Here is a 60,948-nt window from a genome sequence, read left to right as displayed (position 1 = left end):
TTATCCGATTCCCAAGCGGGATACCTCAAAAAATTCGTGGACGATTTCCCATGATTTCACATTTAAACTGGTAACCAACATTTTTCCCCAAGTTTTTAAAATTTTGTTGGGAAACTCCTCGTAAAATTCAATTTTTTTTTAAATATGTGCCTCTTACGGTGTTTATTTCTCGGTGTATACATAATTCTTATCCGATTCTAAGAGGTAAGAGGTATACTTTAGGTCATTTTTGGATCAGTTCTACCAAAATTGGTAATAGATATTTGTTTCCTTGTGAACTCCTTGTGAAATGGGGTATATTCCTATGTTTCCCAGATTCATGGCTTTATCTCAGACGATTTTCGATTTTCGTAAATGGTCTCTTACGACTTCTATATCTTGGCCAATACCCATCTGATTCCCAAGCGGGATCCTCTTAAAAATTCGAGGACGAATTCTCCATAAATCCACATAAAAACTGAGGACTCAAATTTTTTTTCTAATTTTTTAAATATTTTCTGGAGAGAAACCTTATAAAATCCTGAGTTTGGGTATATGGCCCCTTATGATGCCTATATTTTGGCCAATTTTCATTAATTTTCATCAAAACCTGCAATCTTAATGTTTTATTTTAATTTTATCCATTTTTTTGTACAGAGAACCTTTTTAAATTCTGTGTTGCCACTCTCCAGGTCTATATCTTCAGTTTTAAAAAATCCTTTTCTCAATCGAAATAGGATATTCTCTTTGAAGAACTGTTTTGAAAATATAATATATATAGAAATTATATAGATTATATCCAGAATATATATCTATACTTGAATGTAATAATATGGAGCTTTGAAAAGCTTTCCATCCGGGGATTTCGGTCAGTGGGGCAGCACCAACTCATTGGAGAATAAGTGGGTTGGCTGGGTGGTTAGGTTACAAGGTGTGGAATTCCATGAATGCAACTGCTCATTATCCTTCACTAAAAAAAAAAACTAATAAAACAATTTTTTTTTTTTTTACAATGATGGTGTTTTTTTTTTATTTTGTTTTTTTTTTTTTTATTTATTTTTCTTCTCTGTTTCATCAAATGCATTGACGTAATTGCCTCAAGCTGAAAAACTTAACGTATATATCGATCTCGATCGCAGGTGTGTAAACCTAAAGTGGTTTTGATTTCACAACTATAGATGACCAGAGAGGGGTAGGGGCTGGTAGATGGCAGAGGGGTGGAGGGGGGGTCGAAGGGGACCGACTTTAAGCCGGTACCACGTCATTCTGGCGGGGCCTATCAGCGTCAGCAACTAGCGTCCGTGCGTCTTGTCAGTCAGCCAAAAATACAACAAAAATATTTAAAAAACAAAAAAAAAAAAAAAAGTAAATCAACAACAGCTAGAGGCAGAACAATAAATAAAAAAAAAATCACATAAAACAATAAAAAAAATTGCATTTTTTTAATTGCCCCTTGTTATTTATACCGCAGCGATTTCGCCGTCATTCGTGCGTTGACAATTGGGCAGGAGTGCACTGAGAAAAAAATTATATACTAAAATGAAATTTAAGAAAAAATAAAAATTATAAATAAAAAGTCTTGGTTTTTTTTTGTTTTTCATTTTTTAGAATACCTCTTAATTTTAATTTTAAACAACAATTAATTTCTCTCAGTGTAAGGAGTTGAGTAATCACCGCGCCCTGGTCTATGAGTTACCGTTACCCCTTCATCCTTCCTAGCCTTATCGCCCCAAGGCCCTGTCTCTATCTTTGTAACTACTTGTCTCTCTCTGTCTTGTTCTGTTTCTGTGGCTGTTGCGTCTGCGTTGTTCGGTTTACTGACGTCATAGCCCCATGGCGCTGCCGCTGGCTGGCTGGCTGGCTGGACAAAGTGCGATGCCGCACCGTGGAGTGGGTGGGGGATTTCGCAACCCGTGAATCACGTGTTGTCATAGATTCCGGTCACAGGTATACGCTATAATTTGTCAATGAACCTGCCAGTGGCAATGTTTTTTTTATTTTATTTTTCTGGAAAAGGGATGAATAATAAGCAATTATTTTTTTATTTTTAGAGAAAAGTTTCAAAGTTTTTAAAGTTCTATTTTAATTATAGGTCTTTTATAACTTGCCTTACTAAACTAAATGACTAAACTTATATAATGGCTTATAAATCAGAAAGAGGAATATAATCTTTGATCATAAAAATTAAATATATTTCCTCTTTGAGGTATTAAACCCATAAAAGTTTTAATAGATAGATGTTCATATAAAGACGATGTCCATTAATTATTATTTTTTTTTAGCGAAAAATTATATTTAATTAACAATGACAATGCTTATTTTGTTTTGCGTTTTTTTTTTACTGACTCGACAGAAAGGTAACGCCCACTGTGTGTCTTGGGTGGGGAATAAGAGCGCGATAAGTCAACGTTTTGTCCCATTGTGCGTCAGTTGCATGGAATTGCATCGCCTTGTCATTCCGTCATTTCGTCATTTCGTCAATTTGCCATTGTGTGCGTGCGTCTGCTGGAGCTTTTGTTGTTCTTGTTGTTGTTGTTCTTGTTGCTATTGTGACTGCTGTGCTTAAATGCAATTTACAATTACGCGAGAACATATAGTGCATAATAATACAAACATACATACATCATACATGTATGTACATGTACATACTTGCAATTGGAGCATTTTCGTGTAAATAGCTGGTGCAGCAGTGTGCGTGTGTACGTGCGGGATCATTTCACATTACGTCAACGTTTCAAGATCACAATTACCACAGCACCCCTCACCCCTCCCCCCTCCCCCTCCTCCTCTTCTGTTTAAATTGCGACAAAAAATACAAAAAATAAAATAAATTACTAAAAGCCTATAAAAAAAAAAAAAAATAAAAAGAAGAAGCAGAAACAACTATCAACAATAATACACCCGCAGAACAGCTGTTTGCTCCATCCACCACGCCCCCACTCTGCCCCCTAACCCACAGCATTTTGCTCTCTTCGGCACACCCCCACACCTCCCTCTTCTTTTTCTCCAGCGAAACGGGCAGAGCTGCAGAGAGAAGCAGAAAAAAGCGATTTCAGTTCAGCGACGGCAGCGCACAGGTGCCATTCGGAAAGTGCGGACGTAGTATGTACAATAGAATGTTTGCCGGCGTCACTACATGAAAGATACATCCTAATCCTAATCCTTGAGCGATTTAATCTAATCCCCGCTCTTACCTTCATTTTAATTACTACTTTTACCGCTAATTTGCAAGCCACTCTCACACACAAGAGCTTTTTTGCTCTCCTAACTCCACTGATCCTGTCCATGTCCCTTTCTCTTCACTCATACTCTTACCATATCTTACTCTCTCCCACCACCTGTTATCATTACTTTCTCTCTCATTGCTCTCATTTTGTTTGTACTCACCGATCCTTTAATCCTACACCCTTCGCCCTTCGCCCCCCCCACCCATGCAAGATGAGTGCGTGCGAGGCTACGGTAGCAAGAACGGTAACGGGAACGGGTACGGTTTCGCGAATGTCTGACGCCCCCGCTTTCAGATTCGATGTCATGCCAAAGATAACGAAGCCATCAGCGGCGCCGACGCCGCCGTCGACGCCAACGCCAACGCTGACGCGCGCAGCGAGCACGGTTGAAATTGAAAATAAATGGCCGGCGGCAGAGGCGACGGCTTTCAGTTATCAGAGAGCAGCGAAGCGTGCAGCACCGCAGAAACAACATCGCCAACACGCCGAGGCAGAGATAGCAGAGCCATCGCCACATAGCCCGATTCCCGTCACCAGCACCACTAATCCATGTGAAGCTATCACCCGGAACTCCCTGGCCCAGCGCAAGGCTCGACTGAAAGCGGATTTCTTTGGCGGAAGCGAGTCGGATAGCAAGGTGTTATCACTCCAAGACCAAAAACCACATCCAAACCAAAACCCAAACCCAAACCATACCTGGGCAAGAGCGGAGCCACACAAGCCCGTCCAGCAGCTGATCGAACAGTTCCAGGCCATGATTGTCCAACAGCAGCAGCAGCAACAGCAGGAGGCCTCCAAGGAGGCGTTGCCGGGAGCCACTGCCTCCAATTCGGACGAGGGCTGCAATGTCACCGGAGGTGGACTGAGTCCCTACAGCAGCGACAATGAAGACCTCAGCGGAGGAGGTGGAAGAGGAGGTGGAACCCTATCGCCACGTCTGCGGAAGGGCAAGGTCACCCGATGCGCCAGCAGCGACTCTGCCCTGGGACTGGAAGTGGATGACAGCAGCATGGACACCATGCCGGTGGCACCGCCGCAGAGGAGGATGACTCTGACGGTGACCGATCTGCCGCTGAGACCGGCGCTGCTGCCACTGGCCGAGCCCACCGCCCTGCCGGACTCCCCCCTGACCTCGCCCACCGGCGCCGCCAGCGTCGCCGTGCCCACCAAGGTGCTGCTGGAGGAACGGGTGGTGGCCGCCCCCGGTTCCCGACGCGAGTCCACCCAGAGCTCCTACAGCGAGCTGGGCGCCAGCGGATTTCCCGTGGGCGTGCGGTACGTGCGCACCCCCTCGGTGGTGGTCAGCGACTACTCGGACGACATCACCGCGTGCGGCATCAGCATGGAGGAGATGGAGTACTTTCGCCTGCAGAGGGCGCGCTGCCAACGGCGCTGCTCCCTGGAAGCGGGACATGGCCATGCCGGATCCGGAATGGGATCAGGAGGCGGCGGAGGGCCGCCGGGAGGCACCAAGGACGAAGGCCAGTCGGATGTCAGTGCCGCCAGCAGTTGCAGCAACCTCTACTACTGCGGCTCCACCATCTCCGCCCTGGATGGGGGCGAGTGCATCGTGAACGGCATACGTGTGGCCCTCGCCCGGAAGGGCAGCACCCAAAGCAGCAGCCTCAGCGACGAGGAGGAGGAGGAGGAGGAGGGGGAGGCGGACGAGGAGCTGGAACTGGACGAGCAGCTGGAGCAGGAGCGGCAGCGCGAGGAGGAGGCGTACGAGCGGGGGGAGCGGGAGCGGCAGCTCAGCGAACTCCTGGCGGCCACACAGCTGGGCGAACGCCAGAGGGACCGCTCCAAGAAGGTAGGCGCTCCACTTGCCCACTCTGACGTCACAAACCAGGGAAATCTCAAAATAGAATAGAAAAAAAATCCAAAAATAGTGCTAATCCTGTGCTCTACGAGTACCGGGTATCACACGCCAAGGAAGCCAAGGACCTGCCTCCTTGCCTTAAAACATTTAAATTAATACTAATTCTAATTTTAAATGATTTTTTTTTTTTTTTACTACCATAGGGAAGGACTGAGAGGCAGCGAGTTTAGTTTGCCACGAACAGAGGAGAAAGTATTAGTTATTTGTTAAAAAAAAAATACATACATATATATATTTTTAATGTATATGATTTTGAAATTATATATACATATCTTGTATATCTTAGAGATAGTTTTTTATTAAATAATTAAATAATTATAAAGACAAAGCAAAAATTAAAAACAAAAAACATACTTCTTTTTTAAATGGAAATTCTGAAAAGAAAAGATATCTATATCTTATAGGTTCTATATATTTTTCATAAGATAGTTCTATAGTTGGGTTCTACTTCCGGAACCTCTTAAAGACTGTCTGAAATGTGGGATACCTTTTTGGAAAGTTCTTAAAAGATAGAGCCCTATATCTTTCTAACTTTTCTGGTTAATACTCTAGAGAAATATATATCTTTTACTTTCATTCTTTATAGATTCTTTATAGATTTTTCAAAATAGAGATCTATTGTTGGATTCTTTTTAAGAAAATATTCAAAGAAATATATAGTTTCCATTTCAAAGGTTAATTATTCAGTTAATAATTATCCATAGTTTTAGGATACTTCTTTGGAAAGTTTTTCAAAAATAAACCCCATATCTTTCTACCTTTTCTGGATAATATCCTTCAAGAATTCTTCATTATTTTCATTCTTTAAAGATTCTATAAATTTTTTAAAAAAGAGATCTATTTTTGGGTTCTAGTTCTGGAAAATATATACCAGAACTATACCTTTTTTAACCCAAATAAGTTTTTCTTTAGTTTCCATTTCAAAAGATTAAGTTTTAGTTCAAAATTAGAAAGTTTTAACAAAAATGTACCCCTATATCATTTTATAGATAGAACCCTAAAGAAATCCCTATCTTTACTTTCAAATAATGATCTTTAGTTTTCCTAAAAAAATGTTCATCACTTTTTAAAACTCATCCCTAAATCCAATTTCCATTTTTTTAATTTTTCAAGACCCTATCTCGAAGATATAAACCTAATTCCCGACTTCAGATGACGTTCTACCCTCTGTTCGTGTGCATATTCGTGTGTGTTTGCTTAAAAGGCTGTTAATTAATTTGATTTTTATCTTATCACAACAAAAAAAAACCAAAAAAAAAAAAAAGAATTAGGTTTTGTTGCTCGGAGAACTTTGCTTTTCGTTTGCTATTTATTATTCTTGTTTTTTTTTGTTATTTTTTTTTTCTGCGTGTGGTTAAAGTTAAAAAAAAAAAAAAATTAGGGGTGCCTTGATAAAAAACAAAAAAAAAAAAAGATAGAAAAGAAAACCTTAGCTTGGTGCGTTCATTCCTTTTTTTTTATCTAGAACTATAGGCTTATCTTAGTCAACTGTATATTGTATTATAGATAAAATATTATGTACATACCTATACATATACCCTATATATACATATATACTATATAAATCTGCACATATTTACTCTTATATAATGACATCTATTTCGTTTAGTTTGTAAAAATATAATAAAAATATTGGAAGCCCAATTTTTCGGAGTAATGATAACGATAATAATAAAACAATCCAAAATCCCCATGGATATGTCTTATATGGGTGTATAGTACACAGTATAGACTGATATATATACTATCATCATTGTTTATATGCGATATCAGTTGGTAGAGTTACCTCTGGGTCTCGGTGTGTGTGTTTGGTTAATAATGTTACGCGCTTATCAAGCGGGTTTATCTCCCCCCGGTATTTATACTATATACCCATAGTCGGGCTATAATCAGAGGGATCCCGCAAATGGCCAGCTCGTCTTCCACCCATGAGGGTGCTGTGTGCTATATGGAAATATAAACATATATGTACATATATATATTTTTTTTAAGGTAGACAAGGGTATATCTATGATCATCCCACCTGCCCGACTTAGTCAATTGTATAACGCTCACCTTATGGCTTAAAAAAATAAAGAAGCGATATCGCTCATACGTCACCGTTCCCATTAACTGTATGTCTGGATATATCCCTAGAGCTAAGGGGGGGATTACAGAACAAGTCACGGGTATGGTGTTTACGAAAAAAAATACCCATTTCGATAAAAAACCTCGGATGGGGAAAGTTATTCTCCAGTAACCTGATTATTTCACATGAATTTTGGAAAAAGAGTAACCCTAGAAAACTGATTTCTTACCAAAATATAAACAAGATATAGCTTTTCTATTAAAGCCACTGGATCTGGGTAGGATATACAAGTCTGGAAATGAAGTATTAGGGCTATATCGGTTATAGTCTTCAAAGTCTAGAGGTTCAGACAGCTCCGCGGACAGATGAGCGGACAAACGGACAAGGTTAGATCTTTTTTTTGCTTTAAATGGGTATTAGCATTAAAAACTTACTTATAATACCAGTCCAGAAATAAAATATAATGGCTATATCTATTAGAGTCTTCAAAGTCTATAGGTTTTTTAGAAATCGACGGACAGATGAGCGGACACACGGACATGGTTAGATCTCATTCTGTTTAAAAAAGAGGTTTTTCAAATCAAAACCGTATTTACAATAACACTTGGAAAATTAAGTATTATTTCTATATCTATTAGGGTCTTCAAAGTCTATAGGTTTTTCAAAAATCAATGGACAGATGAGCAATCATTCTGGATATATTTTATTTTAAGAACTATGCTTAGTCTGTCTTGCTAGTTAGTCCAAGTCTGTTGGTATATATCTCTAAAAACAAACACCTTTAAAATAATTATTTTTCCTTGAATGGAAGTTCCCCATAATTCTCTTATCTATTTCAGCTTTCGGGCTTAAATTCCAATTAATTTTCCAAAAGCCATCAGGTTTCATTCATAGTTGAAGTCGGTTGAAGACATTATCTGACATAGAAGTAAATATATGTATATATATATACAGACAAATGATGATGATGATGCTGGCTGGGTTATATTTTTTTTGTAAAAATTCGTCTGATATCTTTGGTGTTTGGCATTCTTGGGACTAGCATTTCCTGGAATCCTCCTCACTCTAGACCCTGTCACCTTATCAGCACTACGGATAGGATAGGTTCTTTGCATTCCATTTATGGATAAGGGGCAGGGGGATGTGTCTCTAGGTCTGGGTCTGGGTCTGAGTCGGAGAGTCTCTTGGAATGGGTTTTGTTTTGCGATTGTTGGTCCATTGTGGACATTGTGGCGTGGGCTTCATAGAAATGCCTTTTTGATTTCTCAGTTTTTTTTTTGTAGCTGGCTTTTGCTTACTTAAAGATAAGTCCCTGTGTGGGTGCCCCAAAGTCACCGACAATCACCATTTGGTCGGAATGACGTCGTCGTGACGTCACTGGATACTGGAGTGCCTTTGTTTGTGACTGCTCCGAGTCATGATCATTAATAATATCAGGTCCATTCGAGCCTCGGTTCCATTCGAGGCCAGATATACGCCGAAAAAAAAAACACAATAATATACATAGTATTACAATCAAGACTCGAAATATTCCATCAACTCGTGAAATTATCTTACAAGAATGCAAGGAAAATGGTGAAAAGATTTCAAGAATTTATTTCATATCTAGAAACTAAGGAAGTGTTTCTGGAAATTAGTGATATGGTCCAGATATATTCTGTTTTAGGGGTTTGGTGTTAAAAAAATATAGTACAATGATAACCTTAATATTTGAATATTTGATTTTAATAGTTTTTCGATTTTTTCCTAAGTATTTTCTACATAAACCCAGGCTCTGACCGTCTTTAAGAGGAAGGATTCCTTTATTCCTGAATAATATTTATAATCCCTCCTATAATAAACAGGAAATAGTACTCTGATATTACTACTCTCTGATCCTCTTTTTTAAGCACTTTTTAAAAGCGTTTATGATTTGGTTGCTAAGTGATTTTTAAAGCTATTTTTATACTAAAGATTTTATTTTTTTTTTTGACTTCTTATAAGATTTATTATGGCTTCACTAATTTTATGTCTAAAAAGGTTACGGAAATCTAATTGTTTTGGGAATCATATCACAAAAATAGACATCCATTACTCAAGTGGGTCTATAAACAATTTTTGCTCGTATTTTACATTTTATGATTAAGTTTCATTAAATTTAAATTTGAAAATATTTTTATGTTTAGAAGAAATAGGTGGGAATTATTATTCTTAAACAGGTATTTTCCAGTTTTCACCTGAAAACAACGTTCCATTTTTTTATAGAGATATTTAAATAGAAAATCACGAAAACCTCTCCTTTTTAACACATTTTACAGCTTTGGTTATTAAAATTGTAGTTTTTTATATAATATTTTAGTTTTATTTTAAGATTTTGAGAAGTTAAGAACATTATTTTATTTTGAAATCAAGTCTTTTTTCGAAAAAGTTTCTAAAATTGTGGTCTTGTCTTTAAGAAGTCTACCTAGAGGTCTATAGAAGAAGTTAGGATTGAAGAACCTTATATGAGGTCTATATAAATAAGTGGTTATATCTGGAAATACTAATATATAAATAATGATTCTTAATTTTAAATTAATCTTAATTTTATTTAAAAGAATTTCAATGATAAATTTCATGTATGTTGTAGCTATTTATGGTTCCATCTGATATTATATTAAATTGGTGGTATTAATGTGGTACTTCTAAAGAACCTACTTTAAAGAATTATATGAATTAAAAAATTATATACAAATTATATATTATATTTAGATAAGATTCTTATATATAAGATTCTTATTTAGATTCTTATATATAAGAACCTTCTAAAAGATATAATATATAAAACACAATCTTTTTGGCTTGGATTAGGTATTAAATTGGTACTTCTATTAAAGATATATATGATGAGATATATAAGAGTATTATCTTAATAGTACTTTTGCTATTATAGAGGTATACCCATTATAAAATGAAACATGAATTAAATTTGTCTCTACCATTATTATTATTATTTTTTTTTTGCTTCTAAAATAACCCTTAGTTGCCATACCAAAAATAATAATTAATCTGTGTGGCGGAAAGCGTAGCTGATTTATTCACAATTTACCATTTCGATTGGATCGTGTGATGGTTTATTACCTCTATGGGTCGTGAACATCCGTCAAACCGTTACCCGTCACCCGTCACCCGGACTCGTAACCCCCACCCCCAATCATCCATAGAACCACCTCCATTACCAGATCCAAAACAGCGTCATATCTAATCAACACATCGTCTAAAAACATGGGGTCTAGAGAGGGGTGGGTGTGTGTTTTGTGGTTTTGGGTCTGGGTCTGGGTCTGGGTCTGGGTCTGGGTCTGGGTCTGGGACTGGGGCTTGGGAATTATGACGCCCACTAATTGAGTGAGAAATCGATTTAGCTCGACGAGATCTCTGTGCTGGATGGGAGCTGGCTGGGGGAGAACTTTGGGACACGATCCGTCGACCTTCGCTCAAGTCACAACTTCCGTTGACGTCAGAGATCGTAATTTGTATGGCACCCCCACTCCACATTACCATCCAACCATCCATCCCATCCAAGTCTCCCCCATGTACATATATATATGTATATATAGTACCTACCCCTAGGAATTCAAGACCCAGCTTGTGGCCTACAATGGAACTTTTTATCACGAGAGGGAAAATTATGCCATCACTTGACGATACGACTATACTATTTCCCCATAAAGTCATTCGATTAGGTTGTCAGCTATCGGAAAAATCGGTAATTAAAGTCATTGCTGGCATCGAGTGATCGATTATGTTATCGAGTATGCTATTTGACATATGAAACTACCTAGAATTATGTAATGGTTATCAGAAAGGAGAAGTATCATGTCGTATGATTTAAAAGGGTGTGGGAATTATGGAAATTGAAAGACAATTAATATTATTAATAATATCTGTAGATTTTTTGTTCAGTGTCCAGAAGCTTTGCTTCAGGCTTCCATTAGCAGGTCCCTTGCCAGCTCAACCCAACCCAACCCAAGCCATTGAAACCACAATTCCAGATCGGAGACCCTTCGAAGTTCGCTTCCTCTATAAGTTCGAGTCTTGAAAAGTATTCTCGGGTGTTGGCAATTTGCGTCATTTGCTCTTGTCGAAGTGGTTGTTGTTACTTGAAGGCCTTGTGTTTTCTGTTTTATTTTATTTTTGTATTTTCCTGCTGGTTTTCTGATTCCATGGCTGGTTTTGTTTGTTTGCAATTTCCACTGAATTGAATCCGAGTCGTCGATCTCGGTGGCAACTCACTTGCAAAAAATAATTCTACATAATAGTACTTATATAAAAGTATAAAAACCACCCAAAAAAAAAAACCCATTCAATTATTAATGAAATTTATTCATGAATCATCTTGGTGTTTTTTGTTATTATTTGTTTATCTTGTTTTTATGTTTTGAAACAAAATCATAAACAATAAACAACAATCACAATAAAAACATAAATGACTCAGTTTATATCGGTCATAACAACATCGAGTCATCTATTCTATTTATACGTTTTTATACCAATTGATCAAAGATCGGTGATAGATAGATCTTTATCAATAAATCATAAAGTTATGTACGCTTATCAGTGGAACACAATAGAAAAGAGGGCGGAACAACAGTTCATTTTCTTTATAAATTAATGGTTTGTTTTGATAAAAAAAAATACTTTTTTTAGTTGATATCATATTGCTAAATGCTCTATATTTTTATTAAGATTTTTAGGTAGGATTTTAGTAAGGAACTAGTAATGAAAGTATGGAACTTATCAACAAATAATGTTTTAGTCTCTTTATTTTAATATTTTAAAGATTCATATATATTTCTTTTAATATTAAACTAAATCTTATCTTAATTTTTCCCAGTGTAGTGCTGCTTGCGTGCCGACATATTTGTCATTGCTGTAAGTGCAACCACTTCCCTCGGCCAGCCCCTGCCACGCTCCCCCCTCTCGCTTTAAGAGCTCCCCCCTAAAGGTTATGTTGTTGTGTTGCATGTCCCCCCCACCATCACCCTTCTAGAAATGCAATGGCACCCGTAAAACACGCGCCACCAGCAACATGCAACATGCCATCTGCAATGTGCAACCTGCAATGTGCAACATCCTCTTTGGTTTTGTATTTCCTAAAAAATTGACAAAAAAATAAAAACCCATTCTGTTTAGTACCAACCAGTATTTTCCACTCAAAGAGACGTAATCGCCTAGAAATAATAATAAAAAATAAAAACCCAAAAGTGTTGCCATTATTCGGTTCCAGTTAATTGCTGGTTTCGGTGAATTACTCTCCAGTTTGACGCACGAAAGCCTAAATTATAAAAAATCACTTGCACTTGTTGTAACCAATTTTTAAAGCTTAAATGCTAAAAATAACCCAGAATTTTCCAGCAATTTATTTTTGACGTATTTAGTTTTCCAATTATTTTTTTTTAGAATTAATAGAGTCCCCCGTGTTGCATTTTCTCATAATTCCTTTAGAGAACTCTCATTTAAAGAGTATTTTGTTCCATAAGACGCTCCCTTTGTCATGTTTTTTTGGCCCAATTGGCGATAAGGCTTAGACAAGAGCACTTGTACAAGGTAATAGATATTGCCTTCTAATATTAGATGGCCAGCAGATAACGATAACCGACAACAGATAGAACAGTCGGTGGATGGGGTGGGTCTGGTCGGGTGCAAGTGGGGATTCTATAACGATTCCTGCTCATATTACAGAAAATAAAGCTTAAAAAGTGAGAGGTTTTTGGAATTTTTAAAATTTTTATGAAGAAATGAGGTGTATATAAAATAATACCCTAATCTATAAAAGAATTTAGTTCCCTGTTTGAGAGAATACTATGTATGTATATCTTTAACTACATCTTGAGAAAAAAGTAAGAAATATAGAAAACATAATACAGAATCTATATGAGAGTATAAGATTTGATATATGTATTTGAACAAGGAAATATCACCTTTTAAAATATAAAATACTATAACATTAAAAACAACACCAAAAGATGAAACCATTATCATATTTCTAAAGTATGTATATGATACCCGGTACTTCAAAAGCCTTTTTAAAAAAATGATTTATAATATTAAAGGAAACAGTTAATTAAAATAATTTAAACTTACTTTTTAAATGAATTTAATTTTCAAAGAGATCAAAGAGTTTTATATCATACTTTGGAATAGTGTACCCAACTTTACAAGAGGAATTACAAGATTAAATAGATCCCCCACTCCCTAACACATTTGCTATTTTTCACTCTAGTGTCTCCCTCTGATAATAGGACACTTTATGCTTTTTAGAGTCATATACCCCCATACCCATTCCTAGACCATACCCTCTACCATATCTATGCCCATTTCCATTCCCATTTCCTGTCTCATTTCGTATGTATCTTTGTATCTTTTGCGGCTTTTGCCTTTGGCCGCATATGACAGGCTATGAGTTGCTGCCCAGGATTGGGATTCGGATTGGAACGGACGGCCAGTTCCACATTCGAAACCGAAACCTCAACCAAAACCAAAACCTCAACCTCAGCCACAATCCACAATTCACAAGGCAGCTGCCTGGCTGCTTATCGGTTTCGAGCCATCAGTGTGACTCCATAAAACACTTAGTAGAGCCCCCCCTCGTGTCCCCTGCCTTCTTTCAATTGGGGGCGTGGCAGCCAGAGGGCGTCAAGTGGTCAATTAATAGCATACAAATATTGTGACAGCCGAGCTCTCGTCATAAAAGCCCAGTCCCCTCCCCTGGCGGCTCTCAGGGTTTTCAGGTCCAGAAAAGCGGGAAGTGGGGGGGAGGGTCTTCTAGACCTAGGGTCTGGGGAAGATGGAGCGCTACCGATTAGAGCCTCGGGCAATTTGCATTATGCAAATCAAATGCCAGCGGCAATTTGCCGCCGCAATTAGTCGCCTTGTCAGAGGATCGGTGACAAGGAGTCCGAGTTCTGTCTTGGGCCGCGCCGATGGAATTCCACCATACACAGAGAGAAACTTAAGGAATCTAGGGTTTTCAAAAATTCGTAGCTGTATTTTCTATTAAATCTATATTCTATATTGTTTCATTCTACCTAGATGTTGTTCTTTTTAATTCCATTTATTGCTTTGAAGCAAAAAATGTCTTTTAAACATAAAATTCGAGTGATGAAACTTATATTACTACTAGAAGTAGAATACAAATAGAATACAAAATTATTCTATACCATTATGTTTCATACTATTATATATACAATATAATTTTTTAAATTCTATTTAAGGCTTTCAAGAAAAAAATCCATTTTCAACATAAAATTCCAGTGACGAAAGCCGTATAATAAATTTGACGAATAATTAGTAGAGCTATTTAGTTATATAGTGTTATATTTCATGCTTTTATAAATTATTCTTATAAGGTCTATTGTTTTCTTTAAAAAACAAAACCCATTTTCAAGATAAAATTCCAGTGACGAAAGACCTCTAATTAAGTTAACGAATAAATAAGTACAAATTAATAATTATTACGAATTCTATTAAATTTTATCCTTTTCAACAAAAAATCCTTTTTCAAATATAATTATCAGTTAAAACAGTAAAAGCTTTCGTCACTGATTCGTCGGATTTTTGACTTTAAGAAGCCTATTTTAGTCCCATCTGGCTATTTAGTTCAGTCATGAAATACACTATAATTATCTTAAATTGTGGTAACTATAATCTTAACACCACAAATCATTAACCTTACCTTCAAATCTCATTTCATTGATTTATTTATATACAAATTTAGAATTAAAATAAATGTCATTCGGTTATTAATACACAGTAATAAAAACGCAAAAATTTGTAGCAATTTAATGACCTGCTAAGTGACATAATTTATTTGAACAAATATATACAAAATACAACAATTAAACGTTAATGACTTGTCATTAACTTACTTTATATTTAAAATAATAAATCATCGTCTTGGGCTGTTGAACTTTTGGACTTTGGATTATCTTTTTTTTATTACTATTTTGCTCAGTGTTTTAGCTTAAATAATCTCTCTCGAAAGTTAATATTTATTCTCCGAACGGGTATTATTTATTTCATTATATTTTGTATATTTACCATTAAAACAAACTTGGCATTGGTTTTATAATTACTTCATTAAAAAAATATTTGATTGGTTTTTTTGGGTCAATATTGATTTTGAAAAACTGACCTTGTTTATAGAACAGGAAATTGGAAAGATGTAAGATGGTCTTGTAATTTTTAAAAATAAAAGTATGGGAGAGGAATTTTGTTGGATTTTAAGAGTAAAGGTTCGAAATTTCTAAATACTAGTAGTTACTAATACTTGTACTTATTTTACTATATGATATCCGGTACTTTTCTATGAAAACCTTTATTTTTTTCGATAACTTAAAATATTGCTAAGTTTTCGAGTCCATGGCCTTAGTAGCTAGTTACTTATTTCACTTTAAATTAGTAATTAAAATATAAAAATATAATACAAATAATACATAAGAAATAAATATTCTTAAACCTTAAAAACCATTCAATATTCAAATGTTGTACCTTAATTTCAATTAAGAAGTCTCTAAGTATTATTTGGATTATGAGAAATTGACAAAAAACTGTATTCCAATTTAAACAAATTTTCAAAAACAGCTAGACTTAATCCTCTTATTTTTAAGTCAGAGATTAGTTTAAAATTAAAATAAAAACTCGAACTAAGTTTAAATATAGAGAAGTCAATAAATATAATATTTCTTTTGAGGAAAGCCTAGCCTATTGTTTTAAATTCTGTTACAGATATAGTTCTTATAATTTCATTCTTTCCTATATTTCTCATTAGATTTTCTATCTTTTTCTCTCTGTGCATAATTTTTAGGTAGCAAGGTATCAGACCCTTATTCCCTCCTTCGGTCGAATGTCCGACTTTTGTCTCTGAGGCTTTGCATGTTTCAATCAGCGTCATTATTCCATCATGTTGTCGCTGTGTCGCTGCCTGATTTATGTGACGATTACCGGTGGGATTGTGTGGTATTATTAGGGTCTTCAGGATTTAGAGAGGGGGTGTCGCACCGCACACCACACACCGCACCGGTGTGTTGCTTTTGGGGCAACCGCCTCTAACCTGCCCCCATGTCTTATGCCCCATGCCCCGTATCCCATGTCCCGTGCCCCTTTTGCGATCAGTTTTGGTTTTTTGTTTTTTTTTCTTCTATGGCGATCGGAAAACCGATGATGGGTTCGGTTTTATATACACACGTATATTTAGTGCCTTCGGCTGTGTTTGGTTTGGTTTTTGGTTTGGAGCTTTACTTGTTGCCGCCGCGAGTCGCATTTCTCAGTTGCCCGAGCGCCGTTCCAAAGTCAACAACAAGTAACCGCCGATCGTACCACATTTGCTCCGATTTCAGATTTCCGATTTCCCAATACGATACGATATTTCAATTGACAAAAAAAAAAAACCCAACCATCACCACCACCGCTAAACAAACAAAACAATAAATTAAATAAATAAAAGATTGACAAAAAAAAAAAAAAAACTATAACCAGAAATCAAAACAATTTGTCGTTTTGTTTACTTATTTTTTGCGTGAAATATTTAGTGTTTTTGTTGTTGATGTTAAGTGTTGTGGAAGGAGAGAAGATACTGTGAGCTGAGCAGATACCTTGAGGAGCAGTGAGTATCTGGCAGATATGCGATACAATATCTATATATTTCATAAAGCGACGACCCTCCGAGGAAATGGCCAGGCCAAGACAAGACATGCAACTACCATAAAAAGCAGCTGGCAGTTGCGCATTTTCAGTTGCGCTATTTATGGCCACTGTACAGTGGACACTGGGGACACGGACTGACAACCGGACAGACAACCGAATGCACAGTAGAGTCTCGTGTGTGAAGCACCGACAAAAGGCATTAATCAGAGGCTCGATAAACTTTGACATGAAAGCGGCAAACAAAATGAAGTGATCTTCATAAATCACAAGAAATATCTCGCTATTAAAAAAAGGATACAGGGGGGGTACTAATATTAGCCAGATTTATAAATAATATATAGATGGATGATAGAGGAGGTGGTGGGGGGGGGATGGGGAATACTCATTTGATTTATGGGCACTGCGGCGGGCCGCCAACAAGTTAATTGAAAACGAGGCGTGACAGTGAAATTTGCCACCGCACGCCAACGTTGAAAAATGGCCAAAGATGTCCCGCCGATTTTCAACTGGATTTTCTGCAAAACAAAAAAAAAAAAAAATCAAAAATCGGACTGGAAATTAAAGTTGGAGGATGGGGAGAGGGGTAGGACCGTTTTTAAGCACTTTTCCAAATGTGCCACTAAACTGACAGATTTGGCCATAATAAAAAATTTAAAAGCCCAATACAGGCTGCACACTAGACCAAGCGGACAAACGGACACGCGGACACACGGACACGCGGACAGAGTTAGTGTGGAGTCTGGAAAATAAGTTGCCAACTTTAATTTATTGTGACATAACGGTATAATCTGACATAAATTATTGATAAGACGAGCGCCCATAAAAGTACAAGACAGTTGGCTTAAGAAATACACAACAAAACACACACACACCCATGGGGTATACAAGTGGAGGGAAGCGGAATCAAAGGAGGGGGGGAGAAAACTCAAAGGAAAAGCTAGGGGGCTTCAGGGGGAAATATAGTGGTGGAAAGCTGGAAAAACTAAAGCTTAACTGGGTGGCGGGGCAAATGGAGGAGTTAATATGAGATCTCTTAGGAACTTTGGCTGCCAAACGCAACGAATATTGTTTACTCTTCTTTGGGAATTATTTGAAAGATAAATATGTTATAGAGAATATTTATTATTTCAATTTAATTATTATAGACTCTCAAGAAAATTATTTGATCTTCACATACTTCATATTAGGTACTATAACTTAGTTAGTTCTTATGATATTTTTATACCCTTGCAGAGGGTATTATAATTTTGTCCAAAAGTGTGCAACGCAGTGAAGGAGACATCTCCGACCCTATAAAGTATATATATTCTTGATCAGGATCACCTCCTGAGTTGATATGAGCATGTCCGTCTGTCCGTCTGTCCGTCTGTCCGTCTGTCTGTCTGTCCGTTTCTACGCGAACTAGTCTCTCAGTTTTGAAGCTATCGTCTTGAAACTTTGCACACACCCTTCTTTCCTTTGCACGCAGTATATAAGTCGGAACGGCCCGGATCGGCCGACTATATCCTATAGCTGCCATATAACTGATTGATCGGAAATGGTATAACTTTTGTGTTTTTAGAGTTAGAGAGTTCAAATTTGACATGAGAGCTATTTTTGGCAAAACATTACGTTATGCCAAATTTCATAAGGATCGGCTGACTATATCCTATAGCTGCCATATAACTGAACGATCGGAAATGACCCAACTTTCGTGTTTTTGAAGATAGAAAGCTGAAACTTAATACAGATTATATTTTTGGCCAGTTGATCCAACCTACCAAATTTCAAAAGGATCGGCCGACTATATCCTATAGCTGCCATATAACTGAACGATCGGAAATGACCCAACTTTTGTGTTTTTGAAGATAGAAGTTTGGGACATTTTTAGGTTTGGTTTTTGTATTATAATAAATTGGGTTATATTATCATATTCTCATAAGGATCGGCCAACTATATCCGATGTTTGCGATATATATCCGGTTTTAGCTGCAAGGGTATATAAACTTCGGCTCCGCCCGAAGTTAGCTTTCCTTTCTTGTTTAATTATTTATTGGTTAAATATTTAAAATATATATATATATAGTTATCCCACAATACAATCTCATAAAAAATACTAATACTATCAAGTAACAAGCAACTCAATTAGATTTCTACACACGTTTTCTTCAAAACAAATATTCACTTGAATAAATTGAAAATCTATAGTAGATAGTGGAATTCAATTTGTGGAAAACTCAATCAATAATTTAGTTGGCTGGAAGCGCAGGCATTACTTGTGTAAGATATCTACCGAGACGTGTGAAAAATGCATTATTTTATGCATTCACACGGCAAGTGCAATGAAGCGGGGGTCTCGAACGTGGTGGTTAAGATATTGAATTGTAAAAGGGGGGAATATATTCTACACAGATCATTCTTCCTAAACACTTTCGGGGTCACCAATTAATATTTACTGTTGATTATAATGACTTACTGGTCATGATTAGAAGAATCATCTGGTGTCGGGGTCACCAATGATATATAGTTTATTATTATGATGCAACAATTACAATAACAATAAATTGTCTGTCATCAAATGCTTCTGATGCTTTTGACCACTTTTTTTTAAAGGTTTCCCCTTTTTATTTAAATCTAATCGGGGTCACCAATGGTAATGCTTTTTAACAAATCATTCAGATGTTCTCTTCACATCTTTTTACAAATTTTTAGTTCACTTTTAAGTTTTATTAGGTGAAGATCTATAAAGAATTATTCGTTTATAAAAAACTTCGCAATATATGCTCCCCAGCCCATTAATAAATATGCAATACCCCCTTTTGATCTCCCATTTTCTATTACTCACAATCGGGGTCACCAAATTCAAGTAACTGCCATGAGGGGGTGTATCCAATTATGCTTTTGTTAAATTTATTGATATTGATGATCTTCCGGGCCGACTATTAAATTGTACTACCCATTTGGGATCTCCGATTTATGGTCAGGGTATAACAACAGCAAAAGCAACACAGCCAGCGCTTATAAATCATTTGGCTAAAAACAAAAAAAACAAAAATAACAACAACAACTGGTAACTGGTTGAAGCTGCAATTGGAGTTGGTAACGGGGAGTTGGCAATAGGAGTTGGTCCGGTCCGTCAGTCGGTCCGGATAGTTTCGGGGAGTTCGGGGTCTTGAGTTGCTCTTTGGCGAAAAGTATCTTTTGGATCTATTATTTAACTTTTATGTGCGCATAAATGCGGCGATATGATGCCGATGACGACTGGCAAACTGGCTAACTTTGCTAACTTTGCTAACTTGGCTAACAGGCGAGCCTGTTTTTCTTCTTCGGGGTCTTTCGGTGCACCTACCAGCACCATCTCCAGGCCGTGTCTGTTGCACTTTCATGTTAATTAACAAGAGACTTTTATCAGCTGCGCGATTAAGCGAATGCCACTTCTGACGCCCCAGTCTCCAATCGCGAATGGAGCTCCACTCTGTAGCCTCACCCCTGATCCCCTTGGATAACAAATTGTGGTCCATAAATTTTTGAGCTGCTCGCCGGATAGCAAATGTCCAAAGAAGCCACAGGCCGATAAGATTCCGGGCGTGGTGGATGGCAAGGTATCCAATATCCAATATTGATACTGGACCTGCCAACCGAAATAGATTGCAATGATTAATTTAAATTGGATAAGTCGAGAGATAAGTCGGAATAAATAAGTGGATGGATAGATGGATGGTTGGATGGATGGTTGGATGGATAGATGGATGGATGGATGGATGGATGGTTGGATGATTGGAGGGAGGGAGGTCTAAGCCGGCTGTCAATAAATATATTTTTTTATTTTTTTTGAATAAATTAAGTAAAAGGCTTGGGGGCCTAGAAATAAACTACTTTACGACCACTTTACTTTATGAGTCGTTATGTTTATGTTTTTAACTAATTATTATTAAATTTTTATTATTTTTGTAGCTTAATGTTGTAATATCTCGAAAAAATGTGGTTATAGTACATTATTTCTCTAGATATTCCTCTGCAGATAAAATATATCTTTATATTTTAAGTTATTCATTTTAAAGTTTAAACTTTTCTTAATTAAATAATTAATTTTTAAACAATTCTTATTTTTTTTTACAGGTATGTTACCACTGTTGCATCTTTAGAAAAACAAATACCCGAATTTTGGAAGTATTTGGATAAAAATTAAAGTAAAAACCTTGCCGCAAAACGAAAGACTTAGGCAAAGAACTCGGCTGCTGCGGAGGTGGACGGGCGACCAGGAGCAGCTGCGGGAGCGGGTGGGGGCGGGGCTGGGATAGCGGCTGAGGAGCTGGAGGCAGCCTCGAGTGTCGCCGGCAGTCGTCTGGCGGAGATGGCCCTGTTTCCCTCCTCCTCGCGTCCCCGGACGCTCATGGAACAGCTGCTGGCGCGCAAAATCGAAGCAGCCGCCGCTGCCTCTGCCGCTGCCGCCGCCGCCACCACCTCCGCTTCCAGCTCACCCCTTGCCACCGGCTCTGTCTCTGGCTCCGGCACGCCCACATCTCCCACCTCACCCACCGGAGGGGGCGCCAGTCCGCTCCCACTCGGTGGCGTGGGGCTGGGCGGCGGCCTTGGTCTGGGCATGGGCGTGGGATTGGGGGTGGGACTGGGCCTGGGCATGGGCATGGGTATGGGCGTGGTGAGCCGACTGCGACGCACTGACTCCCTGGACTCCACCAGCAGCCTGGGATCCTTGGCCTTCGGCGAGGATGTTTGCCGCTGCGACGACTGCCTCCTGGGCATTGTCGATCTCTACGTGATCAGTGCTGCCGAGGCGGCCAAGAAAAAGGTAAGACTAGGTCGGATTTCGAGGGGTTTAATATGGTGTTGAAAAATGGTAATTTTTTTTAAAAAGATTTTAATGTTATTTAAATGGAAAATCATTAAGTTAAAGTATAAAATAAGAATAGTATCTATAAGCAATAGTTCTCCAAAGAGCTCTTAAGTTTGAATAGATTTAAAAAGTACTTAGTTTCTAAAATGTTAATCTTCATTATTAAAACATAATTTATATTAAAATAATTTTATAAAATAATTTTTTTCATAATATCGACTATACGATCATTGGCAAGCTTTCCTTGTACCTGAAAGCTCCACCTGGTGGTTGTCTTCGCTGCCACAGGTATGTCTCCGAGAAAGCTTTGGCATTCAGATAATGATCGGAGATTCCCCCAGAGATCGTGTCGGAATATGAAAGTCTGAAACAATTGAGTTTAGAAAGGCAATCATATATCAGTATGGTTTTTGATGAGAACTTCTCACAAAAAATGTTCTCACCAAAAAAATGCACCCAATTGATGTTATTAAAACAAAGACAATAAATAAAGTGTATATTTTTAAGAGTGTTTTTTGTGAACAAACGTGTGTTTAAAAGTTAAGTTAAATGACATTTATTTAACCTTCAAAGGTATATTTAAAGAAAAAAGTTCTGAAGATGATATTAGTATGATTTTAGTACAAAGAGACATGATGTAAGTGTTTTAAAAAGTTCTATTTAATCAAATAATAAGGCTATTAAGATCTAGCCATAAATTAGACAATTGGGCAGCACTGGCGTGGACCGGTCTGAGCCGAAAAGCTTTGCCAACGGGCCATTGACGTCACAAGCCGCTGTGGGAATGGTGAGAGAGATAGCGCAAGAGAGCAGCTGCTCATGCGTAAAGCGTGGATCGTGTGAAAATGAGATCGTTCAACTGATAAGCCCGAAAAAAAAAACATCATCAAAATGGGGGCGGAAGAGAGGAATCTAATTTAACGTCTCTTCCTGGAAACGAAAAAAAAACAGAGAAAAATGTTTAAAATGCGCTTGAAGATGCGGCAACTGTTCATTTACTGTTACACAAGATCACTTGTGACCACTTGGTCTTGGCCTTCAACTTTCTCCAGGAGAAAGTGCTTTGTGAGTCATATTTAATAAGGATCTTGACAGCGATTGCAAGTGAGTTTTTTTTCTTCTTATGATATGGCATCTTCTCCTGCCACTGCTACATGCAGCCCACCCCCTCTCTAAGTTATGACGCGCTTGCCACGCTAAAGCTAATGGTCGTCAATCAAGCAACAATGCTTGGCAATTAATCAAATAACATGCTTTCATTAATATGGTAAACACACAAAAGTGTTATAACGCCGTATTTTCAATTAATTAAAATTAAAATAAAAGATCTTTCAATGACAAAAGGCACAATGGCGACCGCTGTTCAACGGTTCACCACTAATACACTGCGAAAAATGATTCAAAACTGTGGGGGTTGTAATATATTTTTATAAAATTCAATTTTCTTGATTTTTTCAACATTATTCTTCAAAAAAGAAATGAATTTTATAAGATATAATATTATTGACACAATTTTTTTTTTTAATATTTATACCCGGTACTTATAGATTGCAAGATAAAGAGATAACTTTCCTTACAATTCATTAAAAATATTTATTTTTATTTTTCAAAGATTATTGCCACTTTTCCGAAGACCTTTTTCATGAATATTTATACCCGATACTTTTAGAATTTGAAAGGATATTATTGAAAGATAAAATACCCTGACCTACACCATACCATACTCATAGTTCAAGAAATACGACAGTGTAGAGTCCCATCTATGAAAGCCCACAAAGTTATACAATCTAAAGATGAATTACTAATATTATATTAATATTATTAAAATAAAATAAATACCAAGTAGGCCTATATTTCTATTTCTGTTCAAGTTCCTATCCCACAAACCCCAAACATCAGTTACATCCAAAACAATTTGAAACAAATTCTATATCAAAATTTTCTGTTTATTTGAAAAAATTCTATTGTGAAAAGGGTAAGTACAGATGCACCTGATACATACCACATACCTGATACATACATAGTAGAAATGGTGTTGCAACTTCTATAGATGGAAGATCATCACCATATCATCACCATTGACGTACCGTCCCGGTGGCCTTCACTTCGCTGCGCTTTGATCATTAATCGACGTCATCGCGGGCCAGTCTAGGCCAAGCTAGCGATGAGCTTTGTTCCCTGCCCCGGGCTTGGGTTTCAAAAGCCGCTTGCCACCAACCAACACCCACCCACCCGGGTCCCCCCAGATCACTGCCTACTTGTCTCCCCCACTTCCTCTGGCCCTGGACGGGCGATAATGAGGTCCTCCCCTCGGCGTTATCCCCCTCAAAAAGCTGTCTGTTATCAGTTTTCGATTTCTGTACTCTTATTTTGGGTAAGGGTATTATAATTTTTTCAAAAATTCAAATTCTGGTAGGCCTATCTATGAATTGTCAACTTTATAATTTATTTATTAAAATTTAGGTGGGAAGACTATAGTACCCCAGACTAAATAAGACTAGGCTTTGGAGTACTCCTATACTTATTGGAGGTACATATGATTCCTATTATGAGTACTTATAGAAGTATAGAATACCACAATAAAGGAGTTGGGAGCTAAACAGCCTAAGATAATGTATAGGATACCTATGTATCGAAACGTCTATACTATCATTATATAGAATTTTATGGAATATAATTTCATATACAGAATTATTATCAATATAAAAGTATAGAATACCAGAGGTCTGGAATATAAACAGAATATAATATAGAATGCCAGGAGTATGAAATATAGATACCAAAATACCGGAATCCTCTCATATTTTCTCATATAGACCTCCTAGGTAGACCTCATGGACCTCAACTTCATCATATCACCATAGAATATCATTTTATATGATATATTCTAAAAATATATCATCATAGAATGTCATTATGCCGATTTTTATCTTCAAGATATTATTCTGAATCTGTGGGTTTGTTGTAAAGTTTAAGATGGAACTCCTAATAAAAGTACAAGATATCTAATAATAGATCTGTCTTAAGATCTTTTCTAAAGATCGTTATAAATTAGATAGTGGTAGCTATTTATAAGTAGGTATTATTGGGAAGATGTTGTAGACCGATTTTGTAGATACAGACTTACAAAAAATATATATTAAATTGAAAGAAAAGAAAGGTAGTAATAGTTCTTATAAAGAATCTATAACCTTATCAAGAATCCTTTAAAGTATTCCTTTTAGACCATATACCCCTTAGATAGTCTAGACCCCTGTACCCCCTCCTTTCGTTTCTTAGATAAACTCTGAAATATTTTGATGACCTATTTCCATATATATTCTATTCCTAGCTCATAGAAAATATAAGAATAAAATCCGGTACCAAAAAATCTATAATTCTTCTATAGTATGTAGTCCTTTAAAATTCTATACCTTAACTACCTAAGTTTAGACCCCTTATAATTTCCTAGTTGGACCTTGAAACTCTGAACTATTTTGATGGATTTCTATATAAGTTCCATAACTAATCTCTCCAAGTCCCAGCAAGGGTATTAAAGCTTTCGCATTGAGAGGCCCTGCTTCCTGTCTGATTTGGGGATATATGTGGGCTTCTGATGTTAGGACTCTGGGTACAAAAATTGCCAGAGTTGCTGTTGTTGCTTCTGTGTTGCTGGTGGTGGTGGTGGTGCTGCTGTTCGGTGGTGCTGCTCATCGCCGCCGGTGGAGCTCTCTGTGGGCTGTCAGTTCAGTTCGGTTCGGTTCAGTTCGCTTTCAGTTTGGTTTGGGTTTTTGGTTCCGTTTCCATTTCCAGAGCAGAGTCTCGACCAGTTGAGCTTTTGCTGCGATCGCGTGCGGCTGGCTTCTCCGGGCTTCTCGGTTTCTGTTTATTTGTTTTTGTTGTTATTATTGTTATTGTTTGGCCCGTTGTTGCTACTGTTGTTGCCGCTGCCGTTGCCGTTGCTGCTGTCGTCGCTGTCGCCGCCTTTCCGCGTGTGTTTCCACCTCAAAAATATAATATCTCTCCCCTTCAAAAAACAAAAAAAAACACAGTGTGTATTTTTTTTTTGGTATTTATTTGCTTCTCCAAGCTCCCCCAGCTTTCAAGCCATCGCGTCAAACGGCTCCAAAAAACCAAAATATATATATTAAAAAAAAAACACCCAACAAAATAACAGCAACAACCCCAAAAAAGCAATATTATTATTAACCGAAAATCGCTCTCCAATAAAAGCTTACAAATTATATTTCTTATTTTTTTTTTTGGTTCATTTTTCGGTTAATTTTGTTTGAATTTTGTTGTGAATGTGATACAAAGTTTATATTTACATCATATATTGTTTCATGTATGATATATTATATTGTAAAGACAATTTTTTTTTGGTTTTTGTGAGTTTTTGATAAGAAAAGTCTCTAGAAACAAGATCTATAAGAAAAAAATATTAGGAAAATTAAACAAGGTAGTATAAAGCGCTTCTAAATACAAAGTTATATTAGAAAAGGTTCTTAAAACTGAAACACATATTAAACGCACATTATTAAAAAGTTAAAGTAATTGTTTTTGAAATATTAAAGTATTCTTATATACTTCAGAACTGATTATATTCAGAATATATTCGAAAAAGTCTTTAAAAAAGATCTAAAAGTTTATAAAAGAAAAAAAGTTAGCGTATTAATTGGATAATGTATAGGATACCTATACCTATGTATGTATTAATATTTAGTTCTCTACAAGAAACGGTCTTAGATTTGAAAAAAAATACTTAGTAAAAACTTAAAACTTAACAGTTTTAATACACCATTTTAAAAAAAGTCTTTATATAAGTCTATCTACATCGATCTATTAATCTATTATACCAATGACTCTTCAAAAAAGATCTATAAATCATAAAAAGTCAAAAGCCAGACGTTTAAATATAGTGGTCACTTCAAAAAGGTTCTTAAAACTTGAAAAAATACTATGTAAGGACTTGATACAACTTTTTTAGTATTTTAGGATGATCTTATATCATTTTTAAACTAGTCCTTTAATATAATAAGTTCCTTAAATCCATAGAAGCAAGATCCTACAAAAAAGAGCTATAAATCCAGAGAAACAAAGTGTTAAGGGTGTAACAATAATGTTCTTTAAGAAAATGTTTCAAAACCTTAAATAAAAATACTCAATAAAAGCTTGAAAAAAGGGTTTTTAATATTTTCGAATAATTTTATAATATTTTTGAGAAACGTCTTCAAAACCCAGAACTATATCTCCACAAGCAGTGTAAAGTATTGTAAAGTGTTAAAATATAAATTTCCGCAAGAAAAAGATCTAAAAACGTAACATTATAACTCAAAAAATTGTTTTTCAGTATTTTAAAATATTTAAATTTTTTAAATATTTTTTAACAAATAATTTCTTTATCAAACCTCTTAAAAATAATACCTTGTGGAAGCTGCTTGGTGTGTGGCTTCCACTGATGTTGCTACTATTTGTTATTTTGTGTGTTGTTGCTGCTGTTGTTGTGTTGCTTTTGTAAAGTGTGTTAATTGAAGCACGCGCCAACCCCCTAATCCCCAACAAGAGTGACAAAGAGAGAGAGACAGATTGAGAGAGTGAGAGAGGTGATAGACCTGGAACTCTTATACTAGATGACTTCAATTGCGAACTGACTTTTGCACCGAAAAAATGCTAAGTGTTCGGGTTTATGTAAACATTTACACACTAACAAAAAAAAAAATATAAAAAAAACGACGACGTCAATGGGAGGAGGGGTGGACTGCCCCCCCGTCCCCCTTATCCGACAATAGCTACGCAGTTTGGCAGCACACACCCACCCACCCACCACCCACTTTTCGCAGTTAAATGCGAATTATATAATTGAAGAGCAGCATACGAAATTCGTGTTTACTTGGCCATTTGGCAATTGAGGCTCATTGAGTGTCCAAAAATGGAACTAAATCACCCACATCCCCTCCTTAATTGGCACTCCGATCGTTTCGATAATATCCGCCCCAAAAGACCACCAACCAACCAACCACCCACCCACCCAAAACTGAAAATTTCAAAAACCAAAATCCATTCTGTGCGTCAATGGAAGTCCAAAAAAAATTAGAAGAGAATTCACACTCGGAAGATTGCGAGGAGGCGGTGTGCGGGGCGGGGTAGTTGCCTGCAAATTGTTTACTTTATTAATTTTAAGCTTTCGGTAGTTAAAAAAAAAAAACACAAACACGAGAAATACTGAGAGAAATTGTTGGGGGAATGTGAATGGCGGACATTAAGCGCGTAGTGTCCATTTAAAGAGTGGGTGGTGTTGTGCCATAAGCACTGAGAGAAATAGATGGGCAATAAACAAAGCTTCAAGTCAAAAATAGACATAAAATTTTACTAAAATATTAGCTGTCTTGATTTAAAGGCTTAACTATTAATTCTCGGGAATAACTTATATTTTTGATTTATTTCAACTTTTATTGTTCTTTTTGTATTTAACTAAATATTTGTGTAAGCATTTTTTAAGCTTAAAATATTTTAAAAGTGCTTATACAATATGTTTATACAATATTATACAATATAGTAATTATAGTAATTAGTTATTTTAGTTTAAAACATTTTTAAAGGCCTTTTTAAAGATCTTTTTTGAAAAAGACATTAATTATGAAAATCAATATTTAATAATTAAAGCTCATAATAATTTAAAGCCTTATTTTTTTATTGATATAAAGTTACAAAGATTTTTTTAATAAAGCTTCTCAAAAATATAAAAACCTCTAGAATTTGTTCCCCGTGTAAGGCCAAGATTATAGAAGGTATTGAGGAAAGTGTGAAGGCATGGAGGGGAGGCATGAAGGGGAGGCAAGTGACAGTGGTATCCAAAGTGGGGGTGTCGAGTGCAAGCAATAGGTTACCCCACCCACCCCGTCACACACCCTAAAAACATACCATATACATATATAGACGATCTGATGTATCTATATGCACAGTACATACTGCGATATATCGACTCGTTATCGTCGACGTTGCCGTTTTTTGTTTTGTTTTTTTATTTTTAATTTTTTGTTGCCTTTGTTGTTTTTGTTGCTGGTGTTGACGACATCGAAGATTGTACAATTGTTTTTATTAGATAACGAATAGAAAATTAGTATTTAAGGATGGATCCGAGGCGCAACCAAGCCCTCTCCACAATTGAGAAAAATAAAAATAAAAACGGAAAAAAAGGCAATAAATTTTGAGAGAAACAATGAGCACCAATAGACAATTTAATTAAAAAACAGGAAAGAAATGAATAAAATAAAGGGGGAAGAGGAAAAACAAAGTATTCTATTATTATTTATTGTTTTTAGGTCACACATGGCGTATACTTGATTTTTATTTGTTCCTCTTGAAGGGAAATATAGGTCATCTACTGTAACTCTTATTGTGTCACGTATATCAAGTATACGCCCTGTAAGACCTTTTCCCTTCAAAAAAATCAAGTATACGCCGTGGAGGACCTATCGGGGTCACCCATATCACGTATAATCTTTATAATTTATATATAATTTATAATTTATATAATCTTTATAAGGGTCCTAATACCAAGTGTAGGCCTTGTAAAGACCTATAAGGCTCGTCAATATCAAGTATACGCCCTGTACGACCTATTTGGCTCACCAATATCAAGTATACGCCGTGGAGGACCCATTGGGGTCACCAATATCACGTATACTCCCCATAAGGGAGTAGATTTTATACCAAGTTAAGGCGTGGGATGAACCTAAAAGGTTTCAACTATATAAAGCTTTCGCCATTTGCGTCACCAATATCAAGTATACGCCTAGTATGACCTTTTTGGGTCACCAATATCAAGTGTATTATCTGTAGTTGATCTAGTTGAGTCACCAATATTAAATTATTTGCCCTTTATGAGCTAAATAGGGCTTGCAAATATTTAGTATACGCCTGGTATGACCTATTCAGGTCAGCAATATCAAGTATACGCCCTGTCTCACCTGTTCTGGACACCAAATCCTTATAATACTTTATGAAATATATCTTAGAATAAGACAATCACCTGTCAGACCCTGTCAATTGTATTTTCAACTATAATCTGGACTTTTATCGTCTTCACGATTAGGAAAGTACCGACCCACTTGAAGTCCTCGACTTGGCTCTTAAACCCTTTTAGCTTGAACTTGACATGAATAGTGACTGTTTGTAGTAGAACTTTAAGTGGGTTTCAACTAAAAATAATACCCATTAGTACTTAAATAAGTGGAACTGTTTACAAAGAATATTTCAGACGGTTTTCTATAGAAACCCTATAATTTTTCAAAGAAACCCTAAACCTTTTAAACTGAAACTCTAAATCAATTTCAAAAACTTTGAAGGCTAAAACTGAATTTATTTCTTCGTCTGATTGATATTTCTTTAGATCTTAATTAAGATTTCATTATTCGAATTTTGTGTGTTTTGTAAATTAGTGAATTTTAAATTAAAATATTTGTGGTTCCCCAAAAATACAGAGATCAGCGATCATCGATCTCATTGGGATGATCTAGAATTCTAAAGTTCCATGATCATTTGTCTAGAAAAAAAAAAACACTAGCTATTGTTGTAGTTGTTGGTGTAGTTTCTATAGATGTTGTTGTAATTTTTATAGATGTTGTTTTAGTTGTTGGTGTATTTTGTTGGTGTTGCTTCGTTATCGCCTCGCGACTACGGCGTCAACATTTGCAAATGACGTCAAATGTTATAAAGAAATTTCAGTTTGTATATATATACACGATCGTTGTTAGGTATATAGTCTTATAGTATATACTATTACTGTTGTTGTTGTTGTTGGCTTTGTGCAGTGGCGTAACTGGATAGCCGGTCGGCACTGTCGCTGGCATTTCCATTATTATCATAATGTGCTTTTCGATTTGGGTTTCGGATTGGATTGGATTGCCTTGCCCGACTCTGGGCGGTTTTTGTTGACTTTGGTTTGGTTTGGTTGGTTGGGTTGGCTTGTGGTTGCTCCGACTTGCGCCGGATTGCCAGCCAGATACCATAGTTGTTGCCATTTGCTGTTTACTTGTTGGCTCGTTTTCTATTGCCACTTGCCACCACTTTGGATGCCGCAGATGGAGCTGCCAAGATGCCAACACGCTCCGACAATGCCTCCCTACTTAGTCCGTCCCCGTCCAGACTGACTCGATCTTTCTGCCTTTCTGGCTTTCTGGCTGTGTCTGTTACATGGCACATACATATGTATTAAATTTAATCAATTTTGATTGATGTGTGCGCATTACAGCAAACCAGACAAGAAGCAACAAAAATGAGCAAAATCGACAAACCCAAAAGATGCCAAAGGCCAACAACTAATTAGTAACGAATTTTAGATACCCTTAAGGGTAGTTATTAAAATTTTAATTACTTTGGTATTTAATACTGTTACTAAAAAGAATTTCAAGGTAGCCTCATTTTTTTATAATGGGCTTTAGATTTGCTTTAGAAATAAACTAGAGAATCATCTATTTTTCTTTAAAAATTCATTTATAATATTTTCTATTTTTAGTCAACTTTTCACAGTCTCTTGTTAAAACCAATATAGCCACTTGGCTTATAAAATTCTTAGCAAATAATAGTTTTTTTTTTAGTGAGCAGCTAACAAAAGCTTAACAGTAGTGTGTGAAAACCTTAGGACCATGGCTATTATTAAAGCCAATTATTTAATAGCCTAGAAACCAAGTTTGCAAATAGATGTTAGATGTTATTCAAAAAAAAAAAGCTACAAAAAAATCTTCATGAGGAAATATTTTAAAATTTTAAAAACTTTCCTTTTTTAATAGAAAGTGTTTTAAGGAAATTTGTAAGAATATATTTACTAAAGTTTTCCGTTAAAATAGTAGGACTTGTATGGTTGTATGGTTAATTGACCTGAGATTCATTGATAGATACTAGTCCTAGAATGACTTTAAATATTTATAAATTTATTTAAAAAGGTATTTGTTTTTTAGGTAATATTTTGATATAGAATAAAGTCTACTTATTAGGGTATTAGTATAGTTCTTAGAGACTGGTCCTCTTTATAGAACCATGTCCTGTAACTTACTCACCTTACTGAATTTGTTAAAGAAGTTGTATTCATTTTAGAGGATATTCTTTAGGCTAGACTCTAGAAAAAGCTAGACTTTAGACTAGAATCTACGTATGTATTTCCTTTGAATAGTAGGGTTATCGTATAGCTTATAGAGACTATAAATGAGCCTTTATTGAACCGATTCCTGAAACTTACTTACCTCACTGAATTTATTTTATAAAATCTGATTAGTTTCATACGAAATATAGTAGTCTGGGATTTTTTGTAAGATTCTCTTAAATAGTAGGGTATTAATATTGGTCATAGTGACTAGTAACCTTTATAGAATCAGGTCCTAAAATTTACTATTTAAAATTCAATAAAGTTATTTCCATATTGAAATAAATATTTGAGTCTAAAGTCTAGACCTTACTTAATTATTCCCTTTTAGATAGGGAAGGGAGGGACCCTTTTATTCTTATATAGGGTCTTTTATTCTAGATTAGAGTCCTGAAACTGCAAGAAGTCTTATTAGTTTTCAACAAAATATTAAAGACTTTACTTTACCAAAGTATTCCCTTGAAATAGAAGGGTATTGTTGTAGTTCATAGACCCTGGTCTACTCCTCAATCACCCGTTATGATCGACAGATCCGATAGCTGGATGAGGAGGAGGAGCAGACCTCGCGGGAAAGAAAGGCGTTTTTAGGCGCGAACGGGTTCGCAAATGCGAAGAAATCACAAATCGATCTCTCTCTCTCTCTCTTTCTCACACACTCTCTCTGTATATATATATATTGCCATCTCTTTCTTTGGTGGTATTCTCTATCTCTATCTGTATGATTCCCGGTTGCAGTTGCTGTTGAAGTCGCCTCAGTTCGATTCCAGTACTCCGATGCACTTAACCGAGTGCCGTGGGCCAGATTCCATGTAAGATGTCCGTGTGCGCCCTGAATCCCAATCCAACTCCGAATCCAAATCCAAACCAGAATCCCAGCCAGAAGCAACAGCAGAAGCCGTCGAGTCCCAAGCCCCGACCCGGGTCACTGATAACCGGAAACGGTAACGGGAATCTTCGTAGCGGCAAGGGTCTGATCACCCCGCCCACTCCGCCTCCGTCGCCCCAGGTCCGGATCTACGAGGACTTTGACAGGATGAGTGCCAAGGAGGTGTACTACAACGAGGCCGGCAAGAAGGTCACCGTGAAGTTGCTCCACTTTCCGGATGTGCCGCCGGAGGAGATCTCCAAACTGAAGTTCGAAGATGATGACGAGGACGAGGATGAGGACGATGAGGTGGTGGACCTGGAGGACGACCCGGACGAGAACGGGGAAGCAGCCGATGGCGAGGAGGCGGACGAGGACAGTGACTCCGGCGGAAAGCCCAAAACTCCAGAATCTAGCGAGGCGGAGAAACCCCCCTCGGAGGGTGGGGCCGGCAATCCCAAGAAGATCTTTCGACGCAAGCTGTCCGGAAACAATATGCAGACCAGGAAGTGTAGTCTGGCCTTCGCCCAGGCCCACGGCATCCGGCAGCGGGCCGAGAAGAAGCTATCGATGCCCACCATCAGCATAACGGCCAATTCCGGTGATCATGTGGCCGGCACCCATCTCCAGAACGGCGGTCTCCGGCTGAGTCTCGGCCGGAAGCTCTCCCACCAGTACTCCGTGCCACTTGGCTCACCGACCTCCCCGGTCTCGGGTCCCCGCCGGTCCCACTCGCCGCTGGGCCAGAGCCTCTGTCCCGGCTACATCCAGTACTCCAAGTCCCTGCTGGAGGTGCCCATGCCGCGGGACTACGGCTATGCCAGCAGCGACGATCTCAGCTCCGAGTGGGACTCGGATGTGTCCACCTCGGCGGCCGGCTCCGCTGCGGGCTCGGGCTCCTCGGGTTCTTCTTCCACCACAGCCGGCGGATCGGGTCATAAGAAGGTAGGATGAGGGGTTACAGTGATCCATTGAATTGGGTCTACAGGTGGATTATCCTAGTAACAGAATCTATATCATAGAATATTGTAGTTTCTTGTTTCTTAATAAATATTTATAGTATCTATGTATATATAGTTAGAGGTATTATTCTATGTAGGTATAATAAATATAGGTATATTTAGTTATAGGTAGTATTTTAAAAATACAAAAATAGAATTGCGCTAAAGACCTAAATAATTAAACAGTTTAAACCTAAAAAAAATATTCTAAATATAATACATATAAGTCTAGTATTTTTTGAATCTTTAAATTCTATTCCAACTCTAACTCGTATTCTCTTAATCCGTAATCCTCTTTAAAAAGTTTAGAAACCTTACATATTTTCTCTTATTTCTATTTATTTTATTACTCTAATATATTAATCTAATTAAGAAACTATTTTCCATAAATATGATAAGAGATAAAATATTCAAAGACCTCCTTAAAGAAAGTCGTTTGAAATGTAGGTATTTCTAGATTCTAGCTTTCTAGCTTCTTTAAACAATTAAATATCTTTTTTAAATTTAAATTATGAAATACAATAAACTAAAAATCATAATTACTATTATTTGTATTATTAATATTATATTATTTATTATATTATTATATTTTCAAAGATGAAACCTTCCAAGAGGTGGGCTTTGCTCAGAATTTGTCTATTCAAGGGAAGTCCCTCGTGGATAATCTTCCTTAAATAATCCCTTGGCTTAAAGCTGAAGGGTTCTTTCTCAACCGTCTTTATTATTTTATTTTTTTATTATGAAGCCTGATTTTTAACAGTATAAACTCTATAGCTAGGCCTATAAGTAATATAAAAACTATCTAAAATAAAAAGGATTAAAAACAATAACCTCAAAACAATACATTTTAAGATTAATATCAATGAAATGTAAAATATTACAAGCCGGTTTTTAAAAACATAATCCACTTTTATTTACGCGATTTATCAGTTGGATAACAAAAACGTGTTCCGATTTCTCAATAAGCCAAGAAATCGGGGTAAAAATAATGAGACTACCACCTGTAATCACAACAGAATTTTATTTTATTTTTTCTTACAATTTTTTGTTTATTATTCGGTCAGTAAATAAAAGAAACTTTTCCATTGGCTTATTTTTAGCACCTGGTTTTAGTTTCCAACGAATTGTAGATTCTTAAATTAAAGAGGAAATTCGGAGAGAAATTATAAACAATTTAGCGGAAACCTGCTTAAATATTGTTTACACAAAGTCACAAATAAACGAAACACAGGCAAACAAATTGTGATATTTACGCAAATCGTATGAAGATAATTGAATAATCGTATATTTTCAATTAATATTTGTGGGTTCTTCTCTTCAAAGAATTATAGTAAATCTTCAGATTATAAACCTCTACTAATCTCTTTATTAACCTTGATCCTTTTAGAGCTCCGGCTGGCGCAAGATCCGGAATATTGTACAGTGGACACCCTTCTTCCAGACGTACAAGAAGCAACGGTATCCATGGGTCCAGCTGGCAGGACATCAGGGGAACTTCAAGGCGGGCCCCGAGCCGGGCACCGTTCTCAAGAAGCTCTGCCCCAAGGAGGAGGAGTGCTTTCAGATCCTCATGCAAGACCTCCTGCGACCCTATGTCCCTGTCTACAAGGGTCAGGTGACCAGCGAGGATGGTGAATGTAAGTGGAAGACAGTCTCTCTTAGTAGCCCTCTTCTAATAGTTTCCTTCAACATTTCTTAGTGTATCTCCAACTACAGGATCTGTTGAGCGACTATGTCCAGCCCTGTGTGATGGACTGCAAAGTGGGTGTGCGCACCTACCTGGAGGAGGAGCTGTCCAAGGCCAAGGAGAAGCCCAAGCTGCGCAAGGACATGTACGACAAGATGATCCAGATCGATGCCAATGCCCCCACCGCCGAGGAGCATGCCGCCAAGGCGGTCACCAAGCCACGATACATGGTCTGGCGGGAGACCATCTCCAGCACAGCCACCTTGGGTTTTCGCATTGAGGTGGGTGTTCTTATTAAAAGGGGTTACTATGCTCGGTGCTATTGGTTATCCTTTGATTTAAGTATAATATTAAATTGTAAGTGGCTGCATTTTTGGTTCATGGAAGTCAACAGCTACATAGGTCCTATGGATTGTCCTTTAATTTTTTCCCTAGGGTGTCTTCTAATTTTTTCTCCAGTTATTTCTTTAGTTATCCTTTTCCTAGGATGTCCTTTATATTCTCCTCGATATTGTCCGCTATTGTGTCCACTAGAATGTAGGTTAGTTTGTCCTCTAACTTCTCCTCTAGATTTTCTTCTAGTTTTTCCTCCAGTTCGTCCTCTATTTTGTCCGCTAGTCTACCTATTCATTCCTCTATAATGTCCATACCGAGCTTATCCCCTAGTTTATCCATTAAAAGTTCTATTATTGCCTTAAAAATAACTTTTCTGAGAAGAAACCAAATCAATCTACATATATGTTAAGCCACAAAGACCTCAATGAAAGGCAACTTTCTTCTCGAAATTCTTCATTAAACAAATCTCCATTGAATTCTCCAAATTCTCCATATAGTCTTCCACATTCTACATTAATTTAAATCAATTAATTGACTAATTTATATTAATCTAACCTGACAGGGCATCAAGAAGAGCGACGGCACTAGTTCCAAAGATTTCAAAACGACCAAGTCACGCGAACAAATCAAGCTGGCCTTCGTCGAGTTCCTCAGCGGTCATCCCCATATTCTGGTAAAAATAAACTGAAATTAGTTATATCCGGAATGGAATAATAAACCTCCCAATCTGATTCCAGCCCCGGTACATCCAGCGTTTGAGGGCCATCCGGGCCACCCTGGCCGTGTCGGAGTTCTTCCAGACGCACGAGGTGATCGGGAGCTCCCTGCTCTTCGTCCACGACCAGACCCATGCCAGCATCTGGCTGATCGACTTCGCCAAGACGGTGGAGCTGCCGCCCCAGCTACGGATCGATCACTACTCGGCCTGGAAGGTGGGCAACCATGAGGATGGCTATCTCATCGGGATCAACAATCTAATCGACATTTTCGTCGAACTCCAGGCGACGATGGAGTCGGTTCCGGACTCTGGACCCACCCCAGACCCCCAGGATCATGGAGACGAGGCGAAACGGGATAACGATATAGACGACGACGACGATAAACCCTAAATGGGTTTTCTGGGGCTGGGCCCCGTCCAAAAAAAAAAAAGACACTTCCATAACCCGAATCGATTAACCCCCAATTCTAGACTAAGTTAGCTGATAGTTTTCCACTTTTTTTTTAAACTTTTTTTTTTTCATTCTTAACCCCCTAAATTCGCCTTGAACTCTACTGCGTCTGCGTACACACTTTTAACCCATTAAGTTTAAAATCAAAGACTGAAACCCACACTATACATACATACATATATGTCTTAGAGAGTATGTACATTGTGCTGAAGCTGATGCTGATATACTGCTACCGCTGCTGTTGTTCTGAAGTGTAATTTATTTATCCAAAAACAAAAAAAAAAAAACAAATACTTGACCACCTCTATCGAGTAGCACCCGCGAGCAGACACCCGACTATCCTAATTATCCCTCGAAGTGTAACTAAGGAAGCCCATCAATACACAACAATAGCCTAGGCTAAGCCATTAATATTATGTTTATGCTACTACCTACTAAATACTACTAATTGTGCACTATTAAATTCATTTAAACCAGAATTGATGGATGTTTTTAATTTTAAATATTATTTGGAAAACAAAACTAGAATTAATAGAAACAAGAATTAAAAGCTAACATCGGATATAGTTAGAAACAGGCAGATGGACCCATTGACATTTTTATATCAACTCAGGAGGTGATCCTGATCAAGAATATATATACTTTATAGTGTCGGAGATGTCTCCTTTACTGGGTCGCACCGTTTTGATAAAAATTATAATATTTTGGAATATAGCCTAGTTATAGTTAGGGATTTGGAAATTTTTTTGCCAAAATGTTAGCTTTTCCCTCACTTTTCGCCTTTCAGCCATTTCTAAAAGAATTTAAAAACAGAGCACCAGCAGATAAAAACAAAAAATATTGAATTTTAAGAAATTAAAACATCACTCTTTTATCGGTCATATTGGAACCATTTCTCTATCTATTCTAAAACACAATTCCTAAATTAGGACTTCAATCCCCCTATATTTCTGCCAAAAACTTCTTAATGGTTTTTATAGTTTTTTGGCCCAATTTGTGATGTGAAATGGTCATAGTCATTAACATCCAACTATCAATATACTATCAGTAGACCTTGTCCTTAAATTGGATATTAAGGCAACTGGATATTCATACTTATAATTTTTAAAGTTGAAGATGCTCCATTTTCTCATAGACCCTTAAAAAGTTTGAAGCAGTCCCATATGTTATCGTTGAGAATCTGAATTTCTTAATTGAGAAACTTAACTAATTTCAAGCTAAAACATTGAAGAAAAATCTACCCTCTTTGGAAAATCGAATATTTTAAATTTAAAAAGCCATAGACAATATTAAAGTTTAAACAAATATATTTTTATTGAAACATAAAAGGCTCAAAATGTAATATAAAGCGGTAAAAAAAAAATAAAATAAAATCAGTAAATCAGAACACATGAGTGCATACAATAAAAGTAAATAAATCAGATGGTTTCCTGGCACGATCTTAGAGATCCTCCTTGGATAAGAATTCGATGGAATTAAAGACATCACAGCACCTGAGAAAATAAAGGCTTAGTCAGTTATAAGTATTATTATTTTTCCTCCAAGGGGTTTTTACTTACCAAACTATGACCTCTTCAAGACCCACATCACCGATTATAGTCCATTGAAGAAATTGATTGAATTGAAGAATAATAAAAATAAAAAAATCCTGGTAATAAAAAGAAGTGATCCATCTTGAATAAAAATTCGACGGATTTATTGGCACCAATTATAGGCCACCGCAAGCCCTGAGAAAATAAAAGCTTAGTCAGTTATATTATTTTTCCTTTAAGGGGTTTCTACTTACAAGATGATGACCCTTGTCGGAGGAACTACTGCAAACGTAGTAGCAAAAAATTTAAGGTAATGAAAATTATAAAGAAGGAAAGAAGAAAACACAGCCTCTATAAGGACCAGCGTATGCCCCATCGGACATAAGGAAATTAGAGATTCTTCTTGGCAAATCCATCCTTGGGACCCGTAAGTACCTGAGTAGAAAAAATATATCAGTTATGAATATTATTTTTCCCTTAAGGTGTTTTTACTTACCACATGGCCCTGTCCACGAAGGTCCAAACTTTTATGGTAATAAAAATTAAAAAAAAAAAATTAAAAAAAAAAAATTAAAAAAAAAAAATAACAAAAAAATAAGATCCATATTAGAAAAAAAAAGTTTGATGGCGTTATGGCATCCATGGAAATTCAAGGAACAAAATTGGGAGAACAAAGGCCATGTCAGTTATGAATATTATTTATGAATATTATTATTTATACTTCAAGGGAAATCCAATTTTTATAAAAAAAAAATAAAATTAAAAAAAATAAAAATTTTTACTTGCGAAACAATAACTGCTCCAAGGGCCCCTTCATCTATTATAGTCCAATGTCCAAAAATTTATAATAACAAAAATACAAACAAAAAAAAAAAATCCATATTAGAAAAAAAAAGTTTGATGGCGTTATAGGCATCAATGGCAATTCAAGGTACAAAATTGGGAGAACAAAAGCCATGTCAGTTATTAGAATGTAAGAATATTATTTATCCTTCAAGGGGTTTCTTCTAACCAGACGATGACCCCGGCGGAAGGAGCTTCTCCAAACGATTGTCAAAGTCCATGGGAATCATAATAATAATAAAAATTTTAAATAAACAGATTTTTTGCAAAATTCTCTCTTTGGAGGAGCATGATTGAAAAATAAAGTATAAAAAAATAAAATAAAAAAAACAAAAATAAAATAAAAATTCTCGCTTTGGAGGAGCATGATTGAAAAATATGGAATAAAATAAAATAAAAAAAAAAAACAAAAATAAAATAAAAATTCTCGCTTTGGAGGAGCATGATTGAAAAATATGGAATAAAATAAAATAAAAAAAAACAAACAAAAATAAAATAAAAATTCTCTCTTTGGAGGAGCATGATTGAAAAATAAGGAATAAAATAAAATAAAAAAAAAAAACAAAAATAAAATAAAATAAGACGTTTAAAATAGATCCCCTCAGCTTCAAGTCAAGGGACTAACTGAATTTTCTGCCGAGTGGCCGGTCCTTTTATACCAAATTTGTGAGCAAAGCCTACCATGTTTTTTTTTTGGATTTTAACCCTCTTCGATATATGGTAGTATGTATAATCGATAAAATAAAAAGAGTTTGTAAAAAGGTGAGATTTTGACCAAATATTCAGTACATTTTAACAAAGTTAGTTGGTCAAGGAACTAAGGTACAAAAACACTCACAAAATGGATTAAAAAAAACATTTAAGAATATAAATGGTACCTAGATGCAAACACTTTTTTTTTGGGCAAATATGGCTTGTAATTATACAAACTGATTTTTAACTGTACCCTTCCTAATTCAGCTTCATAAGTACCTTATTTCCCAATCAAAAATCAACAATTTTAAAAATCCCGCTTAAGTAACAAACAACCAGGGCTACATGTCAATAGCGAAATAAAGCTTCAAGCTTTCGTTGGTGTGCGGTCACTCTGTGGCATTATTCACGTGCGCGGGCAAAAGCTCACGGTATCCAGGCTGGTAACACTGCGGCGATTCAATTCGCATTTCCAGACCAAAGCACCTATTATTCGTAGTATTTCGTTTTTGATACGCGTGCCGAAAGGTTGTGCTTAAATCAGCTAATCACAGCGACTAACGAGCGACCCACGCCGATACCGGAAATCAATTACTTCAACTACAAAATACAGGCAACAACTAAAGTGAGTGCCCGGCGATGAAAATTTCGCAAATTCTGGGAAGAGTAAGGGAGATATTAAAAGAGAGCGTAGGCCATAAAGTTGGTCCTATTTTTTTTTGTTGCAATTTTGATGTAGTTGTGTCGTCCGGGATTATAATGATAATGATGTTGGGTCGTTTGGGAGAACACAGATTATTTCACAAGTTCTGTTGAGCACCGAGCATAGTTTCCCATTTTTTTTTCTAATTTTTTTTTTTTTTTGCTTTATTGGCACGTCCGTCGCACAGACACACACATACCCATATGTACTAATACATTCTCACACAGAATCTCATACGATGGCGAAAATTCTAGCCGGCAACAAAAAAAAAAAAGAAAGAATGACAAAAAAAAAGAGGGAAGAAATCTAATCGAGAGGAAAATATTTGCAAAAATCAAAAATATTTCTAATTTTCTTGATTTCTGTAATTAAATCGTTGAAATCCAAAATGGAATGGGCACAACGACGTGCCAAAAGTTCAATTCCCGAAAAAGAAACTGAATTCAAGAAATTTCGGTTAATTGATTATTCTGGGGTTTCTTCTTACATTACATGCCTCTTCTGCCGCGTCAGCCATTTTGTTAGGAACTCTGTTTCTGTTTCCAAGTTCTTGTGAAATGGCTCTCTGTTACGATCGATCGCCAAGGTTACTTTGGAAATATCTGGAAATCGGTACGGGATTTGCAATTAGATCTGCCACATCAGAAGCAGTTTTGCTTAAGCTTTAGAGATTATAGGCTAGTCTAGAGACTAGTTTTAGACTTTGTTTTAAGGTTTTTATTTAAATATTTAGATATATGTATTTTGGAAATTCAAAGACAGGGCTTTATAGGCATGGGCTTCATAAACTCTCCTAGCATAATTTTGGAAATTTTCCAAAAGGTTATCTTGAATATTTTTATTTTATTTGAATATATTACTACAAAACTGGTACATTTTTTTATTAAATTCTTGGTTAGAATTTTAAATATTTAATTCTTTTTAAATTTATATCAACTTCAACTTCTAAAAATCACAATTTTCTATAATTCCTCTATAAAGTTCTTAAAATTAATAAAAATATTGAATATACCCCCTCTTCTTAAAGATGCCCCAGCTACAGAAGCCCGCTCCCGAATTCTCCGGCACCGCCGTCGTCAATGGCGTCTTCAAGGACATCAAGCTCAGCGACTACAAGGGCAAGTACCTGGTCCTGTTCTTCTATCCCCTGGACTTCACCTTTGTGTGCCCCACGGAGATCATTGCCTTCTCGGAGGCTGCCGCCGAGTTCCGCAAGATTAACTGCGAGGTGATCGGCTGCTCCACCGACAGCCAGTTCACCCATCTGGCCTGGATCAACACGCCCCGCAAGCAGGGCGGTCTGGGCAGCATGGACATCCCCCTGCTGGCCGACAAGTCGATGAAGGTGGCCCGCGACTACGGTGTCCTCGACGAGGAGACCGGCATCCCATTCCGCGGCCTGTTCATCATCGATGACAAGCAGAACCTGCGCCAGATCACCGTCAATGATCTGCCCGTGGGACGCAGCGTCGAGGAGACCATCCGCCTGGTGCAGGCCTTCCAGTACACCGACAAGTACGGTGAGGTGTGCCCCGCCAACTGGAAGCCCGGCCAGAAGACCATGGTGGCCGATCCCACCAAGTCCAAGGAATACTTTGCCACCACCGCCTAAGGCGGAACCAGCCGAAGGTAGATGGTGGGAGGAGGGACTGCTCCTGGCGAGCAGGAGCGGATTCGAATCGCATCGCATAATTCTATACTATATATCGTATACCCTTACACATTAACCCTAGGAAGTAGATGAGAGCAACTGTGAAAACACATCCATGTAATCAGCAGCTAAGCAGAAAGTGATTTATTTTTTTTTTGTGCTTTTTGTAGTTCACCCAAAAGTAAAAAAAAAAAATAAAAAATAAAATATAAAAGATTAAACGGAAGAGTAGACGACGGACTTGCAACACGTGGGCCGTTATCAGGGGGTGACGGGCGGACTTTCGCCTCCAAAACTTACTTCTTCGGGGGCTTATCTCCCCGGGGAACAACACCACGGCACCAAGGTGGAAAATAAAATAAAAAACTTATCACTGCCTGGGGCCCGGCGATGGCGAAATGATATATGTACGTAAGTATATAGCTTCAGACTCTGATTCTGAATTAGAATGCGGAGAATTCCCTGCTGCGTCGACTACGTCATCGCAGTGATGGAGTGACACAGTAACCGAGTGCATGGTGGTTCCCGTTTTCCGCATCCAGTCCCGCATTTTAATGTCAAGTGCAAGCGAGAGTTGTCTTACACTGAAAGAAATTGGCTGCACTTTTGGAGCTTATGTTTCAGAGTATTTTGATGAGGAGTATCCTCGTGAAAAACTACTCTTTTAATAAAATAAAATAATACATGTTAGTATTAAATTTATTTCAAAATTAAATATTAATATTTTTCATAAAAAGTTAAATCAAAACAACACAATTTTAATCTAAAAACTTATATATTTACAGTTTTTGAAAATCAAAGAGACAGGTTTTCAGAAAATATACTTTCGAAAATATAGCGCTTATAGTAGTCTCATAGGTTTTGAAATATATAGCTTAAAATATTTGAAATATATATAACTTCTTTCAAAGTTATATATATATTTTCTTAAAGACTTCAATTCTGTAAATTTTCTTCAATTTTCTGTAAAGTTTTTGAATATTTGTTATAATTCTAAACTTTTTTCAAAGAAACCCTTCTTATTTATTTTTCATAAATCCTTATTGTTTAGAGTATTTTTGTGAAAAAGAAAACTAAAAGAAAAAGCTGTAAATTAATAGTTTTATGATAATTAAGATTCAAGATCACAAGGTGATGGAAGATACTGGACACAAGATATTGGAAAAGTATTAGAAAGTTTTATACCTTGTAGGAAAGTTAGTATAAGTAGAGGTGATTTCTTATTATATTATATATTATTTATATTATTCTAAATTATTTTAAAAATATCTGGAGGAATATTACTAATTTTATGATAATTAATATTTAAGATATTCAAGGTATATGGATTCAAGATATATTTAAGATATTCTTGAATATGGAAAAGGTAGTATAGATAGGTGATATATAGATGATATCTAGAAAGACGCCAAGGTATATTGTAGAAAGGTATAGGTCTTAAAATATTTTATATTATTATTAATTATTTATAAAATATATGTAAGATAGAAAATCTTTTAATAGAAAACTAAAGATATAAAATATATCCAAAACTAGGTTTATTAGGTTCCAACCTTATAAGGAACTTTACTTAAATAATATAACATTTTTAATATTCATTTTCTAGATCCCTACAAAAAGAAATAACTTGTTTTTCGGTGTACGGTCGACGTGGATGTCTTGCATGTTAAAATCAGGTTATGGATATATATATATGTATCTATGTTATGACTATGATTGTGTTTGTGAGTCAGCCGAGATCCTCACCCAAGAGTTCAACTATTACGTGTAACTTTTGCGAGGCGCATCACACGACTCGTGTGTGTCTTCAGCAGCACCCCCCGATCTTGGCCAGAAAACAAGTTTTTTTTTCGCCAACTCACAGCCGGCACAGTCGGCACTTTCACATACCCCCATGCCCCTACATGTCTACAGATATACCAGACTATATATGTATATATATATATATATGTATTTAAGAGCAGCTGCGAGCCATTTGGAACCTACGAGAACTGGTAACCAGAACCCTTTCTAGTCGGTATTGCGATACGATTCCGAGACCGATTCCGAGACCGATTTCTGCGCACGTTACGACGCTTCATAGAGGTAACTTTTTTTGGGGCATAACCGACTTATCAGTGGCGGGTAATTGCAATTGTCCGACACATGTATGTACATAATATACTGTACTGTACTGTATATGCGGAAATAGTAAAGTTCTCACACAGCTGCGGTCAAGATAATAGGCCTCTTAATGGCAAGCTTCTATTATCAGTTGTGTTTCTCTCCTCACGATACTACGCTTTTGAGTTATTATCTGTAATTTATGGTTATTTAAGTGGTAATTTTTTTTAGAAACTTACAGTTTACGATTTTTTTTATTCGTTTTGGAAGGTATTTATTGATTAGTTTGGCTTATTATTACTATTACTAAATGCCAAAAGGTAAACACTATCAAGGTAGATCATAAAAATTATAAGAATATATGATATTTTGAAGAATATTATGATTTTTATGATTATGATTCTTTTTTTTTGTAAATCCCCCTTTAAAAAAAAGAGCATTTAAGATTCTTTTTGTTGAAAAATGACACTTTTCAATCGGTTTTTACCTGAGCTTGTTTGCCAACCTGAACAAAAACGCTCTATTCATATTCATCAGCCTCTCGACAGCTGCAAAAAAATAAAAAAAAAGTTAGAAAAAATAATAAGAGATTGCTGTTACTACCTTTTGCTGAATCATTGCACCGAAAGGTAAATGAAACGTTTTTCCAAGTGACCCACAAAATGGAAACAGAAAGCAAATTTTACAAAAAATTCAACAATAATCCCAGTCTGAGCCCCGATTTCTATGGGCCTTTTAGCCAAATTGAGGGCGTGGCAAATGTCATTGTGGAGTGACTTCCAAAGATTGCTATTCCAAGAGTTAAAAAAAAACCTATTACTCTAATTAAATCCTATAAAAAGATTTAAAGGAAAGGAAGTTTCCTGATGGTAAAGATTTAAGTTCCAGAAAGGTTTCGAAAATAATTTCTATAATATGGAAATGTTTGAAACTCTTCTTAACTATATTTCTTAATTCAAAACTTATAAATTTTCTCTTTCAAATATATATTTAAAAGTTTCCTCTTCTAAAAGTTTATTAAACTTTATGAATACAACCACAAAAGTAAAATATTTACTTAAAATACATACTATAGAAAAATATAAAAAATTTTGTAGTGCTGTCAGTCGCGTAATTTGATTATTTTATAGACTGATAGCCTGGTAATCGTAGCGCTCCATTGGTATTAGTGATATCAGTTGCCATTTGGGTCGTGCGGAATGACATTCCCGGAATGGCAAACCTTTTATATTTTTTTTCCGCGCTCTCCACCATTTTGGGGCTAGAACGACCTTTCAATTACAGTTCGATAAGGGGCTTTGTTTTTTTTTGGGGGTGTGGGCTGGAGGTGTCTTTAAGCTATTGGGTAGTTGTTCTACTAACAATAAAACCATTCCTCGTATAGATAAGTCCATCTCATCAATTATCTTTTTTTTGTGGCGAACACGCAAGTCCAATCGATACTTGTCAATATTAACATTAATTGCAGTTTATTGCCCGAGACAAGAATCTATTTTGGTCTGATGGCTGATAGCCCCTGGATAATTGAATTTTCTATCATAGTTACAGTTGCAATAATTCAAATAAAACATGGGATATATTAGCCGCCGAAAAGCTTGCATTAAATTATGGCCCTAACGAATAACAGTGTTGGTAATCTTCAGTGGATGTGTGTTGAAAAAGTTCATGTTTAGTGTTGTGGGTAAAGCTTTGTATGTGTCATTTTGTAGCACTGAAGTTGTTGCGGGTAAGAGACCGCCAATATTTGAATTTTGATAAGAAATTTGAATCAACAAGTTTGTGGTTTTTGTATTTCTTTCTGTTTTTTTTCAGATTAGTTTTAACCTGAGTTTTAAATTTATTAAATTATATTTTTATAATACCCCTATTGTTAAGTTTTTATTAAAAACTTATTAACTTTTTAAGCTTAGTACATGTTCCAAACGCAAATATTCAAAACTTTTAGCTATATAGATCCAAAAGACTCTATATAACCAACAAATGGAAACCTGCTAAGAGTTCTTGCTCTTGAAAATTAAAGTTAAGAACCTTTTTTTTATGTTCATGTTATAGAAATTATTATTAATTATTCTATCCACCAAACTATGTCCTATATCTGATCCTGAAGGTATTTCTTGCTAGAAACATTAAATGGTCCTTATTAAATGGTTTCCAAAATTATAAGTTTAAAATAAAGTTAACTTATGTAGTTTAAAAAAAAACAAAAACTACAAGTTGACAGACTTTCACGTGTTCTCTCCAATATAAGAAATATTTGGAAAACATCACAGCTTAACTTTTGAAAATTAAAGTACCCTTTAGGTATTTGAAGGATTCCTATATGTAGGATTGAGAATAGCTTCAATAAACTTGACATGATGTTCTTAATAGAATAATGAAACCCCTATAATTCTGGAAAGTTGAAGATGAAATCTTTAAGCTTGTTTTAGCATTAAGGCCTAAGCTCAGTTCAAGGTATATACTCTTCCTAAATGCACATTTTTTGGTATTCGAGCCCTATTTTCTTCAAAAATTGTTATAAAACATATTTGTGTTTAAATATTACTTCTTTTAAAGAACTGAGACTGTTTTAAGGGGTTCTACGCAGTTTTGCAACCCAAAAAAGGAGAATTTTTTAAATATTCTTATAAAGAGAACTTCGAAGAGAAATGTTACAAGACAAATATTAAATACTTAAGTGGAAGCTACTTTTAAGCTTCTAATTCTAATTCTAATAATTCTTCTTCACTTCTGATAAATTATTACTGATAATAATATCTAATTCTACTTCTGTAGACGTTGCAAGAAACGTTTTCGAAAAATGGAGTTTTGTGGTGATGGGGAACCGACGAGGGTTTAGATTCTAAACTTTAGAATATCCAAATGGAAAAATCTAAGAAAAAAACGAAATTCTTTGTTCAAAGTAAAGCCATTTTTGAAAATTCTTCCTTCATTACCTGCCTTTAATGAAGGAAGAATTTTCAAAAATGGCTTTACTTTGAACAAAGAATTTCGTTTTTTTCTTAGATTTTTCCATGAAATTGCCGATAATAAATATAAATAATTTTTGAAAAATAAATTCCTTCGCTCATAACCTGCGGAATACATCCAAGAAGATTGTTTACAAATTCTATACCGAACGGCTTATCCATTTTCAAGAAATCGAGATCACCGACTTTAGAAACAATGATTTCCTGCCATAACCTTTCATGCTCCATACTCCACAAGCCATTCTTGTACATTATTTCTAGGTTACTTGACTCATTCGCGTCTTGAACCACATTGCCAGCGGAAACCTAACCACATGGCGTAGCATTCTCTTGAAGAAAAGCCTAAACTATCCTCTATATCCATGAATCAAACTGCATCCAAAACTAGTCAATTCACATACACAGGAATATTTTATGATAACAGAATGATTTACTGTTCGATTTCGATCACTATACGGCTTACATTTTACGTATTTTATATAAAAAAAAAATCGTATTTAAAATTAGTATGTATCAATCATTTTATTTCGCGTTTTTATTGTGAACATTCATTGATGTCAATATGAATGGAGGCATCCGTTCATACTCTCTCCACGCCCCGATCCACGAATATATCACGAATGGGTGGTGGCGATCTTGGGGGGGGGGGTGTCGTCGTGAAAATAAAATAATTTGCTACATAGCAACTCCCACACACACTCGCCGCAGCTCCTCGTTGTTGTTTCCTCATTTTGCTTGCATTTTTTAGAAGAAGAAACCAAGGATCTTGCCTCCCAAATGTTTTCTCCTGGCCTCCTCGTGGTCCATAATACCGCCCGAGGTGGTGAGGACAACGTAACCGAACTGACGGGACGGCAGCAGATTGTTGGTCCACTTTTCGATATCGTTAATGGGGACATCGAAACGGGGCGAGATGACGCCGCACTTGTTCAGGCGACCGGTGAGGTTCACAACGATCTTGCCGGAACGATGGTCATCGACAATTTCGAATTCGCCGATGTAGCCGTGCTTCATCATGACGGTCAGGAACTTGATGATGACCTTCGAGCAGGGACGCAGGAGCACCTGGCGCTTGCCGCGCTTCTCTGCGTTGTTGATGCACTTAAGGGCATCGGCCAATACGTTCATACGCACCATGGCTGCAATAGAATAGAGAACAACGATTAGTTTTTCTTACTTAGATATGGTAGATGGATGGTTTCTTCGAAAACCTGGACAACATGGCTCATTGGTGTTTGCATATTCTCAGAGGATTAGGATTTTCATTTAAGATGGCTTGAGGAAGCACCAGCCTAGGAAGTCTCATGAATCATGCCTTCTTTTGACATAACCCTCTACCTTGAAGACTAGATAAAGGTATTATTAATGGTTTTTAACCAATTCTGGTGGATTCTCTAGACAGAATCCTCTACAAACTCAGTTCCAAGCAGTAGTTTCCTCCAATAGAATGATAGAACACTCCCTCTCCATGATTCTGACATTATTTTGGAGATATATCCATGATCATTACCAATATCGGAACAATAAAAAAAAATAAAGCAAAGCACGTGCAAAAAAAAAACAGCTTCCCTGTGTATGTTGGCGCGTTCGTGTCTATGCGCTTGTGTGTGTGTGTGTGTCTGTGTGAGCGTAGTGGTGTACCAAGTAACCAAGGTGTAAACAACAACAATTTTTGGACTTTTTTCTATGATAATGCAAGATTATCTCGCCGGTTTTGGTTTTTTTAGTTTAAAAACAATATTTACTAGCAATTTCCCTCACACTGATACACACACACACCCATACACTTCCAGGTTCGATAACAACAACAACACTCGGCATTTATGCATAGTTTTTTTTGCATATCGGATAAGCCGCCACATAAAAAAAAAATATATATATTCAGTTAACCAGATTTGTATAATCTTTCGTTTGAATGCACTGCAATCAAAGTATTGTTTACATATCAGCAGATACTTTTTTAACTTGGAAGCACAGAAAAAAAAATTGTTGGACCAAAAAGAATAACATTTTGCACATATTTTCCACCGCGCTCGTAAAAATCTCGGTTTTGACGTCCTCTGGCAATATTTGGCCAAACGTTGGCAAGTATATTTCGAAGAAATCAGTTAATTTAGGCGGCGATTACCTAGGATTGGTTTGCAAACACAATTTTAAGTTGCACAAATTAAGAAGGGCCACGTGGAGCGTGCGTACCTTGCCGAAACAGAGGTTGAAAAGAAAGAGAAAAGTGTGGCCACACTGGAAAGTACAAAAAAGTGTGCCTGCTGACATCGTTCGATAAATGACTAAAAAATACTAAAACAGTGTGGCTACCCTGGAAAGATCCTGCACTGTTAAGCGCAACATGTACTGTAAGACGCCTCATTTGGTGCTGTTAAGGGTTAACAGTGCTGTTAAATGACAGTTGACAGCTATCAGAGATGTTTTCGACAAGCAGGGTTGCTATTAGCCGGTTTTGGGTGAAAACGGTTACTTCAATCATATGTAAATTGTAAACAAACCAAAATGTCAAAACAGTGAGTTTTTATTGGATTATTTTATGCAATTTCACCTTGATTTAATGCATTATTTTCCGTCTAGATATGGTCTTATATTGCCGGGGCAGAAGAAGGCGCCCGTCAAACCGCCACAGCCTACGAAGCCGGCCATTTTTGACGAGAGCAGTGGATCCGAAAGTGAGGGCGACAAGAACGCACCACAGATGCGCTCCAAGGGTACTGCCGGGGTCTCCAGCGGCCCGAGTCTGATGGAGCGACGAGTGGCCCGCAAGCTGCACGAAAAGGCACTGGAGGAGGATCCCACCATCTTCCAGTACGACGAGCTGTACGACGAAATGGACAAAGGGCGCGAGGAGGAGAAGCAGACCAAAAGCAAGGAGCCCCGCAAGCCAAAGTACATCAACAAGCTGATGGAGCACGCCGAGCGGCGGAAGCTGGAGAAGGAGCTGCGCATCGAGCGGCAAGTCCAAAAAGACCGCGATGCCGAGGGCGAGAAGTTCAAGGATAAGGACACCTACGTAACGGCTGCCTACCGCAAGAAGCTCGAGTCCATTCGTCTGCTACAGGAGCAGGAGCAGCGTGACGATTACCTCGAGGCTATTGGCGACGTCACCAAGCAGAAGGACCTGGACGGCTTCTACAGGCATCTCTACGAGCAGAAGCTAGGCACAGCCGCGGAAGTGGTCAAGCCCAAGACCGCTCCCTCCACGGAGGAGGTTTCCTACAAGCCCATTAAGCCTGATGCACCCAAGCATAGAAGCTACCGGCAGCGCCGCTCCTCCGAGGGCGAGGAACCCGAGCCTCCAGCGAAGTCGGACTCCACGGCCACTGCTTCCAATGAAAAAACAAAGCCTGTCCAAGCTCACCTGACCAACAACATAGACGCCGACTCCGATTTCAGCATAGACGAGTCTAGTGATGAAGAAGAGGAGAAGGAGCAGAAGGAAGAGAAAAAGGAGCCGGAGCAGGCCAAGAAATCAAAGGAAAAGGAAAAGAAGAAGAAGGATCCTAGCAAGAAGTCTGAGAAGAAGCGTCAGCCGGAAAAGGAAGCCAGTCCAGATAAAGAGAGCCTGGAACCCAAAAAAGAATCCGATTCAGAAAACGAAGAGGAGGCTGCCAAGGATCTGCCCGTTCCCATTGTGACCAAGCCACCGGTGGACCGGACACTTATCTGGCGCAAAAGGACCGTGGGCGAGGTGTTCGAGGCGGCCGTGGCCCGCTACCAGGAACGGAAACGCGCCCGTCAGGGCTAAATGAAAACTTTAAGTGGGCAGTACGGGAGGGGGCGGGGCAAAAAAAAACAAACATTTGATTCTGTATTGTGGGCTTATTATGCTAATTTCAATTTGTCACCGCCTCATAAATAATGTATGTGTATGCCGGCGCACGGGCAACCCTTTCTGGTGCAAATATTTTGCATAAGCTGCAGCTGCAACTTCCCGGCCATCCCTCCCAACTGCCAACTCCCAACCGGGGCATCACCTAGGAAAAAAAAGGACACAGTGCCACGAGCCATGACGGATGGAACCGCAACATTTAAAAGTGGCAAAGCGAGAGACTGGAGAGCCATGGAGGGATGAGCAAGTGCCAAGAGAAGAAAGTACGCGAAAATATTCCATTTATTTTGTATGACGGCGACACGACGACGACAACTAAAAGAGCCAAAAAAAGAAAAGAAAAACTAATAAAAAATAAAAAAAAAAGGGTAGAATAAAATACGGACTTGGCTTAGACAAACGAAGCGAAGCAGATACCCTGGCTGGCAGATAGTCGAATGTAGTTACATCCTAAAGTCATTGAACTCACTGATTTATAATTGAAAAGGATATCAGTTGGAATTTAAAATGTAAAATGACTAAATACACTGAAAAGTAATACCAAGTCTTAGGAAATACAAATCTGAAAGCTTAAAAAATAAGAAAACTATCATTTAGTTTAAATAAATTGATTTAAATAATATATTTTACCTTATTTTTACCTGTAACGAAAGTTCTGAATCTTTATTTCAAGTGTAAACAAAAGACATTGGACAGAGATTCGGTTGTGGAACAAATCCGCGTTGAGGCGGACGACGGCTTACGGCGAAATTACTTTTTAGGTCCCATGGAATATCCCCTTCAGTGCGCCGGAAACTCCTAAGCCGAGTTCTAATACCCTCCGATGCTGCAACATAAAAATACAAAAAAATACGTAAAAGCAACCAAGAAACTTGCCAAAACGCCCAAATAACAAAGAACCAACTTGGCGTCAGTTTATTTTTATTTTGCGTTTTTTTTTTGTACGCCATTTTGCCTGCCATTCCGCCATACCGCCATTCTGGCATCCGCCATTTTCTATTCGTCGTTCACCGTTCACTTTTCGCCATTCGTTTTTGTTTTTGCAACTTTGTTGTTGCTTCATTTTGTCAAAAATGCTGGGAAATCCTTTTGGAAAATAGAAAATAGGTGTGCCGGGGCCGTACTAAAAACTGTGAAGAACTTAAAAGAGAGAGAGGGCTGCACGGATGTCGACATGTTAGGACGGGCACGGGTCCGAATCCGGCGCATTGCAGTCAAGCTATACCGCAAATCTAACGGGTCTGCGGGACAGCAGGTCCACAGGGCTCCGGGCTAAGGGTTATGGGGTTATGGGCTACGGGTGCACCTGCATCTCCGCCTTCACCTCTCCATCTCCATTACGGCAGCTCCATCTCCGTCATCTGCATCCCGGACGGAATGTCAAGACGGATGTCTCGCTTTTGATGTTATGCAGGCAACTTGCCTTCAACCTCGTTCCACGTCCTAGTCCTCATCCCCACACCACCACACCCACTCGTCCTCGTCCTCGCCACGTAATCCTTGTAGTCTTCCTCATTCTCATCCTCATTTTCGTCCTTCTTCTAGTCGTCAGCGAAATTAATACTGAAATCCATTTTCCATTTGGCAGTCAGCGCCTCTTTTCTTTTTTTTTTTTTTTTTTTTTTACCGTTTGTCGTTCTCCATCTCGCTTGCACACTGCCCATGGGCGTAGCATGGCAGCTGCAAGGGGGACTGCGGCTGGGAGGTTGGGGCGGCCACGGCCACGACGGATGGTGAACCGCCCCGGAAACCCCCAAAGCCATCCAAGCAGCCAGAGAATTCGGTGCAATGGAAATAGTCATTTTGGTGGGGCGAGCTCGGGTTGGTTGTGCAACTAACTGATATAGGATGACATCCTTTTGGGGTGCACTGAGAATAAAAAGGAGGTATAAGGAATGAAAGAATAAAAGAAACTGAGAAAGTTAATTGTAATAAAACGGAATGGCGCTTAAAAAAGGAAATATATATAATAATATATGAAATAAAATATTATAAACAATTATTTTCTTTAAAAATCCATTACAATCCTATATAATTCCTGTTATTCCAGTTCCTGATATATTATCCTGGTACATTGTATCCACATGTCTTAAAATGAAATGCTAGAAACTTTCTAGTAGAAAGAGTTTTTTTTTTTAAGATTGAAATTTGTAGAAACATAAATACTGTCATAAAGTACCGGGTATTAATACATAGGTACATACATATTAATAATATGTATTATTATTATTATTATTATTCCTTGTGTTTTAGGGTATTTTTCTATTTAATATCCTATTATACGGTTAAATAGGCCCAAATAAAACTTTAATACATAATCTTTAATAAATATTTAAGCTGAATATTAAAAGTAGATACTCAAAAAATAGTTTTCTAAGGATTTTTAGGACACATTTTTTTAATAAAATGAAGAATACGTTAAAGTAAAGGTTATTTATACATACTTATAAGCCTAAACCCCTTATAATATTCATTATAGGCTTAAATGGTCCTAGATTTTAACTACCAAGTCTTTAAAAACCCTTAAATCTTTATTTTTTAAATTTTTTAGATAAAATTTCGAAAGATTGGTTATAAAATGAATATTTTAAATAATCAATAATATAAAAATAATCAAAGTACCGGTTATTTATACTAGTACTTATCCATATTTCTTATTTCAATATCCCCTATAAGGTTAAAAGGTCTTAAAAATTGTTTTTTCTTAATAATTTTAATAATTCTCAATAATTTTTTTTTTAAATTTTTTATTAGAAAAATTTGCGTATTAACTTCTAAAAAATACAAGTGTATTTGAAGAAAACTATATATAACTTTACCCTGACTAATGTGCAACCATTTAATATTGCTTTCTTCGACTGAAACAATTTGGTATTCATCCCGCCCATCCATCCCCGAAAAAACCCAATTGAAAAAAGTACCGACTACGCCCATGGCTGGCCCCCACACTCCCCCCCCCCCGCGCCATGTACCTGTTTGATTGTGTCATCAATCTCACATGTCGCTGCTGCTTTTTGCCTTCTGCTGATGCTTGATGCTTGACGCTTTCTTTTTGCCATTTTGCAATGTCCTTTTGGCCCCCCCCCCCCCCCCCCCCCCACTCCGGCAGGACTATGGGAGTGCTCGTTGTGTGTCGTTTTTGTTTATTGCTGAGTTGTGCTGTTGCAATTGAGATTTGTGCCACATTTTAGGCAAATTAATTTGAACTGCGACCTGAGAGCTGAGAGCGATCGAAGACGACGAGTGCGCCGTCACGATATGCTCGCCATCCCTTTCTGCTTCGTGGTGTGGTGTGTGTGTGTGTGTGCTTTTTAGACTCTTCTTTCTCTTCTTCTTCTTCTTCTTGCTATAGCTTTGATCAAATCGCATAGAATGGAATCGAAGAGTCGTTAGCTTAACGTTTCTAATTGAGTGCTCTCGAGCTGCTGAGTGCGCAAACATTGCACTGCAAACACTTAACCCTCCAACGCCCAAGGGGGTCATACACCCACACACACACATACACATCTATATATATATAACCTCTTCATAGCTGCCCCCATCGCACTATCCCCCTCTCCCTCACCCTCGTACAGTCGCACTCCTTCGTCCGATGCACAATCGATTCGGTTCACGCTTGGCTGAAGGATATTTCTGTGGAGGAGGAGGGAGGTGGAGGGAGGGGTCTCGGTTTTTCGGGCAGGAAGGACCAGTCCCAACCAGGCTAGACCCGGCCAGACCCGGCACACAAATCAGTTGCAGCATGGATTCCGGAATGGGGAAAGCACGAGTCTTCATACAAAAGAGTTTGCATTTTTTTTCTATTATTATTATGTTGCTCCAGGTAGGTGACGAAAGTTAAGAGGGATTCTGGCCAATGACAAGGATTTAAAGATTATTTTCTCTAGAATTTTAAAAAGAAACTTTAAAATAGTAAAATATTATGGTAATATATACCCGGTACTTGGTATACCTCTTATTCTTTAACCCTTGTCAGCCTTGTTTATTTTTATAAATTTTTACTTCCATTGAAAACATCAACACGTGGAGTCCGAAACGTCCTTGACATTAAAGCTGCCCCAGAGGCATCGACCGGCATTCGCAAGGACATTTCACTGTCAAGGTCATGACCTAGTATACTCGTGCAAAATGTTTATCGTCCTTGAAACGCCAGAGCAATACAGAAGCTTTTTTTGATAGAAAAATAAATAAAAGATAAACGTAATGGTCAATCATACAATTTTTGTAGCTTTTTCTCAAAAATGAAAGCTATCTTAAGGATATTACAAGTTAAATTATAGTACATTTTTATTAAATTAACCTAAGAAACTAAAAACATAAATATAAGATTAAAAACCCTATTTTTTGAATATATTAATACACAGTACTTTCGTCACTTAATATTTATAAACTCTAAAAGTTTCATATTTAAACTTAAATGTAATGTTAAATATAAGCTTTAAGATTTTAATTGTCATTTTTAATTACTTAAATTAATATTTACCAAAAATATTCAACCTTTTATTCAAATCGACTTGTAATCACCAGGTTCCTAACTGGCCTTCGTCACTCTATTGTTATTTCTTGAGTTTTATTTTAGTTTTTTTTTTGGCGTTTTTCTTGCATTATATTCAGTTACATTTTCTATGATATGTCATGCTTATCCGAGGAAATGCATATGTGCATACATATATGCATATTTATTTTGCCATCTGACCTTACATTTATTTGCATACGTTTTGGGCGTCTTGTGGCTTTTTCTGGGTAATCGAAGTCTGCGACGTTATACGAATTTCCATGCCATCTCAGTAACAGGTGCAGATACATATCTATGTTTGCTGAAATTAAGATACTTTTTATTTAAATTTTAATATTTGATAAGAAATCGAAGTAGATTAACTTTAAAATCTATGTATTTAAAGTCCTTTTTAGTATCTTTTTTAATTTAATTTTAAAGTTTGTTGTTTATGGCAACTAAAAAATGCAATCACAAGTGACAAAATAAATCCTAAAATCAAGGGTATGAGGGTCAAAGGTAAATATATTGAAAAGGAAGTTTATTCTGTTTTTTTTTTAACTCGATTTCAATAATAGGATGTGCATGTGACACTGCCGACCGTGTTGTTTGAATTGGTTTTTATTCGAAATTACAACAGAAAGTATTTTTCATATACATGCTTGTACATTTATTTAGCAAATGAATGCCACTTGCGTAAAAACATTGCGATTTATCTGCCTGTAAAGGTAAAAAGAAAAAACAAATAAATGCAGGTGACATATTGAAATAGTGGAAAAACCTGTGATTTCCTGGATCCACAAATAATTATCCATGTGTGCCTTGGCATTAGGGTGGTTCTCAGTAGGTTGGGAAATTTTCCATTGTTTGTAAGTTATATTTAAAAGTACAAATTTTATTCCATTTTTGTTAGAATTCCTAATGAATTTTAGCAGAAAACACTATAAAAGCACCTAAAACAGACAAAGAATATACCGAGAGTAGTACCGGCTATCATATAGCCCAGAACCTAAAAATAGATCTTCAAAACATTATTGATAATAAATAAACATTACTGTTTATTGTTAATCTATATTCTTGTTTCTTGTTTTCTATAAAAACATGGACCACTCAAATACCTATACGATGCTGGTATATATATTTTCAATCTGAAACTGCATCGTTAGCTTCTTCTATCTAACTATACCGATGAACACCTGAATGTCGGCGAGCACATAATAATAATGCCGACTTGCATCCGCAAACTTGGAGGCAAGTTCGAGGCATCCACAATGTGTGGCAAGTGGTCCTGGCGTGGCAATAAAAAACGCCTGGCACGTTCCACCAGAAGAAATACTCTAGACCGGCTGAGTAGTTATTTTATCATTAGCTATCGGCCCACTTAATGGCCTCAAGATGGGTCCAAAACGGAGGAGTGCTGGTTATGGCCATTTGGAATCCACGTTTTCCACGCGATTTCCACCAGCACCACCAGCCGGAAAGCCAGAAAATTATTTAAGTTAAGGAATTTTGGTAGAGGCATTAAACTCCAATTTACCAAGAAGTTCAAGAGTTAAGAAATCGTTTATAATAGAATCAGAAAAACTGCTTTACCAGAATTTCTACTGAAAACTAAACAGAATCATCTTGAATATTTCCAGGCACTATTATTTTAAATGTCCTGTCTGCAAATGTCCTGCAAACATTTATTTTACCATCAAAACAGACACCAATCCTAGTTGTAAATAAATAATCAACCACTCTAGGTAAACTGCAATTTGCAGCATGTTGGGAAAGAAATATAAAAAGTATTAAATATTTACAAGCACGATGATGACTTTAAGGCCCTAAAATGCCTCTAAAAGGGCTGTTGGAAAGGTTGTTTTAGAGTTTATTTTAAAAGAGAAAAATAGAAGGGAGTTTAGAGCTTAAAATTTTAAAATTCCTATAAAAACATGGTCCATATTATTCGTATACCTTAAGACCTTAAAGTACTGTTAATAAAAACTAGTAAGAACCCTTAATTTTTTTAACCATTTCCCTAAAAACCGTTTCATTAAAAATTTGCAACAAGTGGTTGCCAGAAAAACCACAAGCAAACTTTTCTGCTTTAATCTACAGGAAAAAATGTTAGAATATTAATTAAATAATTTTTAAAATAACAATAGACTCAAATAGAATTAGAAATCAAATTTTTAAAGCCACTGACACTAAATAGCACTGAAACATTGAGAAGGAGCAGAGACCCGGAATCCGAAATCCGAAATCCGGAGTCGCTGGCAAGCCAGGAAGTGGAACAACAGAGATTATGTAACACTAATTCCATTAACCCCGTTGTGTGTGTGTGTGGATGTGTTTGTGGTCCTTCGTCCTGTGCTTTGCCAGCTTAGCACCCCTACATCCTCCCCTCCCCACTCCCTTATCTGGCCTAATCAATTTACGATCATAATTACTTGGTTTTGGGGCTGGGCTTTTGCGCTTCTCGGGTTTCGGTTTTCGGTTGTCGGCCTTCGGTTTTTGGGGCTGTGGCTCTGGGCTCTGGTACTGATTTTGGCCTTTTCGTTTCGGCCATTGCCATTGCCCACAATGCCATAGATGCCAGAAATGCCAGGGGAGGGCGGGGGGTAAGGTTGCCTGCCCTCCGAACAGGGCAATAGAGCAAAGTAAAGGCTTCAAGATTGTGATCATTCACGTGTAAATCCAATTATCAATGCAGGACGAGGAATGGAGCCTTTCGCCTGACCACCGTCGGCAGTTAGTCCTCTCTCCATCACCATGGGCGTGGCCACAGATGAGGGGGCTAGGGGAAGCCAGGAAACAAGGAACCAAGAAAGCCACTGGTGCAATGCAGAAAAAAATTACGTGCAACCGCTGAATAAGTTGCAACTTCAGCAAACCAAATGGCAGACTTGATCTTCTCCTTTGGAGTTTGTTTCTTTTTTGTGCTATTTTTCTTTATTGCTTTTTTCTGCTGAAATATCAATCATTATAATATTACATTTTTAAAGGCTCTTGAGAAGTAGTCTTGAAGAGTTTCTTGTAGTTTGTTTGGTATTTTGGAAAAAAAACAAGAAACTTTAGAGGTTTTAAGAGGTTTTTGTAAAAATTACGGATACGACTTGGGGGCCAAATGGGAAATTGGTACTTAAAATATTTAACTAAAAGTTATTAAGTTTTAAAGTTTTAGTTTTAAAGATTCTATATCCATTATTTCTTTTATTTCCTAATGGTTTTTCATAAATGAAGCACATAAAGGGAAAAAGATACTAATTTATGAATAAAATTAATCATACGCCCTGTTGTCCTAAGAAATGTCTGTAAAATGATATGAAAATTAAAAATGTTTGGTATATAATTAAACAAAAATAAATGATTTCTCAGATAATAGTTTTCTTAAATATAAAATAGGGTGATAGCTTCTTTAATATTAATCATACGCCCTGTTATCCCTTAAAAAAAAAGAAAGGGAAGCTTTGTATTTCCAAATAAGAATCTCCAAGCCAAGGAAAATAAATTAAATTAAGGAGAATTTAATTAAAGTTACTCTGCTAAAGCTTTTTTTTTTGTAAATCAAAAGACAAATTTCGCAGAAACGTAATGTTTTTCAATAGATTCTTATGCTTAAGTATCTGCTAACTATTCTTAAATAAATATTAACAAAGTAAAGCTTAAACAAATGCTTAAGCAACTACTAAGAAAACATCACTTAATTCTCATTCCAATTAAAAACTCATTTGTTTAAAATACTTGAATAAAAGCCTTCAATTAAAAAGCCACAAATCAGAATGAAAATAAATGTTTTGCCATTTTTCTGAAGCTCTCTCTGACTTTAAAACACTAACTAATGTGCAAAGGTTTCGGCTTCTTTTAAGAGCCATTTATAATGGATATAAAATTCCATTGCCAAACAAATATTTATCAACAAAAACCGACACAGCCACACACAAGCGTACACTGGGAGAAGAAGGAAGAGACTCTCACACACACAACATAACCGCAAACATGGCAGGAAATCTGTCACGAATTTTAATTTATGAAACTTTCAACTTGGGCTTATAATAATAAATGCAAACCGTATTAATGACCATAAAATGCAGGCCAGCAGTATACGTAAGGACATTAAACTGTGTTGTGTGTCCTGTGATCCAGCGCCTGTTTGTTTTTCTCCCTCGTCCTTGGTCCATGGTCCATGGGCCATGGACCTGGTCCAGGTTCTGGTTCTGGTTCGGGTCTTGGTCCTGATACTGGTCCTGTGCCTAGTCTCTGTCCCTTACCAAATTGTGCACACTTTGCAGTAGTCGATGCAAAAAATGTTTTTACGATGGCTTACATAATGGGGCGTTTGCTCGTCTGCTTTCCTGCTTTCCTGACCGGACGAGGACAAGGACGAGCGGCAGGACGAGCGGCAGGACGAGCGCCAGTGCGGCAGGAGTGTGTGTTTCAGTCACGTTTTAGTTTAATTCCCGAAATATGTATATATATATACTATGTATATATATATATATGTATATTTTGCTGGCTCATATTAAAATCGATATTTCATCCAGCTTCCTGTTATCCTGGCCTCCCCCCTCTCGCTCCCGCTTCGTGCCACTCGCCCCTTAAACTATGGCGCCACTGTACTGTAGTGTGTGTGTGTGTGTGTGCGAGAGTGCACGTGATTTATATTGTTTGGACACATGTGTGTGTCCTCCGCACTTGCGGGCATGTGAGTCCTTTCTGCGTGTCTGTGTGCATGTCCTGGGTGTAAGTGCAAGTGTATGTGTCTTCGTGTGTGTGTGTGTATGTGTGTATGTGGCAAAGTACAAGCCGCCGTGGCAAGACGCGCGAGAGGCGCATCCAAAAATTCGCTTGCTGCAAGGGACAGAGTGTGTAATGAAAAATGTGTGGGCTATGACAGGAAAACGAGCAATGAAGGATGAAGCGGGACGTGGGTGGGGCAACGGCAGGATAAGAGCGGCCCGAGTGCCAAGGATATGCGGGATGCGGATCCGGGCGGTGAAGGACGAACGCTTGTCGGCCGGGTAGGTAGGCTGGTGGAATGCCAACCGCGTTCATGACAAACAAAACGCATCCCACACACAAACACATTCTGGCAGGCCTGCATCTGCTTACACTCGACGGCAAAACAATAGGTTTTTACAATGAAATTATATAATAATAAAATTGATTTATTATTAACAAAGATGATCATTAATGTCAAGGAAAAAACTAACAATAAAACCATTTAATAAATACAAAATAAATTAATTATAAGTTACATGTATTTGAAAAGGATTCTAAAGTTCAGTAAACTGAGAAGATGTGTTTCAAA

The 60,948-nt window shown here is 37.1% G+C and overlaps 4 protein-coding genes and 1 long non-coding RNA gene across 9 annotated transcripts; 3 read left to right on the top strand and 2 right to left on the bottom strand.

Moving 5' to 3' along the window:
• The first annotated feature begins 3,355 nt into the window (after positions 1-3,355).
• IP3K2 (Inositol 1,4,5-triphosphate kinase 2) lies at positions 3,356-37,307 on the top strand. 4 transcript variants are annotated; one of them, XM_043209704.2, is made up of 6 exons: positions 16,635-16,775; positions 20,915-21,605; positions 35,024-35,273; positions 35,336-35,604; positions 36,222-36,332; positions 36,397-37,307. In XM_043209704.2, the coding sequence occupies exons 2-6, from the start codon at positions 21,150-21,152 to the stop codon at positions 36,766-36,768; spliced, it is 1,458 nt and encodes a 485-aa protein (XP_043065639.1). In that variant the 5' UTR covers positions 16,635-16,775; positions 20,915-21,149; the 3' UTR covers positions 36,769-37,307. The 4 variants fall into 4 exon arrangements, with proteins under 4 accessions (XP_070132894.1, XP_043065639.1, XP_043065638.1 ...); XM_043209703.2 differs by lacking the exons at positions 16,635-16,775; positions 20,915-21,605 and adding exons at positions 23,491-23,625; positions 32,506-33,580 and having other exon boundaries at positions 36,397-37,201; XM_070276802.1 differs by lacking the exons at positions 16,635-16,775; positions 20,915-21,605 and adding exons at positions 25,661-25,680; positions 32,506-33,580 and having other exon boundaries at positions 36,397-37,201.
• Positions 37,308-38,104: 797 nt separating this feature from the next.
• On the bottom strand, positions 38,105-38,916 carry LOC138926491 (uncharacterized). The gene is made up of 4 exons (XR_011443041.1): positions 38,857-38,916; positions 38,615-38,795; positions 38,388-38,555; positions 38,105-38,321 (listed from the first exon to the last, which is right to left on the bottom strand). It is a non-coding gene; the product is annotated as an uncharacterized lncRNA (long non-coding RNA).
• A 1,444-nt stretch (positions 38,917-40,360) lies between these two features.
• On the top strand, positions 40,361-42,476 carry Prx2 (Peroxiredoxin 2). Its single transcript, XM_017254218.3, has 2 exons — positions 40,361-40,521; positions 41,627-42,476. Exon 2 carries the CDS (start codon positions 41,627-41,629, stop codon positions 42,209-42,211), a length of 585 nt encoding a protein of 194 aa, XP_017109707.1. The 5' UTR covers positions 40,361-40,521; the 3' UTR covers positions 42,212-42,476.
• Positions 42,477-47,818: 5,342 nt separating this feature from the next.
• On the bottom strand, positions 47,819-49,595 carry RpS15Aa (Ribosomal protein S15Aa). Of its 2 annotated transcripts, none has more exons than XM_017254216.3 (2): positions 49,451-49,595; positions 47,819-48,461 (listed from the first exon to the last, which is right to left on the bottom strand). In XM_017254216.3, exon 2 carries the CDS (start codon positions 48,457-48,459, stop codon positions 48,067-48,069), a length of 393 nt encoding a protein of 130 aa, XP_017109705.1. In that variant the 5' UTR covers positions 48,460-48,461; positions 49,451-49,595; the 3' UTR covers positions 47,819-48,066. The 2 variants fall into 2 exon arrangements, with proteins under 2 accessions (XP_017109705.1, XP_070139133.1); XM_070283032.1 differs by having other exon boundaries at positions 49,519-49,574.
• Positions 49,596-49,740: 145 nt separating this feature from the next.
• Positions 49,741-51,504, top strand: LOC108134041 (nuclear speckle splicing regulatory protein 1). Its single transcript, XM_017254193.3, has 2 exons — positions 49,741-49,841; positions 49,906-51,504. Exons 1-2 carry the CDS (start codon positions 49,831-49,833, stop codon positions 51,074-51,076), a joined length of 1,182 nt encoding a protein of 393 aa, XP_017109682.3. The 5' UTR covers positions 49,741-49,830; the 3' UTR covers positions 51,077-51,504.
• The last annotated feature ends 9,444 nt before the right edge of the window (positions 51,505-60,948 follow it).

The sequence above is a fragment of the Drosophila bipectinata genome, chromosome XL, assembly GCF_030179905.1.
Source record: "Drosophila bipectinata strain 14024-0381.07 chromosome XL, DbipHiC1v2, whole genome shotgun sequence".
Classification (NCBI taxonomy): domain Eukaryota; kingdom Metazoa; phylum Arthropoda; class Insecta; order Diptera; family Drosophilidae; genus Drosophila; species Drosophila bipectinata.
This window is presented reverse-complemented; position numbering and strand designations above follow the sequence as displayed.

Bases quoted from the DNA above. Each gene is read 5' to 3' on its own strand.
- Prx2 (XM_017254218.3), top strand. From the start codon at position 41,627: ATGCCCCAGCTACAGAAGCCCGCTCCCGAATTCTCCGGCACCGCCGTC.
- RpS15Aa (XM_017254216.3), bottom strand. From the start codon at position 48,459: ATGGTGCGTATGAACGTATTGGCCGATGCCCTTAAGTGCATCAACAAC.
- IP3K2 (XM_070276793.1), top strand. From the start codon at position 3,418: ATGAGTGCGTGCGAGGCTACGGTAGCAAGAACGGTAACGGGAACGGGT. The intron at 35,274-35,335 runs GTAAGTGGAAGA...AACATTTCTTAG, and splicing joins GACCAGCGAGGATGGTGAAT to TGTATCTCCAACTACAGGAT. The intron at 36,333-36,396 runs GTAAAAATAAAC...ATCTGATTCCAG, and splicing joins GCGGTCATCCCCATATTCTG to CCCCGGTACATCCAGCGTTT.